The sequence below is a fragment of the Saccostrea echinata genome, unplaced genomic scaffold (genome assembly GCF_033153115.1).
Source record: "Saccostrea echinata isolate AGI-Se365-2 ecotype Australia unplaced genomic scaffold, CSIRO_AGI_Sech_v1 ptg000036l, whole genome shotgun sequence".
Classification (NCBI taxonomy): domain Eukaryota; kingdom Metazoa; phylum Mollusca; class Bivalvia; order Ostreida; family Ostreidae; genus Saccostrea; species Saccostrea echinata.
This window is the reverse complement of record NW_026889785.1, coordinates 3,049,890-3,121,978: the sequence shown is the minus strand read 5'-3', so window position 1 is coordinate 3,121,978 and position 72,089 is coordinate 3,049,890. Positions and strand designations below refer to the sequence as shown.

At 34.2% G+C, this 72,089-nt stretch overlaps 1 pseudogene; it reads right to left on the bottom strand.

The window, feature by feature from the left end:
- Positions 1 to 37,630: 37,630 nt before the first annotated feature.
- LOC133199786 (uncharacterized) lies at positions 37,631 to 59,124 on the bottom strand (annotated as a pseudogene).
- Between the last annotated feature and the right edge of the window lie 12,965 nt (positions 59,125 to 72,089).

Genomic DNA, 72,089 nt, shown 5'->3' with positions numbered 1-72,089 from the left:
AAGTTTGCTCTCTGTAACATTCCCCTGGACTGAACTAACCAGGTGGAATACTTACAGCGGACACCCAACATGATTGTCAAGTGGTTGAAAAATTACTTCAAAAAGTTATGAGGGAAATGCTTGATGTTACAATAATGACTCTTTTTAAGGTAAATGCTGACTAGGTTGAAATATTTTATATCTGAAATAAAGCTTCAATTAAGATTGTTTTTTTAATAAATTGAATCAGCTGATTGATCAAACAAAGATTTGTCAGAAAAAATCCATCCGGGGGTAATTTGAATGGGTCGGTCGGGTTACAGGAAACAATCATAATTTTTTTGGGCCTAGATATTGTGGCCTAGGATGTTGTTCAAGAGAGGAAGTGAAAAATGTATAAAAGTTCACAGATGGATTAAAAGTCAGACATTTGACAACAGAAGATCATAATAGCTTAATTGAGCTCAACTTTTAAGCCTTTTTTTTTATTAGTCCCACTGGAGTTAATGACAGTCCCAATGGAGATAATGACAGTTCCACTTAAGTTAATGCCAGTCCCACTAGAGATAATGACAGTCTTGTCTTTATTCTTTGTTTTCTTGTTCGGTGGATGGATCTATTTGTTTGTTTTTTTTTTGTTTTTTTTTTTTTGTTTTTTTTGTTAGTTGATAAAAAAAATACATGCATTATGCATGAGTAATATCAGTTTAGAACTGATGAAACAAAAGGACATACTGTACTTGTTTACCAAAGTTTATTGCACAGACATCAAAAAGGTAGTACTGAAGTATTTAAAAAAAATTCAGGTAGTTAAATCAACTATTGGAAGACTGTTCACTTAAATTCTTATATCAAAATGGTTCAAAATTTGCATTTTCATGTGTATGGCTAATAGTGGCAGGAAAAAAATGGCCCCTCCCTGACCCATTGGGTCATGATTTGTACAAACTTGAATCTACACTACTTGAGAATGTTCCCATATTAATATGTCTAATCATGGTCTTGTTCTTGATAAGAAGAATTTGAAGATTGTTTTCCTTTTGTTTTGTTTTGTTTGGGGGGGGGGGGGGTTCATGAAATTCTTGGATGGAAATTTTTTCGACTGGGGTGGACCTATCCCCCTGGGGAAAAAAATCCTGGATCTGCGACTGCAACTTACAAAGGACTCAAAAATGAATGTAACGTCGTCAACGGGAGATAACTCTTCAGAATGTGAAATTCTTGTATTGTTGCATCCGATGTTCTTTGATCCTTTTTAAACTTTAACCTAACCATTTGCATTTCGGATTATTTTATCCTAATCTATACCTAAACTTCTAGTTACCGACTGTCATAGGTACTGTAAACTTCATGAAATATAATCCAATTAAAATACACAATGAATTAATTCCTACTGATGTATGTAATTGTACACCATGTGCAATCCAAATGACAATGGTAAAATTAGTGCTAGTAGGATGACGCAAGTCCAATGTGATATAGAAAAAAAAAGTGTACACATTTATAGTATAAGGACAAAAACAAACGAAGTTTTTAAGAACTTTGCTATCTAGGCCTATTTCCAAAAACAGGCAAATTGTGTATGTGTGTGTGGTGTGGTGGGGGGGGGGATTGATTGGGTATGGCTTTTCGAGCAGGTTTTTGCCTGCCCAAATACTGAAAAAAAGTTTTCAAGATTTGTTCGATTCTGAAATTTGGCATCTAAGTTCATTAAAACCGCTTTGCACAAAAATAATATTATTTGTTGAGAAAATAAATGTAAAATGTTCCAAATATGGGCCAAAAATTTATATCCCCCCTTTTATCAAAACCTAATTATATAATTTACATCATTAATTAAATTCTGTAATTTTATACTATTAATGAATTAAGTATATGAAATACTTATAAGAAGCTCATGGGTCACATGGTCACCTGAACATTTTATGCTCGATTTGACAAATACATGTATTGTGTAAATTATAGAATTAGTTTGGCTTTTTCCTTAATGGTTATCCCAATATGAAGGGGTGTGCATTTAGAGGCAATCACCTTAGTGCGGGTATTACTGTCTTATGACAGCATCTAGTTTTAAAATTTTAAACACAAGTTAAGATTATCAAATCTTACTTAGTAGGTAACACTTAAGTTTCAGCCTGGTATGTGCATTAAACAATTATCTAGACTGAGTTTCTGCTAATTGTTTCTTTCCGCTAGCATTCTTCCCAGGCGTCAAATATTCTACTTGGTCCTGTTGTCTCTTATAATGCCGTTCCTTTTTCTTGACCCTGAGTCGTGAGATTCTTGGATTACCCTTGGAAATTAAACGGCCATTTTCAAACCTCTCTACAAATTCTCAAAATCCAACGTATTTGTACACATCACATATCTGTTCATGGATCACAAACAAGGCCTCAATGACTTGCTTTTGCAGAGATTAAGCAAGGCCTCAATGACTTGCTTTTGCAGAGATTAAGCAATCTTCTTGAGTTGTTTAACATTTCTAGATTTTGACATCCTCAATACTTGCATCTTGTTTTTCAGCCTTTCTCCTTCGTTTACCCACTGTTTGATTTGTCCTTGGTGTCTACGGCTTTTCTTCATTTTCTTCTCTTTCTCTGTCGGGGGTGTATCTGAAAGAAAAAAATAATAAATTGAACTATACTCATCGCATCATGTGCAGTGCACTGATATTTTTTTAAAATTAATTCATCCTGTTCATGCAAAATGTAAAAATGACCATACAGTGTTTACTTATTGAATTCCTTGCATCACTGTATTAATGAGTGTGAATAGTTTTTTTTCCCGTTCCTGTAACCAGAATGATCAATCAAGATGATATCATCAATACACTATTTCAAACATAATTAAAATTTGATAATTTATTTTACTCAAACCAACTCTCCTGTCCAAATGATGTGCTATGGTGATATTATGTCGCAGTGCTTTAGGTCTACAAATGGAGTTCTAAAAATCTACAAATCTACATTCTACAAATGGAGGTCATCTAAAGCATGCACGGCGACGGATACATGATCTTTCTTCTTGATGGTTCAACTTGTTTTCCGCAAAATACATTCGAACCCTGAGCTTCAAGAACTGAATCTAGTATATAACCCCTTCACTAAGGTATTAAACATCTGGCAACTCTTCAACGTTTACTTTATGACTGCTGTATTCGTATATGTAGGGGCAGTCTGTGTTCTTGCAAGTAGTTGGGGCCAAGCGCTCTAAATGGAACACTGTGAGAATTTCCGGGTCCATTTGCTTTATGGTCCAGCTATATACACTCTAAGAAATAGTAATGACATTATTAGATAGATGTTTAATAACTTGTATTTATTCAAGAGCTTAGAAATACCGAGGTACAAGAAATCATGTAAGTTTTTGTATTTTAATTCAAACCAGCACATAAATGCTGGCACATAGGGAATATGATTTATACCTGGAGCAATTTAAGTAACACATAAAATTAGGCTCTTCATTATCTGCACACATATTTTATAAATATTTTTGAAAATAAAAATTGTTATAAAATAAATCTTGTTTGGTAGCTATTGCGTACAATTTACTTTAAATTTGTTACCGTCCGGATACAGTTGCACTACCGTTAAATAAATTAACTCCCAGTTAGTGCCTTAAGTAGCCTTTAAATTTTAACATAACTGTCAGTTAAAAATTTGTTGTTCAAAAGTTTCTTAAAAATGAATTGGCTAACTCACGTTTAATTGATGTCTTATTAACTCTCTGTTAAAATCGTTCTGCACTCGCGCGTTACCCGTACCTACGGCAAAGTAAAATGGCTGCAAGTGCAAAGGGAGAGAGAAGTACAAACTGGTCATTGGCCAAAATAACTGTGTTAACAGATATCGTCGAGGAGAACGAAGAAGTTTTTAAATCCCTGTTCCTACGTTTGCCTCCCTAATGTCTTTGGGCCTCTTTGAGAGTTGTAACAAGATCTAAAAGGGGTTTTGACTTCAAATTTATTGCCTGCTTCAAGATATGATTGAGAGACTCAGAATTGTTTTTGTCCACGCTCTTTCTACTAACCCAGTACATAACGGTTTGTTCACTTTATCCTTCAAATTTTTGAAAGTATCGTAGAAATTTGCCTTACAACTCTCTAGATGCGTCTTTTATGTCATCAGATTTCGCGTCGAAGCAGATACTATCGTCAGCATTGACCACAGGATAAACCTCTGCCATTCAGTTAACTGAAAGGTGACTAAATGTTCACTGAATGGTGACTGAATGGCAGAGCTATGCCATTCAGTCACCTTTCCAGACCTTTCAGTGACCATTCAGTTGACTGAAAGGTGCAGTTTTATCCTGAGGACAAGTCCGTCACTTCCAAAAATCATATCTAAAATCTTTTACCTATCGACCTTGTCAACGCAGTCACCAGTCAGCTTCTTTTTGTATTTTGATAAAGATGACGTTTGCAGAGTAGATGGGTAGCTTTGGGAAAACCTGAGATAACTGCGTTGACAAGGGCTTGTTCTTCATCTGACCCAAAAACAAGATTTGATTTATTTGTCCCTACTAATTTTGTTCGATGATTGAAGAAATTGCTGTGCGATTCAAAATTATTGTTGTCGTGTATAAATAATAGCCCTAGAAAAATTGGTGCATCCATCGGAGAATGCGACTTGAAAAAACGTATTTATTGCAATAAATAGCTTCCATACACCCAAGAATGTAGGTCACTGCTAATAATAAACATGGGAATAACCTAAGTATATATTGGTAAATATAAACTGAAATAAGTTAAAGGTGCTAAGACCGTGGAACATTAACTGGCAAAATTGGAAATATGCAGCTTACGTCATTTCCATCTGTTACAATCAAAACACATGATGATAGACACTGAAGTGGGCGGGTACAATTCTATGCGGACGTCGGAGAAAACTTAGGATTGAAATCATAGTTTCAAACTTGATTTTCAATCCACCTCGCCATTCTCATAAGACAACGATAAAGTTTAATCCAGAAGACAAATAATTTCGATTTCCGATTAGTTTGAAATAAATATACTCAGTAGATAGCAATTTTAATTCGCGAAATTAATAAGTAGGAATAAATGTCTTTAGTGGACAATCATAAAGGGTACAGTTGTAGAGGGAATTTTGTCGACTCGGAATTTATTTGCATGTCTTTGAAGGACGGAATATTTATTTTTAAGATGACCAGACACAGAATTTTTTTTTCGTTGAAAATGTCAGATAGGGGGGAAAAACTGGCCAAACTCGAGAAACTGATTTAAGCTTATTTTCTAGCCATATGAGGCAAAAATAATTATTTTCAAGGACAGATTACGTATTTCCAAAATCTGCTCCCCCCCCCCCCTCTTAAAACTTCCTGTTGAAAATTATTTCGTTCTTTCAATCGTAAAAACAATACTAATCACCTAGTGCCCGCGTTCGTTGGATGAAATGTTTTCACTCCACTTTGCTACTTTTTTCGGCATCGTATACTACTGTACACAAATGCACATTAAATGATATATTTGTAATTGATCCTTAAAGAGCAACTTACAAGAAAATTGATTGGATATCTTTTTCTAAACGACCAAAAAAATAAAAAAAAAATTCACTTGGCAAATTGCACTGCAAACTGATGTTTTTGACTGAAGTTTAGGTTGATCGCAATAACTAAAACTTGTATACATTGTGTTTCCTATTATTAATTTCCTTTCCGATATATTTTATTAATTCTTTGAAATGTAAGCTTTAGGTTCCTTTTCTATATCCTGCTTTTTTTTTTACCACCACTGCTATGTTCTCATTTTCTCTGAGCATATCTATTAGATATCTGGTTCCGGTGTGTCCTTTTTTTTTTTTATACGACGTATTACCTTTTTTCGACAAAGTTACTACTGAAAATGGTACATTTTGTCTTCGGACTCAGAAGTAATATTGCAACGAATTAAATTTAATTTTACTTTTTTATCATTTAAGACATTGAATGGAAACACCTGATATTAATTTATTTCAAACTACTCTGAAATTTAAAGTAAATCTATTAACTCCAGGTACATTTCCATATAAGGTATACAATTACAAAATTTGTGATGTCATCATTAAATGAACACAAAAATAACAGGAGGTTTCAAACAGTAAAAAGTTGAAAAACTTTCTTGTCAAAACTATTTCGACAGATTCAGTAAGTAAAGCGTTTTTTTGGTGGGACACAAAGTTCTCTACTGCCAGCTCTCTTCATGGTCGGGGTAGTGGTGGCCCTAGGTGTAAATGAAGGAAATTCCACGTTGTGATTCTCAAGGATTTTCTGCATCGGATTTCTAGATCCACGAGACACCTGTTGGTCAGTATGTTTCCCGTTGAAGTCGTCAATGATGCTCTGAAAATGTTTCGCAGCCTCTTTAAGGTTTTCCGGGACTTTTCCTTTGTAACGTTTTTCTAGAATGTAAACATCATTGTTGATCATAGTTTGACGCAAAGCACGTCCCGCCGTTGTGGAAAATGCATACTTATTAACGTTGGTATTTATCAATGTTGACATTATTCGGTACTTGAAGGATGTTTGGGTTTCCATTATCGCAATTTTTTTGTTTGCAATTTCTCTTTCAATTTTTTGGATTTCGTTTTCTTTTGTGCGACAATCGGCCGATGATTCTAACAGCATTTTTTTCTCGTTGGGATGTTTATCGACATCACTGCAGCTCTCAGGTCCCTGCCAATCGCCCCATGGACATCGTCTTCTAGAATGGCCATCTCTCAAGTGACATTTACTGCATTGTGGAATAGTTTTGTCAATTGTAACCGAATCAGAACAATAACGTCTTTTAAGATCCGACAAGTACGTTTTAGCACTTTCCAACTCAACCCGTTTTATTTTCAGGTTCTCTTCTAATTCTCTCATCATAAGTTCAGTAGGGGATTTATACTCGAAATCACTCCATGGCGTACTAGCGCTACCGCTATCATTACCTTCGTTCTTGTCCCATCCAAAATCTGTTGAACTGTTTCCATCATAACAAAGCTTTTGAGGTGCAAGTCGACGTGTCTCCTGAAAATGTTCGAGTCCTTTTTTGCTGTTAGGAGTCTGCAGCTTCGCTACGGCATTCAGTATCATGCGCTGGTGCAGATCACTTGGGAGAGTTTTGAATTTCTTGAAGTCCGATTGACATAAAAACTTCACGCAATTACTGTTTATATAATCTAATCTCTCGAAATCTTCCTGGTATTTTAGAAGGGAACTTTCGATTCCATTAAGCCATGCGCGTATGCTTAATACTCGTGTTTCCATGATGAACGATAGATGCATCTAATATATCCGGCGGGATGTCGTAACTAAGAAGTGCGCCATGTGTTGAGCGCGGACGTCGGAGAAAACTTAATTTAGTCACAGTTGTGAACAGTAGCCCCCCCCCCCCCCCCCACCCAATATATGACCCTTAGATGGGGTTGTTAGATTTTTTCAATTCGTTAATAAGTTTCTGCAGCTTCAGCCCAAAAGTTAAGAAATGCTTGGGTATTAGAAGGTCCATCTGCAAAATTGAAATAAGCAGGTCCTTCTAATGAAACGAACAAATTAAGAGTTACATTTGCATTCGGAATGAATCTCCCTAGCTCAATTGCCCTCTCGTTATATTTACTGTGGCCATAGAATCGATGAGCAACTGTTGTTTTAAACCCACTTTCGTCGAAAAACTTAACCTTTCTCGGGTTAAGTTGACTCACAAAAATCTATGTATGTTTGTGTGTATTGCATATTTTCATCGGTAAAGCGCTCCTTCGCCATCCGCGTAATTTTTTTAAATGTAAATCTTCCAGATGGAAGAAACTTAATTACTGCATTGGAAATGTCTTTTACCGTTACATCCGAGGTGGGACTAAACTGTTTTAGCTTTTCTACTATCTCTTTGTAGGTAGTGGTCGGTTTTTCTCTCAAACACGCTTCAATAAATACCACATCATGCTCACTAAGTTTTCTTGGTTTCTTGCCACCACGAAGTCTAGCGCAAACGTCTCCATCTTTACAAAATTTCTGCCATATTCTTTTCACTGTAGAAGTGTGTATATTGAAATTTTTAGCAACTTTACTTAATTCTCCCCTGGGAATAAACCCCGTTTCAACAATGGCCCCAATTGTTTTAAGACTTGTGATGATAGACTGTCTATAATCATCCGACAAAGCTTTGCCTTGATTATATTCCCTGCCTAAGTTTGACCTTCTCATACCTGCTTTTTTTTTTTTTTTTTTTTTTTTTTTTTTTTTTGATCGCTCAATTCGAAAAGCTGAGGTGGATTGAAAATCAACTTTGTAAATACAATTTCAATCCAATGTTTTCTCAGACGTCCGCATCGATTTTTACCCGCGCACATTTCAATCCACCTCGGCAACGCTCAAATTTGGTATGGTATGAAATTTATATAAATAAGAATTTTCTGTCCAATTTTTTTTTTTAAGAAATAAAAATTGACCGACCATATGAACCATATGACCCCTGTTTCGTTTGGGGATGACTGAGTTTTTGAGTTTGGGCACCCATCCACCCACCCCCCTTTCCACGTTTTTGCTTGTCAAACATTTTTTCAGTGAAGAAAATAAAAATGTTTTCTGTCATCCTACAAATAATAAATATATTCTTTTTTGTGAAGCATAACCATAAATAATCTGATTCGAAAAAATTTGCCCCCCCCCCTCCCCCCACTTCTAGAATCAAATGGTCATACTAGCTATATCTTCTATAACTATTGTGTGTCCACAAAATATTGGATAGAAAAATGTTATACATTAATTTCAAACTATACGTATTTGGGAACTGAAATTATTTGTCGTTTGGATCATACATTCACACTAAATGTTTGAAAACAGCTTAGGTGGATTGAAAATGAATTTCGAACTGCAATTTCAATCCAATGTTTTCGCAGACGTCCGTGTCAAATTGTACCCGCCCATTTCATTGTATATCATCAAGTGTTTTGACTGTGACAGATGGAAATGACGTAAGCTGCATATTTCCAATTTTGCCAGTTAATGTTCCGCGGTCTTAAGACACAGATTTGAAGTTAATATTTACTCAAATTTTCTGTATAATATCACGACTTATATATTGCAATAGCATTTCACACGAAAATATAATTAAAAACTTAGAACTACGAATTCCTAGACGCGTTTGATTAGCACATCATTGCACTTTCTTTATCCTTAATATTTAAGAAAAGAAGCGATTTTGTTGTGTATTAATGAAACACATTATATCTATAATTCAGAAAATTCAGAGTAGAAATGTGCGAAAGCAAACCCTCTCACTAATATCGTCAGCCCGTGCTCAGTGTTGTGTACAGAGTTTAACAAATTGAATACAGCCGTGAAACGTAAACTGTTTTTGAAAACAGGGCACGAGCTCTGTTATTGTTAATGTTTACGATTCACTGGGTGTGTTCAATTGTTAAAGTTTGCATACACCACTGAGCACGGACTGACAATACTGTGAGTGGGTTTTGCTTTCGAACATTTCTACTTTAATTTTCTGGATTATATTTCTAATATTTTTCATTAATACACAACAAAATTGCCACTTTTGTTAATTATTAAGAATAAAATTAAGATTTGTGAAAGTGCAAGGATGTGTCAATCCAACGCGTCCAGAAATTTGAAGTTTCAATAACTTCGAGATGAAATAAGATTTTTTTTATTTTAGTATGAAATGCTATAGCAACATATAAGTTATGAAATTATACAGAAAATTTGAGAAAATATTAACTTCAAATCTGTGTCCAAGCACCTTTAAGGGAAATCTAATTCAACACTGATCCCCCCCCCCCCCCCCCCCCGAAAAAAAATGACAATTACTTTTGGTAAACCTACATTTTAAATGAATAAAAATACATTCCAAAGTAAACAAACACGAAGTTCTTGTGAAGCGAACCTCTCAGTTCTTGATCCCTAGCAGAGTGAATGTAAATTTCATGAGTTGCTCTATTTATAGGCAGAGTAAGCCAATTTTTTACTAAAAATAAATGCCTAACCTGATTGGCCAGGACTAAGTCACTTAGCGAATTAAATAACAGAACACAGATTACATTTGGATGAATTATTGGTAAACATCTGTAATTTCAAAATATTTACCTCTGAACAAGTATGAAATAACTCCGGAAGTAAATAGTGGGATTCGAACCCGCGACGTAAGGATCAACTCCTTACTCTGCGACTTTAAACAACACTCTCTACCACTGCACCACGCGGGCGACTGGGAACGGGATGAGAATGCTTGCATATTCTTTAAAAGACATGGTGGCCGGAATCACTTGCAATAACTATGAATTGCAATGATTTTTAAAAATTGTTAAACTTGGTCACAGCATACATATACTTAAGAAACATTAATACTAATTTGTTTTATCTTTTGAAACTTTTTTAAATCCTTACATCATATCCATGTAAATTGCTACATGAACTGTTACATACAATGGTTATTCATCAAAGAGATTAATTTTTGAGCCATCATCTTAGCACTACCTTTGCACCGACATGTCCGCTATCATTAAACAAGAGGCCCAAGGGTCTTAACGGTCACCTGAGTACAATACAACAATTTAGAGGATCCATAGAGTATTAAAATGAAATGAAAGGTGAAGCTTTGATGCCCAAAAGCAAGACAAATAGGGTGATCAGGATCAACAAAATAATTAGTCTACTATTTATTAACAGTTCATAAATTAGGTTCTAATCTGTTCCCCATCTATCACTATCACCATATAGTATATTAACAAACTATCAGTGCTTTTGTACTATTTTAATTCCTTGTTGTAATCTCTTACGTTGGCCTCTCTTGGTCTTTGATGAACATTTAATAAGACAAGTTATTTTTGTCTCATTTTTATTTATCTATTACTTGCAAAGCCACATGATCATTAAAACTACGAAAATACTTTTTGTATTATACAATAAAAATTCTTGCATAATTCTCTTATTCTATTAATTTTTCAAGTACATTACTTACAATGATTAATTATCAAAAGTAAACGGCAAAGGGGAATAACTCCTCTCAGTAGAATGCAAATTAACTGAGCCCTGGCTAGGACCAGAACACTTGACCAAATGGTCCAGATGTTCAAAAATCTGGTAAAAATACCCTTCCTTATTACAACTTTTACACTTTTTGCCTCTGATATGCCCAAGTGCAGAGAAGTAATCACTTTGTTTAACTGCTTAACATTAAGGAGCAGCCAGGATTATTTAATAGAGTTAATGCATTTTCACTACATTCTCAACAGCCCCACCCTTATACCAGCACATCTGACCCAGGGGTCATGCATTTCACTACTCTGGAAGAAGCACTCTTGCTCATCATAACGATATACTTAGCTTCTTTGCTTTTTAATCAGAAGCAGAAAAGAATACTTTCAAAGAAATTTTGATTTTTCACTATATAATCAATAGAGCCCCCCCCCCCCACCCCCACCCCACCTTTTGACCAGAACCCTTGACCCTGGGGCCATGAAATTCAAAATATTAGAAGAGGCATCCTTGCATATCATAACAATGTACTTAGTTTATTTAAATAGTACCCAGGGGCAGAGAAGAGGATTTTCAAAGAAATAATTCACCTTCACTGTAGGAGCTATATAGCCCCACCCTAGCACAAGAACCCCTGTCCCTGGGGCCATGAATTTCACAATTTTGGAAGAGGTGTCCTTGCTTATCATAACAATGTACTTAGTTTGTATAAATAATACCCAGAAGCAGAGAAAAAGATTTTTAAAGCATCAATGCATTTTCACTGTATAATAAATAGAGCCCCGCCCTAACATCAGAACCCCTGACCCAGGGGCCATGAAATTCACAATTTTGGTAGAGTTACTCTTGCTTATCATAACTATGTATTTAATTTGTTTAAATAATACCCAGGAGTAGAGAAGAAGATTTTGAAAGAAATAATGCACTTTCACTATATGATCTATATACCCCCCCCCCCCAGCACCAGAACCCCTGACCCTGGGGCCATGAATTCCACAATATTGGTAGAGTCACCCTTGCTGATCATAACTCTGTATCTAATTTGTTTAAATAATACCCAGGAGTAGAGAAGAAGATTTTTAAACAAATAATGCACTTTCACTATATGATCTATATAGCCCCACCCCAGCACCAGAACCCCTGACCCTGGGGCCATGAATTTCACAATTTTGGTAGAGTCACCCTTGCTTATCATAACTATGTATTCAATTTGTTTCAATAATACCCAGGAGTAGAGAAGAAGATTTTCAAAGAAATAATGCACTTTCACTATATGATTTATATAGCCCCGCCGTAGCACCAGAACCCCTGACCCTGGGGCCATGAATTTCACAATTTTGGTAGAGGGCTCAATGCTTATTACAATCATGTCAACAGTTTGACTGCTTGATGTCCAGGAGTAAAGAAGAAGATTTTTAAAGATTGCATTAATTTTGATGGTTTTAGCCCCACCCCTCAGGCACCAGGGGGGCAGGGGCCATGAAATTCACAAATTTTGTTCCCCTTCACACATAGATGCCATATGCAAAAATTGGCTGAAATTGGTTCAGCGGTTTCAGAGAAGAAGCTGAAAATGTTCAAATGTTAACACACGACGGACGACGACGGACGAAAACAGATAGCAATAGGACACCTGAGTGACTCAGGTGACCTAAAAAATCAGCACATTAGTGTAATGTGTTTGCCTAACACATATAATTTTCCTCTGGGTCTAGGGCCCCTTCAGATAACGTCCTGAGGTATTTGATTGTTTGATAGGAACTTTTTTACACTTACAATATATACATATATCGGATGCTTCCCTAGCACGCAAATAAACTACATGTATATAATTTAATCAATTGCCTCCAAATCAATGGGGCTTCTAACACTAGGTGACTTTCCGAAGCGCCAACAGAAGCAACCAAAGCGCCGGTACACCCCTTCTAACAGAAGCAACAGGTTACTTCTAGATAAAAACAGACCGCCTGCTTATGCAACGCTCACGTTCGAGACTGTTGCATAGGTATAATATTGCTCTGCATATCGCATAACAATATTGATTTATGAACAGACTTACTAATACCTTTTCACTGGCTCTCTTCTACTGCTGCTGTCCATCTGTGACTGTATCAGTAACTAACCTAGTTGAGTCTCTGATGCCTTATATATACTCATGGTATATCACGTGATCAGCCCATTCTGCATACCTGGGAACTCGGGGTTTTACGAACTCAGGGTCCTCTCGGAACGCCCCGTCTCCTTCCCTTTATTGCCTATTGCCGTTACATTAGTATTTATTGTTTAAAATGCCTCGAAAAAAGAACATCATTTTTCCTTGAAAGATTAAAATCAGACAAATCGCTTCAAAGTGCAGTTTAACTTCTTTCTTTATATAAATGTGGTTCTTGCAAAATGATCCTTTAGTAGGCCGTGTAATAACTTTTGGGACGAAGGAATTTATACAATAGTTGAAGGTTTATAGCACGTGCTAATGATTTTTACAGACTAAGGTTTTTTTTAAAAACATTATATTGTTTATATTTCTTTCCTCATGAATACGATATATAAGACGGGATACATTTAGTCATCTAGTCATATACTAATTTATTTGTATTTAACAGTGCGACTTTCCACCTCGGACACGACATCCCTCAGGACTTTCGCGAACAACTTTTTTTCAGGATATTATATATCTTTTACTGTTATATGATAAAATACCTGTACCTTGTATATAGGAGAGATATCATACCTGGAGGTTAAACGAAGTTTTGAGACGGGCCCTTTTTAATCAGTCAATCAGGAGAGGGCAAACAAAAATTTTGTAAAGATTGCCAAATCATTACTTACTATTTTTTGAATTTTCCCCGAGTCACTTTTCCCTTAATGAAAACTCTAGCCCGGAGTGGGGAGGCCAGTGCATCAGTTACAGTCTTCACAGCTGTAGGGGGTGGATTAAGAATATGTCTTCCATCTTAGATATGTTTTTGGAACATTATCGTTTCCTATTGGAAAGACCTGTATGTTGGAGGTGACGACAACAGTATCTGTCTTCTTGATAACATTCTTCACAATAATCGACTTACCATTTCTTAATCTTTTAAATTAGGATTCTGTTCAGGGTGCATTTCAAAGCCATTGTTCTGTCTGCCAAAACAGTTTGATCAAGGTCCTTAGTTCATTTTTACATTCTGTATTGAATTCTGCGTCTTTTGCAATTACTTTCACCTTGTCACCTTTTCACCTGTCCTTTCATTTTAGATTAAAAAAAATGTACTAGTTGACGACCAATTAGATTGATTGTATGTTGTTTTACGTCCCATTCGAGAATTTTTCACTCATATAGAGACGTCACCATATACCGGTGAAGGGCTTCAAATTTTGACCTTTACTCGGCACTCAGGGCCATTGAGCAGTGAGGGATCTTTATCGTGCCAACGCCTGCCGTGACACGGGGCCTCGGTTTTTAAGGTCTCATCCGAAAGACCCGCAACTTTCACTTCAAAGTGCCGAGCGCATAGCGAAGGAACAGTTGCTACCCATTTTATCGACTTGGGTCTGTCGCGGCTGAGATTCGAACTCACGACCTCCCGCGACCAATTAGAATGGTTAAACTTGTCATGAATGGTCATACACAGTTGTCAAGAAAGTGACCGGTCGGCAGGGATATATTTTTGCAGAGTATTCAACTACCTTTTTACGCTTTACGACCTAAAATAACATAATATAACCAATGTACAATTTCATAAAAGAAAGTACTTGGTCTTTAGTAGTATTAGCAGTACTTTTTGTGTTTTATAAACTATCTAACGAAATGTTCCAAATTTAAGATATTTATTATTTCTCTTTAATTGCATGCAGTACTTTTCAATTCATGTTTTTAAGTATTATTCAATGTTCTTTAATTAAATTGAATCGATCCTATAAAAAGTGGACATTAAAAATTAAAAAAAAAAGCACAGTGGTACCAATTTTTACAAATAGCACAGAAAACACAGGCGGTAACACAGTTCTTTTTACAACGACCGCAGGGCCACTTATTTGTTTGCGCGCCATTGTGAAAAGGAATCTGAAATAGAAATAAAACTCGAACAACTACTAGTATAGTAATGTCACACTTCATTTCGTGTTTATTTTATGAATGTATTAAATATTGGGGAAAAATTCCAGTAGACTAAACTTGCAAATTCCACGGAATAGATTGATTGTATATATATATGATATATTTTAGGTATGTTCAAATTAAAATATTCACAGATAGAAATTTAAAACGGAAAACCTCAGGCTTCTATAGTTAAAATCGCATACTCTTTGCTGTGAATAAATTAATTACTGAATTAATATTTTTTATAAATAAATCCTATCTTTTAAGAACTATAGAGTAATGAACACTGTAATTAAATATTCTTAATTTTGGTTATCTGAATTATTGAAAATACGCCATATATATATATCTTAAGATAAATCTATGCAATGAAAACAGAGTTGATTGCATAACTGAGGAATACTTTCATCCTTTGTTTACTAATAATAAAAAAAAATTATGTGACGCGTGTCAAACAGAATCGGTTGTTTTCATAGAAATACTTTCATTTCAGTGCTAACTATCCCTACTATATAACAGAGGCAACGACTAGGTGGTATAACATATGAGGGTAAACAATTATATCTTTTAACAAGAGGCCCAGGGGCCACATTGCTCACCAAAGCACTCTGTCTAGGATAAAGCAGAAATCAGTTCAGTCTTGAAAAGTTTAAATACAAAAATGGTTCAAAGGGGGGGGGGGGTAATTTGAACTAACTTGAATTAATATGACAAATAATGACTTTGCTGTTCTTAAGAAGAAGATTTTAAAGATATTTCCTATGTATTCCTGTGTAAACCTTTGACCCCTGTTATGGACCCTCAATTCTCCCGGGGCGGGGGGGGGGGGGGGGCATGATTTGAACAAATTTGAATATATTTTGAAGTCTCTATATGAGTGAAAAATTCTCGAATGGGACGTCAAACAACACATTCAAACCATTACACCAAATACATTTTTTCAACATCAGGAGCAGTATCTGCATCCATTTATTTGCTGTGTTTGGAAAAAATATTCAAGATAATTATTTTCAAAAGATGGTTGAGAGTGGAAAAGGCTTGACAATTGGCGAAGACGGTCGAGCAGACCCACCAGGTCATTACGCAAAATTTGGAAGTTATGCCATTCTAGATTTAGAACTGTCACTTGTGATAAATGTACAATTAGTACAGGTAAATTAATTGCTCTACAATTTACTTATTAGGATTAGGTACATGTATATGTATATAAAAAAGAGTAGAGAGAAAACCATACATTGTATTACTTTATATTTATTCTCGCTTCAGAGCAACGAGGTTAATAGCAGTTACCACATGGAGAAAAAAGGCTTTATTAGAAGCATCAATTTTATAAAAGATAAAGGATTAAAATTGCAGAAATTGATACACAGACATGTAAAGATTGTAAAGCATGTGCGAGAAGAAATGCCCGAGACTATACACCACTTTGATGTTTGTCATGGTGCTAAAGGTACACGATACATGAATATAAACCCAGTTTTGGTCAAATCGGAAACAGTTCTTTAAATTTTATGGATTTTTTTTATTCTGGGTTTGAAAAAAACTTCAGTGCCCTGTCTAAAGAGAAAGACTGTGAAAGGCTACAGCTGTGGATTGCAAATCATGTTCAAAATATACATGAACACAACGGAGATTTATATGACAGTTGCCTACATGGCCAATTATAGGGTATAGAACGACACAAAAAAGTTGCTTGAGCCTGGTAGGCTAAATTCAATTTATGAATATATTAATTAAAATGAAATACATTTTAAGGCATAAATCATATACCTCACAATCAATGATATGCTTATAGGAACAAGAGTTGCTGAAAAATTGTCGGACATTGTTATGTCAACACAGATGAAAAAAGATGTTAAAAATTATCTCCCGGGCAACAAACAGCTTCACTTGAAGGATACCACTCTGTAATTAATCATATTGCTCCTGGAATGATTGGGCTTTCCTATCAGGGGATGCTGCCAAGGTATACATTATCCATTTAGGGTAAAAAATCAAATACATTCATTTTCAATTCTTAACTTACACTCTCAATTATGTTATTTAATTACAGAATTCTGTTGGCTGCACTCAATTACAATGAGAATGGCATGACAGAACATGCCTCAACAAAAGAAGGAAACAATCTTTTCGACAGAACTTTTCCTGAATACAAGAAGGGAGAATACACGATTCAAGAAGTGAAAGTGGAGTTACTGATGGTATGTATTGTTCTTTCTATTTTTCAAAAGTTTTTTTCAATTATGAATTACAAGCGTTAATCAGAAATAAATCTTTTATTTGTTCACAGAGTACATTGAACGTCTTATGAATTCGGCAGTTTCCCTAGCAGAGGAATATGAATTCAGGTACAGTGACTGATGATCAGCCAGTCCTCCCTCCTTTTTGTAGTTCATATGAAAGACCAGAGAAGACACGAGCCATACAGGAAAAAATGTCTCGATACACTAACAGAGCACATGAAAACGATGAATGCGAATCTGAATGTAGTTAAAATGTTCTGGGCTGTAAATAATGTTAACCGGATTTATATTTTAAGAATGGTGAATCCAAATATTTATAATATTTGACTTAGTTTTTAATATATTTTAATTAGCCAATTTTAAACCTGTGTAATTTCGTATTCACTTGGAAGCGAGTTTAGTACAAGATTCACTGCACATGATGGTAGTGGAACCCTTATTTTCCTTCAAAGATATCCCCAAGCTCATCTAGCCAGTTGGTGATATGCTGTGTATCTGTACGTCCTAAAATAAATGTCAAATTTATATGTATATATATTTATATTAGATGTATATAACAACAAAATACAACGATAAAAATGTGCAATACACTAAACTAAATAATAAACATACTCAGAAGAGTCTTCAGTGTCTTCCCTGTATTCTTGTTTATACTGACAGTATGCTATCTGTAGAACGTATGTATTTAAACATGTTGGTTGAAAACAGGATGGGCGGTTATACAATGAACCTCTGAATTTAAGTCTGCAAATAGATAGTGTATTTTCTCAACTTCGTGAAAACATAGTGATTCCGTTGCGGTTGGCATTGGTATGCAAATCCCAGAAGTGCACCTATTATAAAACAGCTTTAAGAGTAGTATTAGACGATACTACCCGAATTGACAATAACATTCTTCACAAGTGGAACTCGAAACACATTTTTCCAGAATGGTTGTGTTGTTTTTATTTAGGTCTTCAAGTATATTGTGATTGTTGTATGTTCATTCTGCTTTTGTGAATTGTCTTTTGTATTCTTTCTGAAATTGCCTGTAGTTGGTCAACTTATTTAATTACCTGGCCTGTTTGTCTCGACTTTTTCTTGATCATCTTTCTTTCCTTGTTGGTAATCCATGGGTTGTATGTATTGACCGGGCTTCCTTTGATGGTATGGTCATCCATGTACTAGTGTTAAATGTTGAACATAGTTCGTGGGTGTTTTTTTTTTCTTCTAATTTTTTGATATGGTGTTTGCTACTTTTCCAGTGTTTGGTTGAGTTTATCCCAATTTGCTTTAGCAAAGACATAGCATTCCTAAGGTGAATCTTTTTGGTAGTATGGTTTAGCCTCCATGTCTGTTATGATTGTGTCGTGGTCTGATATTCCGGGTATGCTCACTGAGGACTTGAATTAACCAACGATGAATTTGATGTAAAGACAAGCTCTAGCATATCTTGCGGGTTGATCGTGTACTGAGTCAGCCCTGCACTTCATGTAAACTTTATCCTTGATGCTTAAGAAAAGTAGAGATGTTGTTGAGTATTAATGAAAAAAATTAAAACTATAATCCAGAAAATTCAAAGTAGGAATGTGAGAAAATTAAACCAACTCATCAGTATTGTCAGTCCGCGCACAGTGATGTGTACAGAGTTTATCAAAATGAACACACCCGGTGAAACGTTAGCTGTTTTTGTAAACACGGCACGAGCTCTATTATTGTTCATGTTTACGTTTCACTTTTTGAAAGTGCAAGGATGTGTCAATCAAACGCGTCCCGAAATTCGTAGTTTCAATAGTTTAAGTTTTTTATTATATTTCCATGTGAAATGCTATAGCAACATATGTCAGTATTATACAGAAAATTTGAGATAATATTAAATTAAAATCTGTGTCCAGGCCCCTTTAAATCACCTATTTTTACTGCCAATTTCAGCAACCGGGAAGATGACAATCGGTGAAAATCATTGAAAAAAAAGTGATATTTTGCGTTTAATCTCTTAGTGAAGGCACATGTTGTTGTAATTAAATATATCTGTAGGTTTCGTGATGATTAATTCAGTATTTTTTTTTTTTATTTATTAGTAAAATCCCTATTTTTAGTTCATAAATTCCCGGCTCGGCAAAGGATTTTAGTCACTCCGTTTTGTACGACATAACATTGAGAGCTATTTGAGAAAAAATATTAATACACACGTAGATCAATAAACCGAAACTTATATTGCAGTAATCTTTGTTAGAAAGCAATGACAGCGCTGAATAAATGCAGTTACAGAAACAAAAGCTATCACGGATTTAAATCTTCATAAATCTGTTTACTGATTCGGAGATGACAGGTGTACTGTCCCGGAGACAGCAGTATAACCTTTATTGTAGTAATAAATGGCAAAAAGCTGAAATAGTACAAAATAAAATTACAATAAAATGTTTTGAAGTTACATACATCAAATATAGAATACTCCGTGATCGGGAGGTCGTGAGTTCGAATCTCGGCCGCGACAGACCTAAGTCGATAAAAAATAGGTAGCAACTGTTCCTTCGCCATGCGCTCGGCACTTTGGAGTGAAAGTTGCGGGTCTTTCGGATGAGACCTTAAAAACCGAGGCCCCGTGTCACGGCAGGCGTTGGCACGATAAAGATCCCTCACTGCTCAATGGCCCTGAGTGCCGAGTAAAGGTCAAAATTTGAAGCCCTTCACCGGTATATGGTGACGTCTCTATATGAGTGAAAAATTCTCGAATGGGACGTAAAACAATATACAATCAATCAATCAATCAAATATAGAATAAATTCAACTTACTTATGACATTAACTGTGTTCCATACTTTTTCAGATCTAACAGGGGTTGATTACAATAAAACTTTGAAAGATCTCTTACTGAAATCATATAATTAACAGTCAATAAATTTCTTACTGGAGTTGTCAAAATATTTTAAAGTGTCATATGATTAAAAGTTGGTAAAGTTTGGTTTAGCAACCACGTGCTTACATGTGTAATAGGAGTAAACCTTTGAACACCATGTTTATTAGTGGTTCTAGAATATTTTTGAACACTCTCCTATATTTTAATGTTTATTATTTCCCAGGTTCTTATTTTGATTTGATATTCTGCTTGGTTCTATTTCCGAGCTTACTTGTACCTTATTTCAATACCTTATGTCAGTCGTAATGAAAACGTCAGTTCCAATAAACAACAAACAACACCCTTTTGTCGTCGATCGAACCAAGAACCGAGGTTTTATCTGAGTTTTTATCGACTTTCCGCCAATTCTGTACCTTACTAGGAAATAAGTGAAATTAGATAGAGATGACTTTCAGCGATATGCTGTTTGTTCATCTTGTCAAACTCTGTATGAAATTTGTGACCGTTTCTGAAAGAAATGGTGTCAGGTGTGGAAACAAGGATGCCATAAATGCTTAAAGATTTCTCCTAGAATTCTTACATAAGCTCTTCATAAATTTCAATGGACTTCTTTCAAAACTTCTTTGAATACCAGCTCTCAGAGAAACGGTCCAGCCAAAGAAAGGTCCAGGATGTGGTTCTTGGTTGGTGTAGACAATTCTTGGAGGAAGTAAAAGGTTATAAAGTAAATTCCAATTTAACTTGATTACACTTCCATAATGTGTATTTTTCATATTAGTGTTAGCAGCCAGGGGTGGGTACCACCATGAAGCTGCTACGAAAAGAAATAGAATTAACTGGGAGGCAGGTTCTATCATAGAAAAAAGATCAGTCTCTAGAGATCAGGAGGTGATTCTTGGGCCCGGGAAGACACAGTCGTTATTGTTACTAAACAACTTTGGGGGAACAATCTGCACAATCCGTCGAGGAATATTCGTTGCAGTCTACTAGAGACAGTGACTGTGTTATTCACCTTATAAATGATAAAATGATTTTTTTTTTAAATTCCTGCTAAATTTCATAATATTCAAATAAATGATGGGTATCATTTATTCTTTGTAGAAGGGGAGGGGGTTATTGGAATGAATTTTGTTCTATACATTTATGCCTTATATTTTAAAATATTGTGTAACTATTAATATTCCCTGTGTTAAAAGTACTCTCCAGGATTCTAGTTCCTCTTATTTTTTGCTTTTGATATTTTTTTTTACCTCACAACAATACTGATCTTGGTAAGGACCGTGTATTGGTGAGGAACTTAAATTATTTTTTTTTTATTTTGGTTAAGCTATATCTGCTTGAATTTTTAAGTTTCTAAGCTATCAATTTTATTTTTATTTTTTATTTTATTTTTCTATTATTAATACAATTAGTGCATTTCAATTCGATTCTAAGTGTTTAATGTAGTGCTTAACCTAATTTGCTCTCATGATGATGTTTATTTTTTCACTTTACTTTTATATTTATTCTTAATTCTTAATGCAAACATTTTGCTTTACAATTTTTCGGGGGGGGGGGGGGGGGGGGTCTTCTAATTTTTAAATTTGTTTCATTTATCATATGTGTGTATATATGTAAAGGTGTTTTTTTTTTGGTTTGTTGTTTTTGCATGCTTATGTTGTATTATTTCTGTGATATTTTTAGCTGTGATAGTCGACTTTAAATAAAATGTTCTTACTTACTTACTAGTAATAAGTTGCGTACATTTCTATCATAGCTACAGAACCTTAAAAAGAATGTGTGTCAATGCTTTTTCTAGATTCTATCATTTATGTGTCTGGGGAAATGACTACATTGAGACTAACAAATATTTTACAATATGATATTGCTATATATATCCTATATTTAAGGGGACGTCTGGACTTTGGAGGTTCTTTTATTTTCTAAGTGAAAATCTAATTTAGTATGAAACCGCACAGGAGTCTTTGTAGTTTTCTGTTTTGTAACTTCGTAGAGAAGCATAAAGTGGAAAAATGTCCCTTCTTTCCATTATACCTTTCAGTTGACATTTCTTCATCCACGACCCGTCGAAAATATGTAATTTTACAGTAAATATTTGAATTATAATTATTTTATCCTCTAAATTGCAATTACTTAACACTATGATTTTGTAAAAGTTTCCTCAGGCCAAGAACCCCGCAAGAGGAAGTGTGGTGTTCAATTAATTATCCGAATAAAATGAGAACATTCTAATAATCTGCTTACATGTCGTTTAAGTCAACTCGTTCTTAACTGACTCGCGAGATGTTTAGTGTGAAATACTTAGTCAGGCTCTACACCTTTGAGAGGCAAGCGTTTTAATGTGGTAATTGTAGGTACCTGAGTTTACTCAGGTGACCTATTGCTATCTGTTTTCGTCCGTCGGCGTGCGTCGACCGTCGTGCGTTAACATTTGAACATTTTCAGCTTCTTCTCTGGAACCACTGAACCATTTTAAACCAAATTTGGCATATAGCATCTATGGGTGAAGGGGAGTAAAAAGTTTGAAATTCATGACCCCTATCCCCTGGGGACTGAGGGGTGGGGCTAAAACCATAAAAATTAATGCAATCTTTAGAAACCTTCTTTACTCCTGGACATCAAGCAGTCAAACTGTTGGCATGATTGTAATAAGCTTTGAGCCCTCTACCAAAATTGTGAAATTCATGGCCCCTTGGTCAGGGATTGACTTTAACCATGCAGATATCTAGTCGCTTTTCTGTTGGTTCATCTAAGTAAGCTCTACTCAGAGTTTCTGCTATTACGAGGTCTTTTTCCTTTTAGCAACTTGAAGATGATATCGTATCTGTTAAGCTTCATCATTATGTCCTGTAATCTAATGTTTTTATGGTCGTTTTCGATTTTAACTCGTCGTCCATAAGTGCACTGATCAAATTTCTGCACACCAGAGAGCACTGCGAGAGCCTATTTCTCAATTTGAGCCCATTTCCTTCAGATGATGTTCAGGCCCTAGACGCTTACTCATTTGGTTTGCCCTCTTGCATCAGGACTTCTCCTAAACCATCCTTGCTGCTATCTACTTGAAGCACAAGTTTCTTTCCATGGTCGAAATACACTAAGACTGGGGCGGAGGTTAGGTTACTTTTCACTTCCTGAAAGATTCTTTCCCATTCAGCAGACCACACAAATTCACATATCGGTGAAGGGCTTCATATTTTTACTTTTACTCGGCACTTAGGGCCATTGAGCAGTGAGGGTTCTTTATCGTGCCGACGCCTGTCGTGACACGGGGCCTCGGATTACAAGGTCTCATCCGAAGGACCCCATTGAGATCAGTATAAATTTGTAGGAGGAGTAGCGTTCTATAAAATTGTTTAAAGAAGGACGGATGGACACCTTCCTATTGCATAAGCTTTTGTCTCTGATAAAATGAGCTAAACATGAAAATTTGGGTTGCTTAATATATGAACACTCTACAGATACTTTTCTCTCAAACTTTTACACGGTTCTGACGTTCCCATTAGTAAGGATACCGAGTTGCTTATATCCGTGCAAAATTAGGAATCTCGCTCTCAGAATGGCACTCTCCGTTCTGGCCAATCAAATTGTCCATGACAATAAGTAGATCATTTGGCAAAGACGTCCATTTCTAAATTGTTTAGGTGTTTTACATGTATCTGTCATCATTCTATATATGCCGAGAAAATGAAAATAAAAAAATCAAGGTTCAAATATCACCTAAATCGTCTATAAAAAAGACAATATTTATAGACAAAAATTGTATAAATAATGCTCGTATAAGTTAATTGCGGATGTGTCATTTTCGCTTTACGCCTTTAGTTGTGCTACATACATGTGGTGTTTTTTTGCCGCATCTGATGTGTAGCTTTTGTCAGTGAAGGCTTATTGGCATTGAGGAACATCTCGGTATCAATATAAACTTTTAAATGGCGTCGCATTTCCATTTTTCTAAATCTGCTCGAGAAAAAATGGAATTCAATTATATTGCACCAGAGACAACAGCTCTGCAAAATATCAAAACAGAATTTAAGAAAAAACAATTGATAAATGTAATGCGGTCTATAATCAGTTTTATGAAAATATAAATTCAAAAAGTCTACTTAAATCTGTTCATTTTATATATATGATCGTGCATTTTAAATCTTCCACTGTTAATTGATAATCAGTCACTGTCCTCAGTTGTATTCATGGAGCTTTGGTTTCTTTCCTTTTCTTTTTTTCTCTTTCTTTACTCCCTCTACGCATATCGAAACCACTCTTTTATACAATTGTTAATCTCTCTGTGTGTTGAATCCGCACATAAACGGTTGGCTCGAACAGCTACTTTCAAAAAAAAGTTACCCTGAATTAATCTCAAGTTTAAACAAGAAGTCTGTGAGCAAATGCTCACTAGTAATACCCCCGCTCTGATGTGAATATACGGTTACCCTCTCATGTTGACATCGAATTCATACCAAAATGAATCCCACCATCTGGCATGCCTAAACAAAGATCGTGCTAAAATTTCAAGTATCTGTAATGAGTAGTTGCTGAGAAAACTGCAACAAAAAATTTGCTATGGACAGACGCACGGATAAACAGAAAGTCGATATCTAATTCATATAAAAAGAAATCCCACCATTTGGCATGCCTAAACAAAGATTGTGCTAAAATTTCAAGCATCTTCGCTGTGTAGTTGCTAAGAAATATGCGACGGAAATTTGGTACGGACAGACTCACGGATAAACAGGAAGTTGACATCGGATTCAAACAAAAATGAATCCGACCATATGGCATGCCTAAACAAAGATTGTGTTAAAATTTCAAGCATCTGTGATGAGTAGTTGCTGAGAAAACTGAGACCAAAATTTGTGTTACGTATGGTACGGACAGACGCACGGATAAACAGGAAGTTGACATCGGATTTGAACAAAAATGAATCCGACCATATGGCATGCCTAAACAGAGATTGTGCTAAAATTTCAAGCATCTGTGATGAGGAGTTGCTGAGAAAACTGCGACCAAAATTTGTGTTATGTATGGTACGGACAGACGCACGGATAAACAGGAAGTTGACATCGGATTCAAACAAAAATGAATCCGATCATATGGCATGCCTAAACAAAGATTGTGCTAAAATTTCAAGCATCTGTGATGAGTAGTTGCTGAGATAACTGTGACGAAAATTTGTTACGGACACACAGACAGACAGACACACAAGGGTAAAACAGTATACCCCCTCTCCTTCGGAGCGGGGGGTATAAAAAGATGCTGAAATCTTAAAGTAAAGGTGTAATCATCAGTTTTTATTTGTGCTGGTAATATATTTTATTGGCCATATTTTATTTTTTGTAAATTTAAACATTCAATTCTTGTTAAAACATCCTTGATTTTCAACTTTGAAAAGGCCAGCTTTCATCCTTTGCCCATCCAGTTTATTTCCTTTGCCACTTTGTTGGCAAACATGAAGGCAAGCAATCTCCTGAATGTTTTTTTTTTTTTCATGTTCTCTCCGCCAATGGGCATGAGAATTTTAACCTAAAATAATCATTCTTTCATTTCATTGATAAAACAAATTATATCAATCATTACATATGGATTGTTGAAGAAAATCTAAGCATTTCTTAGACAATTTAGATATGAAACATATATGAATATGTAAAATTGAGCTGTCTATAACATATCCTCAACATTCTCTAAAGATAAATCAATCTCATGTTGGTACAGGAATTCTATCAGGAAGGCAAGACACTATGACAAAAAACTGCCCTTTTTGATTGGTTGAGATCCCAGTTTTCATTCAAACATGTTCTTAACCAATGGCTGCCAAGTATGAACACTGTCCTGTGTGCAGCCATGGTAAGTACATCTGATGAGGAAATTTCTATATCACGCAGCTCTTGCGGAGGGAAGGCTGTATACAATCAACAAAAGTCACAATCCTCCCGAAAGATCTTTACTTTTAGTGATGTGTAGGGAGAAATGGCTATTACGTTTTGGGAAAATAAAGCATCCCTAAATCCATTTGATTCCGGAATTATTTTAACATTCACAGCAGTTAAAGTAGACCATTATGGCGGTCGGTGTTCAATTAACTCTACCCCATCATCAGCAATTCAGGTAACAAATTGATAAATTTTACTACTACTTGCACTGATACATAGATTATTTAAATTGCTAAATCATTCACAATTCATTTTTCCAATCCCTTTCAGTAAATATATATACTCAATTCAAAATTTTGAAAAAGAAATTTTTCATCTTTAAACAAATTTTTGCATAACATAGTTTAAAAAAAAATTGAAGTATCTCTCATAGCTCTTGTTAAAATTTTGAAAAAAAACTTGACACTTTACAAGAGCAGATGGACGCTGCAAGGTTTGATGAGTATGTCTATATACTTTCTTTTATTTCAATTCGGCCATTCCCTACATTTATAACAGTAATGAAAATTTTGAGGCCGATTATCCTGAACGGAATCGCTACCCTGAACAGAATCGCTACCGTGAACAGAATCCTGAACAGAATCGCTACCCTGAACAGAATCGCTACCCTGAACAGAATCCTGAACAGAATCGCTACCCTGAACAGAATCGCTACCCTGAAGGTAAGCTTAATTTTGAAGCAATAACGAACTCTTACAGGTGTCAATAATTAAATATAGAGAAACAGCAGTTTCCTCCTTTATGTTACCTTGTAGTGAATGTTTAAGAGAGAAATAATAGTATGGCATGATACCACTGTAAGTTATGAGCTTGACTGATTTTTAGGGATACTGATTTTTTTCTCAATTTGTTTTTGATCTTCAGATATTCCTCCTGCAGTGGAAGAACTAGTTAGGGAGGATATGCAACAATATATTAGAAGAATATTGCAGCACCGAGGGGGGGGGGGGGTCAGAGTTATGTAGAGGTATATTATAGGATATTTTTAATCAGTTATTAACTTATCAGAGATAAAGATACACAGGTAGAACAAAATCCTGAACCAGTACTAAGATTTCAGTTCTTGCCTTGTTCAAGTAAGTACTATAGTTAGGAGAAATTGCCTGTGGTTTTGTTCTCAGTGATTCTGACATATTTTTTTTTATCATGTACACATTCCAATTGACACATTACAAATATTTAAGAATCCATCAGAACATTATAAATATTACTTCTTAGCTTCGAGATCAGTGTCAAAGCAAGGAACTTAAGCAGCCGGAGTATGTTAATGAGAGTCTTGAGGCCGAGGAGACTACTTTCATACATTCAACGCTTAAAAAATCTTGCTACATCCCTCAAATGAATTTACCACCCAACCTCAAGCATAAAAGGATTATATTGACTTCACAAACATGGAACCACAGTCTTCAGTTGAAACAGTACAACAAAACACATATGCGATGCCCCAAGAGCAATGGAATCACACGGCCTTACCAAATACTGTTACACAACAGTCAGCCTCATAAATGTTCAAGAAGTACCACTTAGGCGATCTCTAAGGAAACTTACTACCTGAACAACTGAGCAACAAAAGTCCAACGAGGGAAAAAATGTGAGGCTTTTTTCTGAAATACCTGTATTACTGTTTGGCTAAAATAAAGTATTGAAATCAATTCATTGTATTATTCTTGAATGTGGCTGTGTGAATCAATTCTAATGTTTAATGAACTTTTGTCCATGGGGTAGATCTTGTACTAGAAGGATAAGGGTTTAGGGTTTTAGACGTAAACAGGTGAATTGTTTAGGCGTACTACCAAACAATACTGCTAGACTTAATCCGTTTAACATGTTTCGACGTACACCTTCTAGCTTAGGAGAACTAATTTATGTATTTCACTCCATATACTGTCTAGATTTCATCCAAGTAATCCAATTCCGTCATTAACACTGAATTAATCTGAACTGGTCTAATAATATGCCTAGAATACGTCTTAGAAATCAGGACTGGTTTTTCCAGGAGCAATTCAATTTTATTAGCATTAATTTTTAAATGTATATTTAACAGTGTACACCATCCTTTTTGATGACTAGGCGACCTTCTTAGATCAGTATTTATATAAACTTTCTTGTGATTATTATGCATGAATGTATATATTGATACGCATAAGGAAGAATGATAATTAAAACCATTTATGAAATTCTTACTGGGGTTTTATTTAATGATCAGAAGCCGAAGGCATCACAATATGATGGATTGTATCAATTAATAAGAGCTGAATTTAGACTGAAATAATAACCGAAACTTGCCCTTTGGATTTACCGTTGGACATATTGATTCCGTGCCAAAAAAGTAATAATAAATAATTCGCATCGGGTTCGAAATGTCAAAAATTACCAGATAATTAATTACCAATTATCAGGAAAAGAGTACTTATTATTTCTCATAGAACTCTATACAAACCTTATGCCCTCTCGGTACTTTACAATATCACTTTCAGACAAATCTTTAACACCGTTTGAAAGTTCATTCTAAGCGCTTATGAAAAAAGTCCCCGAAATATAAGGTCCCGTGGCGTTTATAGGTCATTATTGAAGTTGTTTACAACTTGTAGCGATTGGCAGTAAATGACACTCTGCCAAAAATATCAACCCCCACTCCTACAATCTCCCCTGATATTTCTATATTTTCTGTTATATTCCTACATTCCATCATTTATTTCAAACATTAATTTTTTTACTTTAAAATGAAAAAAAAATTACATACCTGAATTCAGCCAATCAGGTAAGGCACACTTTTCAGTACTCTATACTACCTTGTCTAACAAACAAAACCACGTGTACATCAGGGGATTTGGTACTCTTTATTTCCTATACTTACATATTTACCGAATGTAAACTCCCCCCCCCCCTTTAGCGATTTCTTTGATTGTTGAAGCAATAGATCGAGTTTGACGAGAGATTTTTAATATTTGCAAGTGTGATGCGCCCTTCTGGTTGCACTGCCCGTAAGTTGAGACCTCGAAAGACTAACCACAGAAAGAATATGGTTGCAGGGAATTTATTTCACGGAGTTTGAGACGGAAATACAAGTTGATGTGACCGACCTAGTAAAATTCAAGATGGCCCCCGATGTGTACCTTGTGTATTATTAGGTAGGGGGTATATATATATATTTTTTTTTATTGTTATAACACTTTCATAGGTATATATATACAACATAAATTTCATCATTTGGTACAAGTTAACATCCGATTACACATATTTTGTCTTGTCTTAATCATATTTACGCAGATCTACTTTTATACACTATGAAAGTTGTTTAGAGAGAGAGAAAAAACAAACAGAAACAAAAAAAGGGGGGGTCAGCAAAGAAAACAATTATTCTATATTACAAATAATACAAAATGATAAATAATCAATCTAATTTTTTCTTCTGAATCAAATAGGTAATAGGAAATATATATACCTGTATTAATTACAGTGCATCACAAATATTTTGCCAATGCCTTTCATATTCCTCATATCTACAACTTTTAAACAACAAAACTTTTTCAATAAAAATTCTATCTGTGATCCCCTTTAGTACAGCATCAACATTTATTTTTGGGACCTTCTTATATTTACTAGCAAAAATAAATTGTTTTACAATAAGTATTAAAAGATTCTGAAATTTATAAACATTCATATTTTCAAATTTACCAAATAGTATTGCTTGTCTATCAAAACTACAATGGATGTTAAACTTGTTGAAAATCCATTCTTCAATGGTACACCAGAGTTCTTTTACATAAAAACCTTCTACAAATAAATGATCAATTGTTTTTATATCACTTCTGCAGAAAGTACATGCTGGAGAATCAATCAATTTAAGTCTAAATAGATAATAATTAGTTGGAATGATTCTATGTAATAGTTGAAATTGTAGCCATTGAAATTTAGATTCTTTTGACATTTTAAAAGGAAGTTCAAATATTTTATTCCAGTCTGCTTCACAAAGGGAAATACTGTTCTCTTTCCATTTTTTGAGCGAGTTGTCTGGCTCTTTCTTGTTACTTATAAATATATTGTACATGTCCTTACAACCTTTATCATGTTTATAATACACATAAATGGAATTTGGAATATGCGGTCCAATTGACTTTATATTTTTAGTTTCATTATTGTTTTTATTTTTCAGTCTATCTAACACTGCAGTCCTAAGACCATTATATTCAATAAAATTTGTTTTCACTTTCAAGTTTATTAAGGAGTCAAAACTTATGAAACTACCTTCATTGTTAAAAAGGTCAATAAGAAAAACAATGCCTTCATTAAAATAGTTTTTCCAAAAGAAAGATTTATTGTTAATTTTAATCTTTGGATTATTCCATATATGTTCAAAGAGCACATGTCTGTTGTTTTCTTGATTTATCCTAATTAGTCTTGCCCAGCTTGACAGGACTTCTTTCCAAAAAACATTATTTAATTTTATTGAAAGATTCAGAATGTAATCAGAACCCCTTATCCAAAGATTTTTTATGTCTAGTTTTATTTCAGCTTCAAATAGTTTTACCCAGTTTGCATTTGATTGAATAAGTCTTCTGATCAAACTTGATTTGAGAGCAGAAATGAATTCTGTATAATCAATCATTTTAAGACCTCCATATTTATAGTCCTGGATTATAACATTTTTCTTTACCTTATGAATTTTGCTACCCCATAAAAAATAATACATATCTGTCTCAAACATCTTCAAAAATTCTGACTTAGGGTTTGGTAAAGTAAGAATTAAATGGTTTAGTTTAGGTAATATTAAAGTTTTAATTACTGTTAACCTTCCAATTGGGGTAAGTTTCCTCAACCTCCACTTATTTAACAATATTTTGATTTCATTTAGTTTTATGGAATAATTTAAGTCAGGCATTTCATCCAAGTTTACTGAAAATTTTATTCCTAAAAGATCAAAATTTGTATTATCCCAATCCAGCTTCCACCTCGAGTGATGGAATACTTCCCTTGAGAATTTTTTACTTCCAATCCATATCATTTTAGTTTTTAAGAAATTTATTTTTAAACCTGATATATTGGCAAAATAATCTAATACCGGAGAATACCATCCATGGATCTTGGTGAACCATCCGAGATAAGAGAGGTATCGTCAGCATATTGCGAAAGTTTGTACTCTTCACCTACAATTGTTATACCTTTAATATCTTGATTATTTCGAATTAAGATTCCAAGAATTTCAGCACACAGCAAAAAGAGATATGGTGAGATTGGATCACCTTGTCTACAGCCTCTTTGGGGGAAAAGATAATCTGAAGTGAATCCATTTTGTATAACACATGATTTAATACCATTATAAAAGGTTCTAATCCAATTTATAAAAGAAGGCCCAAAATTAAAAAATTCAAGGGTTTGATATATAGAATTCCAAGAGATTGTATCAAATGCTTTTTCAAAGTCAATTAACATCAATAGGCCAGGTATTTGATTGTATTCTGTATAATGCATTATATCATATATCAGTCTAATATTCTCCCCGATAAATCTACCTTTAATAAATCCAGTTTGATCTCTGTTTATCAATTTGTCCAATTTAGTTTTCATTCGTTCAGCGATGCATCCTGATGCTATTTTATAAACCACATTTAAAAGACTAATGGGTCGCCAATTTTTCAGAAATTGTTTTTCCTTTCCTGCTTTCGGAATACACGTAATGATTCCCAATTTATTTGAATCTGAGAATTGAAGTAATTCATTTGAATTATTTATTGCTCTTGTAATAAAGGAGCCAATATCTTTCCAGAAAAATTTGAAAAATTCACACGTAAATCCATCAGGTCCTGGACTTTTTTCATTTTTCATTTGTTTTAAGAAATTAAAAACTTCAAGATTTGTTACTGGTCCTTCCAGACTGTTTGATTCCTCTCTACTTAATTTAGGAATATCATATTGTTTAAGTCTTTCATAAATATTTTCTGACTCTACATTTTCCCTTTTCTTGTATAAGTTTTCGTAAAAAAACTTTTGTTTCATTTAAAATCTCAATTTGAGAAGAGACAATTGATCCATTGTCCTTTTCTATTTTAGGTATTTGCTTACTCACATAGTTTCTTGATTCTAAACTTACAAAATATTTAGAGGGTTTTTCTCCTTCCTCAATCCATTTGACCTTTGACCTTATGCATTGACCTTTAAATCTTATATTCTTTATTTCTTCTACTTCTCTTTGTTTTTCTTCGAGTTCATTAATTGACTGATCTGTTAAATTCTGTTCTAATTCTAATATTTCTCTTTCCAATAGTTGCTCTCTTTCAATAATTTTCTTTTTTTTATATGTTGAAAATGAAATTGACTTCCCTCTTATTTCCATTAACAAGATATCAAGAAAGAGTTGATCACTAATGGTAAATTGAATAGCATCATTCTCAAGGCAACGGATTTTTTCCGTATTGTATACTGGGCAGGAATATTGGATTTTGACCTCCTCAATCTTACATTTTATTTGTTCTACATATTCTTTTTCACGTAGCATTATTGAATTTCCAGAAACCCTTTCCTTTTTTAAATTCATTTAATTTACAGTGTAGTAGAACTGGAGAATGATCAGAACAGTAACTACTTTCAAACTTTACATAAGGCATCATAGTTAGCATAGACTCGGATATCAGGAAAAAGTCAAGTCTAGCTTGTTTGAGTGGATTTTTTCGTCTCCAGGTAAACCTTTTTAAATTTGGATTATCTTCACGAAATACATCCTTAAGATTTAAAGCATCCATAAGCTTCATTACTTCAAGTCTTGATTTTGGGTTGTTTAAATTTTTGTAATTCATTGAATCCAAATCTTTATCAAAAACTAAATTAAAATCACCCCCTATAACAATATTTTGGGAAGAGTAAATCTCCTCTATTTTATGAACTAAACTTAAGTAGAAATTAGGTGTGTCAGAGTTTGGACCATAAATATTTATTAGTAAAAAAGAGATATCCTCAATAAAGACATCCAAAATTAGAAAATTACCACCAGTATCCCTATATTCATTGATGATTTTTAATTCACAGTTGTTATTAAAAAGGATAGCAACTCCCCTTGAATTGGATTTGAATGAACTAAAAAATGCTTTATATCCCCACTGTGTTCTTATAAAGTTTTCATCTTTTCCCACAAAATGGGTATCTTGTAAAAAATAAACATTATAATTCTTAGCTTTTAAATTCTTAAGCACATATCTTCTTTTATGAATGTTACCAAGGCCTTGACAGTTTACTGTAAGAATTTTTAGGTTGTTGTTCTTATTATGATCCATAAATATTTTAAAAGTATGGATGAAAATATTGCTGACCCCATACAAGACAGAAACAAAAAGATAAATAAAAGATAACAAAAGTGTATATACAGAACTATGTGGATTGTCTGAGAAAACATGCCTTGTTTTTGAGAGTAGAAAGTTTATACCAAAAACATATAATTGATATTACTAAAGAGTTAACACTAAACACCTTTAAAAAGAATGAAAGTGAGTTTACAGGTGTAGGGAATACAGTATACAGAGTCTTTTCTATTTGTAGAAAAATATGTGAATTCACCCAACAAGTTGTGAATTAAAAATTTGTTAATTTTTTTTTTTATTCTCTTTCAAGGGAAACCATTAGTGGTGTATTGTAATCACAACTTGTTTATCTTTTTTTAATAATTAGGTTATGTATCTATATGAAACGAATGAGACAATGCATACAGATCCCTCCGTGTTATGTGACATGTTGAGGAAAAAACAACTTACATACAGCGTACAGTTTGAGCCAATATATTATCGGGAAAAGCGAGCAGCAAGAACAGGAAATATTATGTTTCAAAAATTACCGGAATATTATAGGTTGGAAAAAAGAATTCCGGAATACTAGAAAATCGGTAAACACATATTTTACCTATTAAATATAGTTAACCTGTAAGATGAAATTAGATAAAGACAAGAACTCGATATTAAGCAGTTCTAAAATCGTACATAACACTGGGTTTATTTTTCATGGTGTCAAACTGAAGTTGGTAAATTTTTTACCGCACTGAGGCCTGCTTCTTTAATATGGGAGAACCGACGGGGTCCAATGTTGTTTCCATGCCATCGAGACACAACCACCAGTACGTTGTTAACTTCATTTTCAGCTAGCAGTTTTAGTAATAGCCGTCCCGCCCCATGTTCCCCGTCATCATTTGAACCTTCATGGATTATCCCATCCCTGCTTGTGAAACGGTAAGCATAAACGTTATGGCTCGCACTTGGTACGGTTTCGATACGCATGATTTCCACCAGTGATCGTTTGATCTGTTTATAGGAATCGACTTGGGTGGAATGTGCATGTGGGGTATATTTTTTTTATTAAAAAAATCTAACGTCAGGTGCCTGTGCAATTAACCTACAGTAAGTTCTTTTTTTTTTTTTAATTTGATTTTTAACTTGTTTTTCCCCATCCATTCTAACGTATTGATAAGATCGCTATGTTATTTATTTTCAATAACATTTATACTCTTATCTGAGACATCCGGTATTATTATGGATAAAATTAAGAAATTATTGGGGTACCTTGAGTCCATTGAACTCCAGATACTCGGGGGCTCCATAAAGTAGAGCATGGCAACGCAACAGAGGGTTTTACAAATATTGAAAAAGTCAACTAACTATAAATCAATTTCAAGTTAGATGTTCCCCGAGGGCAACGCTCGTTTTAAAAACGCTTGTTTTTATGGGCGATGAAATCTTCATATCTCCCGAACATTCATGTAATTAATTGTTTATTTATACCGAATCAAACACAATACAGGAAATATAAAACAGATCCAATGAATAAAGTAATTATTTGATAAGAACAGCATGAAACAGATTTAAGTTACATCACTAGCCTCGCATCATAAAAAAAACATTCGGGACAAGTCAGTGGGATTTCCACACTAGTAACATTCAAACACCACCTATGAAAACACTATTCTAAATACTTATATCCTACACGTGTGAGTGGACATAATCAATCAACGATATTTCAACAATCTAACTCGTTAGTAACCATCTCGGTCGTCACAATCGTGATATACGTGTTTTGTTGCAGGACAAGACGACAATCACGTGACTCTCTCGGTCAATCAGATTCTAATTTACTTGTATAATTATAAATGTCGTCGTCATTAAATCAGAGCACTGCAGCATGGGGGAGAAAAAAAGCATGATATAGAAAAAAAAGTTGCATGTTTGCCCTAGAACCGTGAAAATAGAGATACATGTATGTGCTGTTCTCTGTACAATAGTTTGGTTACTGTACTTAAGAATATGAATTTCATTTTAGATATTCTTTTCATTCCCTAATGTTTAAGTACCTTAAAATTACAATTGTAAATTCTTTTAAACTTGATAATAAGTCTTTTTATAAAAGGTTCCTTTTAGATCAAAGTTCAAAATTTTTGATTCCCTATGTTTTGATGATAAAAACAAGTGTACGTGTGATTGTGTTGTTTAAAGGTGCTTGGACACAGATTTGATGTTAATATTTTCTCAAATTTTCTGTATAATTTCATGACTTATATGTTGCTATAGCATTCATACTAAAATATAATAAAAATCTTATTTCATCTCGAAGTTATTGAAACTTCAAATTTCTGGACGCGTTTGATTGACACATCCTTGCACTTTCACAAATTTTAATTTTATTCTTAATACTTAAGAAAAGTGGCAATTTTGTTGTGTATTAATAAAAAGTATTAAAACTATAATCCAGAAAATTCAGAGTAGAAATGTTCGAAAGCAAACCCCACTCACAGTATTGTCAGTCCGTGCTCAGTGGTGTGTGCAGACTTTAACAATTGAACACACCCGGTGAATTAATCGTAAACATTAACAATAACAGAGCTCGTGCCCTGTTTACAAAAACAGTTTACGTTTCACGGGTGTATTCAATTTGTTAAACTCTGTACACAACACTGAGCACGGGCTGGCGATATTAGTGAGGGGGTTTGCTTTCGCACATTTCTACTCTGAATTTTCTGGATTATAGATGTAATGTTTTTCATTAATACACAACAAAATCGCTTCTTTTCTTAAATATTAAGGATAAAGATAAAATTTGTGAAAGTGCAAGAATGTGTTAATCAAACGCGTCCAGGAATTCGTAGTTCAAATAATTTCCAGATAAAATAAGTTTTTAATTATATTTTCGTGTGAAATGCTATTGCAATATATAAGTCGAGATATTATACAGAAAATTTGAGAAAATATTAACTTCAAATCTGTGTCTAAGCACCTTTAAAATCGAATTACAAACAAACATTTACATGAATTGAATAAGTATTATTGTGTTGAAAGTTGTTTTGGTTCATTTCAATCATTTTCAGAAGGGTACAAACTTCAGAACCCATTAAGATTTTAAAGTATTATAAAAAATCTTTATCCAAGGCAGAGAGCTCGATGCAAGGGATGAATCCGTAATGATTGAGGTAAATACTACGAGCATCTTCATAAGCCGGCTGGCGATATCGGAAGATGCGTTCGTAGAACTAAGTGAAGCCGAGAATATACGCTTCCTGCTGGAAGTTAAATCTCATGGCGAGCAGGCAGAAGATTATGGAGGCCCAGGCGAGAGTTCTTACAGCCTTAAGTACTGGCAATGAAAGACTATATTCCATGCTACGTATGTAAAGGCATGTACAGAAGAAGTGATTGATGGAAACTCATCACAATACATTGCTAGATCAAAAGTACCTAAAATTAAAACACTGGACCATGAAAAGTTTAGATGTTTGCTTTCCAACCCATCTATTCCAACAAACATTTTCAGGAACATGTTTTGAATGTGATGAAAGTGTGGCGCAGCATAATTTCCACTTTAAGAATCGGGGGGGGGGGGGGGGGGGGATTAGATGAGTCCAATGCCCATGTCTGTTTTGCGGCTATTAGAGTACGTAATATCGGATATATATCCGAATTTCCTAGGTCTTTACATGTGTACAGTACTTGTCAGAATGGTAATAATTAGATTCTAAACAAGCTACACAATCTTCACTTCTGCTACAGAATGTCCAAAAAGGGTAGTGTTTTCTATTCTGTAATCTGAGCATTGAATATTAGATATTAATAGTAATTACACAATTTATATAATGATAGTGCTGATCCTTTGGTTTAGAAGTTTAGTAAAAATAAACAGAAGCGGAAATACACTTAAAAGTACTAAATATATTATAATTTTAACCGGTATTGGGCTGCTTCGTAAACAGTTTAATTAAGTGCTTCTCCCACTGTCGCTACTCAGTCTCAGTAATTGCTGGAAAGTGGAAACACTTCGCTAATTAGATTTTTTCATCGTATCTGTTTTTCATTCTCATCTTTTATCTTTTTTTCTTCAATTGAGACATTTTGTCCTGTAATGTAAAAGAGATGGAGGTCACGGTCATGCTTGTAAAGTAACCTTGTTAAGTCTCTTCAATTGAGACATTTTGTTCTGTAATGTAAAAGAAATGGAGGTCACGGTCATGCTTGTAAAGTAACCTTGTTAAGTCTCCTCAATTGAGACATTTTGTTCTGTAATGTAAGAGAAATGGAGGTCACGGCCATGCTTGTAAAGTAACCTTGTTAAGAAATACACATTGTAAAAGGGGTTCACGGTTCCAGGTAGTCTGCCTTCATGAATTTCTCAAAATTTATAGTGGAATTGTTCAACAGAACGTCATCTATACTAAATCCCTTAAATTCATTTTCACTAACATCATTAGCTATAAACTCAGAAAAAAAACCCTCCCTGTATCAATGATGTCATTTACAATCGTATGTGCTCGAAGTGCGAATGCGTTTACCATAAACATTGCAACTTCATTAGCCACATAATTGTTTTCGTTTTGTGGCATCAAATATAATAACATCTCAAGTGATATTTCATAAGAATTACCAAGTAATTTAAAATTCAATGATATATTCATTGTACAAAAGATTTTAAGAGATTTCATGAAATAACAAGGAGGAGATGGTGAATCGCTTGTTGCAAAGATTTATTTCGCGCAATTCTTGAATACTGAAAGCCTTGGTCTACTTACAAAACTTCAAAATTTCAACCTAGATATTGAACATCTAAATTGAAAGACTCTTAAAGTTCCTGCTCTTTTTCTTTCAATTATAGTACTGCTGGACATGTCATTACTGATGATGTCAACATTGTTGAGAATGAAACCCTTAAAGCGATATTAAACGACCTAAACACAGGGAGCCTCAATCTTTCAATCGAAAGAACTTCATTTCTATAAGAATTCTGTTGCAAAATGGCTTAATGTGAAAAGGAAAACCTGAACACTTTAAGCTCACCTGAGCTGAAAGCTCAAGTGAGGATTTATGATCACCAATTGTCCAGTAGAGGATACATTTGTGTGTATGATATGCATATCAAACCTACAATAAATTAAAATAAAACATATTTACTAGTACATTTTGCATAGGGCTTGTAGTTTTATGTGAACAAAACTCTTCGGTAAATTTTACACATATCGAACTCTGAGCTTCAAATTCAGGTAGATAGCATAGAATATCATCCTTCTCCTGATAAAATGGTTGAAGTGTATTCTTCGGCACTCCTGTGTAAAGCACTGCTTGTGTTGATTGGCCTTCTCTGACTGAACACCTAATTCCATACCTTCCTTCTGATGTTCCAATTCCAATGCTTTCATACGTAATGTTTGCTCCTGCTTTTGTTTTCTTAATTCCAGTTCAAATACTAAGTCCTGTTGCTAGCATGGCACACGAAAGGAGAAACTTCAGGGTTTAGCATATAACAATATCTGTCTGGTGGATCTAAAGTGTTTGGATTTGTCCGAATATCATTCACGTGTTGGACTTTCAACTGACAGATTTCTGATTCGTAAGTCTTGTCTCCTGTGTCTTTTGAGAGTTCCTCAATGTATTTCTCTGTCCTTAACATAGGACCTTCCTTTGGCAGCGAATGAATAAAGATGTGTTTTGATAAGAACGAGAAAGCTCAGATTCCAGAATTAATTTCTGCATCAATTTAACTCTTTTTGCGAGCAGTAGCAGCCTTTGCTGTGGATTCCTGGACAATAAATATGTATAAAATGAGCGTGTTTGGTCTCTCTTCAGCTAAGCCTCTATAATAGCAAGTTCATCATGGCAGCTTCAACTTTTCTTTTTCCTGGTCAGTATTGAAGATTATAGTGAGTGTAGAGGATGCATACCACTGTTAGATTGATTAGAATGACTTTCGTATTTGTGTAAGTTTCTGTCTTCTTCTTGTGAGTCAGAAATTGAACTCCACTAGGCATTGTCAATTAATAAACGATATTCAGATTGTATGTAGAAACTCAGTACTTTTCATTTGCTCTAAACTTTCTTCTCTATTAGTCCGTCTGAACAGCATGTTTTTCCTAAATGTAATAATTATTTATTTTTAAAGAGTTTTTTATATTTAACTAGCATTTAAGCAAGTATTACTAGTATTCTTACCTCAAAATTATGACCAAAATTAAACTGGTTGCTCGTATCGGAAATCTAGTTAACGAGACATAACAGATACTTTAATGGCTGATACAGCTTAGGTCATATAAACCTGGTTTTTTTGTACTAATTGACTTGTCAACCTTTTGCAAGACAAATTGGGCTCGTAAAAGAAATATTGGTGCATTGAATAGTGGTATTTCCCTCGTTTCGATAATAAGGCAAACACCTATTGGGACGCGGGACCTCGGTTTATACGGTCTCATCCGAAAGACAGGTCTCCACGTCTTGCACTGATCAATGACCCCGAGTACCGAGTATAGATATTTATGTTGCCCTCCACTTGCAAGTTGTGGTGTCTCTATATGAGTGAAAAGATCTCGAGACGGACATTAAACAACAAAAACATTTCAAAAGCGCACTTATATAAATATTGCCAGAGTTGGAGGCAAGTGATGAACTGGAAGAGCACCGCATTAAAGGAAAAAAGTAACAGGAGGTTATGATTTGATTAAGTAGAGAGAAAAACTTGTTGACTAACAGATTCGTCATCGGCTTGATGGAATGTTGTGGATCACTCAGGTGACTAATTGCTGTCTGTTTTCGTCCCTCGAATGTTAACATTTGGATAATATCAGTCTCGTCGTGAACAGTACCGATCAGACACAACCTAACACCAGAGCGAACACAAAGCGCACCGGGTTCGCTCGGGGTCCGCTTTCAGAAATTTTGGGTGCGCTCTGGGTTCGCCTTGTGTGCGCTTCAGACTCGCTCTGCGTTTTTTTTTTAGTTATTCTTGTTTGAGATGTTCAGTTGATCAAACTTAAATCTTTATCATATTTGCTAAAAAAATCAAGATATTCATAATGTTAAAATTTCTTATTTCACTTCAGTTTGTTCTCAGTTTATGGTCCGTTCATTGTCGTAGAAATGTATTTCACTTACCATATCTTTATGAGTGAGAATTTAATCAGTTTATGTTTAACAAAAAACATTTTCATAAATCTAAAATAGTCAGAAAGATTGACAGCAATAATTATTGCAGTGAACACACACATATTCCTTCGATCTTATAAAACATGGATATGAATTCACAGTAGTTACAGTATTTATAACCCATTATACATATTAAAGTAAATCTTGTTTTTGATCTTTACATTAGATCTTGAATGTTATTCAGGGTCTAAATGAGGAACAAAAATGCAAAATGCTTGACCAAGTTCACAATATTTATTCAGGGTAATTGCTTCTTCATTATATATATATATATATATATATATATATATATATATATATATATATATATATATATATTGGGCCAAATAAATCTCGTGTGCAATTTTTTTTCTACAATGTATAACAATTGAATGTTCCATTATGAGACAAATTCATTACAAGTATACATGTATTTGAATGCCAAGCTCATACATACATGTGCATGTAGTTTGTTAAAATTCAAGTTTATCAATTTCTTATCACAATTGTATGGTGTTTTACATGCATATGATTTGGCCTTCTTGTCCGTCGCTCAAATTGAATACCAAATGTCAAAGTTTGTGTCAAAGAGTTGGTCATAAGTAACTGAACAGTTTCACGAATGTCAACAATGCACAGAAAACAAATACTTCACACACTGATCTACTTAATTAAAAAAAGACACGATTTCAGACTCTATGTGGCCCTTGGACAGTGGTTTGAACATCTTTCATATTTATTTAAGCAGCATATGAGATGAACTGCAATGTGTACATCAGCAAATATGCAGGATTGTCCTGGAAAAAAACCCCGACACCATTATATCAATATGTGCATGTAGATTGTACAATTTTGTCATATAATTAAACATTAAAACTGTATTTTATTGTGATTGTCTTTCTCATTTCAAGTACAATTTGATGAAATTCACCTTTTTCTCTCCCAGAGTAATGCATTTAAAGAAATCAAGCAAAATCAAATCTTTTACTGCAACTTCATAGTCATATTTTTATTAAACAATCATAATCTACGTGTAGATTGTAATTCATTTCATTTCTCGTCAACTTGTTAATGAAATATATGGAGATAACGAACAGTATTCAAGCTCAAAAGTCCATTAATCAATACAAAATAGGAGCAGAGCAAACACGGACCTCCAAACATCAGAGGTGGGATCAGGTGCCACGGAGGAGTGAGCATCCCCTGCCGACCGGTCACACCCGCCGTGTGCTCCTTGTCATGATCGGGAAATAACGGAAAAATCCGTCGACAATTCAGTGTGTAAATAATGGCCTAACAATTAGTGTGAAAAACGTCAGTCAGCATTTGACTCAATGATAAATTGTATTTGCTGACAAGGTCATTGTATCGACCATAGAACTTACGAAATGATGACTTTAAACGAGACAGCTGATATTCTTGTTTCATCAACTTATTTGTCAATAATTTACCTCGTTTTAGAAATTGTACATACGTAGAGCATGCTCTTGCGTATCGAATCAACTGAGAGATATATACCCCGTATGCAGGTGATGAAGGTATATTGCTGCATAAGTAAGGGAAGTTGACGATTGAAAAGTTAAAGTCATCATTACTTTTTCAAGTAAAATATCCAAATATGAAACAGATGTGTCAGACTCTGTGGTATCTTTTATCTCAAGTTCACAAGGATATATCGTATCGACATAAGAATGGAAATAGCCATTGTTAATTGCCAATACGTCGTCGATATATCTAAATGTCGATTTGAAGACCACAGCATGTGTTTTCTTCTTTTCACGTACAAGATTTTGGACAAATTCTGCTTCATATGAATACAAAAAAAGTCTGCTAATACGGGGCGCAATTGGTACCCATGGGAATTCCAATAGATTGTTGGAAGACCTGGTCTCCGAAAACCACATAGATATTGTCAATCAGAAACTCAAGCATCTTTTTAATGTCAACTTCAGAGTACTTGTGTGAACAATCAGAATGTTTTTTAACAAAATAATTTTGCAAATGACCAATGACAAGGTACGTATATTTACGAGTTCCATTTTTATTGAAAAAGCAGCTGTCAATGATATCAAAAAGCCTGGACTTTAATTTATCGTGGGGAATGGTTGTGTACAAAGTTGAAAAGTCGTAAGTTTTTAAGCTGTTGATTTTGGTAAAATCTTGTGATTTCAAATTTTCCAAAAGTTCCTTGGAATTTTTAAGTATCCACATCTGATTTACACCACTTCTCGAATATATTGTTGCACAGTACTCTTGAAGTTTCTCCTTCACCACTGTTAATATCTTAGTGAGGAGTAAAGATAGAGGCTTGGTTGAACATTTACTGGAACCCGCTATGTATCTTTGTTTGTAAGGATTTTTATGAAGTTTCGGAATCCAATATAAATATGGTAATTCAAATTCATTTTGGTTGTTTGGAATATTAAAAATATTCAAAACTGACATATGATTTTGAAGAATTTCTTCCTTAGAAAGGGAACTATGAGTATAAGTTGGATTACCACTTGTAGAATTAAATCCAAGTTCCTCTAAAATACATTTAATATAATGAGCCTTACAAACAAAGACAATGTTGTTACCTGCTTTGTCAGCAGGGACCAGTACGTACTGATAATGTAATCTATCTAATTCTTTTTTCACTTCTGTATTATGGAATACAGAAGGATAGATGGTTTTCATATTGCCTCTCAATCTTTTAATGCGCGATTTTAACATACATTTGATACATTTAATCAATTCTGACAAAGTGTCAAGGTCTTCCTTTTTATGTCTGGTCCATCGCCTGGCGTAGTTCTCTACAGAATCCATAATAATTATGAAATTCCGACGCCAGTTGAAGGATCTGGGTTCCCTAAATTTAGACCTTTTAAAATCAGTGATCTAATAACTAATATGAGTACACTTGTTTGGGTTTTTTTCTCTATTTTCTGCTTGTATTAATATATGTTTGTTTGTTTTTTGTTAGTTTTCTTTTTTGCTTGAAATATAACTATAAAAAATATGAAAATACATATAACATGACCATGATGACCAGAACAATTACAGTTTTACTCCCAACTTTTTAAAAAGAAGAAAATCACTTATTCAGAGAAACCGAATCTCACTTCATATAATGATTTGTAAGTATCTTACTGATACATGTACCCACATGCATAAACATATGATATATAATCTAATCATACCTACTTTATAAATGTAAAATCTCTTTTCCTCACAAAATATTGTGATGAGGGCGGGCAAAATAAAGTACCATTCTCTGCAATGAAGAATAATAAATAATTTACTAGATGCGATCTCGTTGCGAGCAACGAGTGGGTCTTCCGTCCGATTTTTGATAAGATGTGAAAAGAATTTGACTGAGACGTTCGTTCAAATATAATGATATGAATAAATTGTTAAGACGACCAATTTTGCTTCAGTAATCTATAACAAAATATTGATCATTAAAGATCATAGATTAAAGACTTTCGGCCCATCTTGGCCCCTACTACACTTTTTGTTCAACAACTATTCAGAAATTCTTTTTCGTTTCCGAGATATCTTCAAAAGAAATAATAGGGGCCGGTCCTTCAACTCCTTAATGGGAACGTTTAGCAAAAATTGAAAGGTAACATATTGTTCAGAACATTATTGTGAACATCTTTCATTCAATATTGCTCATCAAAATATTTCCCACTTTCGAGATATAAAGCGTCAAAGATTTAGCATTCTGGCCCCTAATGTCCCCTAACAACATAACATATGATGCCAACAACATGTTATATAGTTAAGGAGTGTGAAGATGATCTATTTTGCCTAAGTAATGTATTACAAAATATTGATCGTTTAAGAGTTATTGATGAGAGACGTTTTGCCCCTATCGGCCCTTATTTTGAGGGGCCAGTCCCTTTTTCTTGATATCACCTTAAAGCTCTTATGATTTTGAACACTTTTTGTTCAACAACTATTCAGAAATTCTTTTTCGTTTCCGAGATTTATGCAAAAGAAATATTTAGGGGCCGGCCCTTCAACTCCTTAATGGAGACGTTTAGCAAAAGTTGAAGGTTACATATTGTTCAGAACATTATTGTGAACATCTTTTATTCAATATTGCTCATCAAAATATTTCCCACTTTCGAGATATAAAGCGTCAAAGATTTAGCATTCTGGCCCATAATGTCCCCTTATAACGTAACATATGATGCCAACAACATGTTATAAAGGTAAGGAGTGTGAAGATGATCTATTTTGCCCTAGTAATGTATTACAAAATATTGATCGTTTAAGAGTTATTGATGAAAGACTTTCGGCCCCTATCGGCCCTTATTTTGAGGGGCCAGTCCCTTTTTCTTGATATCACCTTAAAGCTCTTATGATTTTGAACACTTTTGTTCAACAACTATTCAGAAATTCTTTTTCGTTTCCGAGATATATGCAAAAGAAATATTAAGGGGCCGGCCCTTCAACTCCTTAATGGAGACGTTTAGCAAATATTGAAAGTTTACGTATTGTTCAGAACATTATTGTGAATATCTTTTATTCAATATTGCTAAGCAAAATATTTCCCACTTTCGAGATATAAAGCGTCAAAGATTTAGTATATCGGCCCCTCACGACCCCTAATTATGTAATACATGATGTAAATAACACAATATATAGTTGTAGTTTGCTCAGATAAACATTTTTGCTGCAGTAATATTTTACAAAATATTGATCGTTAAAGAGTTATTGATGAAAGACTTTCGGCCCCTATCGGCCCCGATTTTGAGGGGCCAGCCCCTTTTTCTTGATATTACATTAAAGCTCTTATGATTTTGAACACATTTTGTTTAACAACTATTCAGAATTTTTTTTCGTTTCCGAGATATATGCAAAAGAAATATTTAGGGGCAGGCCCTTTAATTCCTTAATGGGGACGTTTAGAGAAAAATGAAACATTGCATATTGTTTAGAACATTATTTTGAACATCTTTTGTTCAATATTGCTTACCAAAATATTTCCCACTTTCGAGATATAAAGCGTCAAAGATTTAGCATTCTGGCCCCTTATGGCCCCTAATTATGTAACATATGAGATTTTTATCATAATATATAGTTGTAGATTGTTCAGATAAACATTTTTGCTATAGTAATGTATATCAAAATATTGACCGATTAAGATTTATGGATTTAAGACTTTTGGTCCTTCTTGGCCCCTAATGTGATGGGTCAGGCCTTTTTTTCTTGATATCATAAAAAAGATCTTATTATTCTACACAATTTCTGTTCAATATGTTTTAAGAAAATATTTATAGTTTTGAAGATATGATAAAAAATGTCTCGAAAATTCACTCCTGAATCATGTCCTAAATTTTGACCCCTACCGAGCTTCCATACTAGGCACTTCCAGAAAATTTGAAAACTGAGGTGCACAACTAGAACATGTCCTCTATTATCACTGAAAATTTCAGCGCTCTAGCTTTTGTCGTTTTTGAGTTTTTGTGTAGACAAAATGGTCACTAAAAATTCGATAAAAGGGCGATAACTTCCGACCGGAAGTGAATTTCCAAAAATTAAGGAAAATGTATTAGGTTTACATCATGATACATTATCGCTGAAAATTTCAAGTGAATCCATCCAACCATCTCTGAGAAATCGTCTGCACAAAATTTGGACAGAAAAAAATAATAATAATAATAGTGAAAAAGAAACAATAGAATAATAGAAGGGTCTTCCGTTGGAGACGGAAGACCCTAATAATTCATAACCCAGAATAGGTTATACATACAATGTAAGTGCTGAGTTGGATTATCATATAATTTAAACAGTAGCATAAAAAAGCTTTAAAAAATTATTCTGCATTTATTTATCATAATTGCACTCAAATAAAAAAAACTATTTTTTAAAACCACAGTGGGGAAATAATATAGCAATAACATACTGAAAAAGGCATAATACATCTTATTGTTTTAGAACACATTGAATCATGACAGGGTATTTTGTATATTTTTAATCCCATCTCCTTCCTAAACTACCTCTTTTTTCCACACCCGATTTTTCTCTTTATAATAAGAGAATAAAATTTTGATAGCTCAGGTCATATAATATTTTTATATGTTTCCATTCTTATGTCGATACGATATATCCCGGTAAGCTTGATAAAAGATACCACAGAATCTTACACATCTGTTTCATATTTGAATAATTACTTGAAAAAGACGTTAATGGTAATGTACAATTTCTAAAACGAGGTAAATTATTGAAAAACAAGTTGATGAAACAAGAACATCAGCAGTCTCGTTTAAAGTCATAATTTCATAAGTTTTATGGTCGATACAATGACCTTGTCAGCAAATACAATTTATCATTGAGTCAAATGCTGACTGACGTTTTTCATTCTAATTGTTAGGCCATTATTTACACACTGAGTTGTCGACGGATTTTCCCGTTATTTCCTGATCATGAAAAGGAGCACACGGCGAGTGTGACCGGTCGGCAGGGGATGCTCACTCCTCCATGGCACCTGATCCCACCTCTGATGTTTTGGAGGTCAGTGGTTGCTCTGCTCCTATTTCGTAACGTTTAATGAGCTTGAATACTGTTCGTTAACTAAATATGTATTTCATACCCGTGTGAACCAACAGTCAGGCTCTCGGCCACGACTGACCTAAGTCGATAAAAAAATAGCTAGCAACTGTTCCTTCGCCATGCGCTCTTCACTTTGAAGTGAAAGTTGTGGGTCCTTCGGATGAGACCTTAAAAACCGAGACCCCGTGTCACGGCAGGTATTGGCACGATAAAGATCCCTTACTGCTCAATAGCCCTGAGTGCCGAGTAAAGGTCTCTACATGAATGAAATATTCTCGAATGGGACGTAAAACAATCAATCGATCAACAATTATGAAGGTTGTTGCAAATTTAAGCATTTGTGATGTATCTTCTATTTCAAGATTTCTTCCCGGAATAATTTCTCCTAAGCATTTCAACGGGTCTTGAATGTTATGACTTGAGCAATATTCAGTTTCTGTTGCAATGACTGCCTAAATGTTTTGATCTTGCGTCTTTTCCTCTGAAGCAGACTCAGGACTTAAAAGAACTGGTTCATGTGCATCTGCACATATAGTCGCTTCAGCAGATGTGATGCAACGTGCGGCATAGGTATCCTCAAAGTAATTTCTTGCAATCAGCTGTAATGTTGACAAAGCTTGTATGGGTCTGCTACTAACACATACATTTCGAGACTGGTCATTAAGTGAGCCTGTGCCATTTTCCCCACTTGCACAGGAAGATTAAATTCATCCTTCATTATTAGAGTTGACGAATCTCTATCTATGCTTGATACGATACATGCTGTAGCCAGTTGAGGCTGTATCTCATCCTCAGGAATGAAAAGAAATGGAGATTAATATACAAAACAGCATCATTTAAAATCGCTTCGTGGTCTGTCATGTGAAGAGATATAAAACTTTGAGGTGGATTTATAACAGGCAGCTGCTTTTGCCTGTTAAATTTTGGCTCAGGTAGATCATCACTATCCAGATCTTGTAATTCATCATCACAAATGTTTTTTTTTCAACCACACAAGTCTGAATGTGTGCTCTCAACTCACGAACTGAAAATAGGCAATGGCAGGCTTTGCAGCTTACTTTTGCATCAGATACTTCTCCCCGATCCTTTGGTGTTATATCTAGGCTAATTTGAATAGGACGGATGTAAATTTTGGCTTTATTGCCAATGTAGGATTTTAAACATCTGACATTCCATTGACAGTCAATCAATGTCAGCCCCCGACAATTCTGATTACAGTTCAGCTGTTCGAATCTTCCACAACTCTTTAATTGCGGAAATCCAATAGTTTCCCCATTTCTCATATCACCCGATTCTAATCTTCGAACAACATCACTTTCCTTATCATCCAGGTCAATCTAATTTTTAAAGTCACCTGAGTTTACTCAGTTGACCTATTGCTATCCGTTTTCGTCCGTTGGCGTGCGTTAACATTTGAACATTTTCAGCTTCTCCTCTGAAACCGCTCAATCAATTTCAACAAATTTTGGCATATAGCATCTATGGGTGGAGGGGGACAAAATTTGTGAATTTCATGGTCCCTGCCCCCCTGGGGCCTGAGGGGTGGGGCTAAAACCAACAAAAGTAATGCAATCTTTAAAAATCTTCTTCTTCGCTCCTGGATATCAAGCAGTCAAACTGTTGGCATGATTGTAATAAGCATTGGACCCTCTACCAAGATTGTGAAATTCATGGCCCCAGAGTCAGGGGTTCTGGTTCTAAGGTGGGGCTATATAGATCATATAGTGAAATTGCAATAATTCTTTGAAAATCTTCTTCCCTGCTCCTGGGTATTAAATAAAGTACATAGTTATGATGAGCAGGAGTGCTTCTTCCAAAATTGTGAATTTCATGGCCCCAGGGTCAGGGGTTCTGGTGTTAAGGCGGGGCTCTATTAATTAGGTCTTTCCACCTTTCTGTGGAAAGACCTATTGATTTTCTTCTGTTTATTATTATTCTTATTATTCTTATTATTATTATTTTTCTTCCGCTGATTTTTTGTTTCGACATTTATCGAAAATATTTTTTGTTCATCGTAAAGGGCATGAAAAGTTATGAAAAAATTTGACCCAACGGATATAACCCATGACCCCTTTCGCAGTTATTGCCCCTTTTGCTAGAAACCTTGTTATCGCTACTCCTCCGAAACCGTAAACCGTAGAGATACGAAACCTTCATCAATGTCTTCGACTAACTTAGTACTTGCTTCAATGTATTCATTGCGAAAGTATTCGTTGACCCCTTTTATGAGTTACTGCACCTGAAAGTTTTTGAAGTTTACAAATAATAAAAAATTTTCAAAACGATAAATCGTAGAGACATGAAACCAACTGGATTAGATTGTTTGACCTCAGACCTTGAAGTTTATGTCAAGGTCAAAGGTCAAGGTCATTCAAAATATGAGAAATTAAGCTCTTTTTATAGCTCTTTTATCTTTCAGCATATACTATGCATCTTTGCATCTCTAATATGTACTCTTAAAACCATTGCAAAGATTTCAATCTTGTCCCCTAATCTTAATCCCTCTAAAAGTTATTGCCCTTTGTTCGAAAAACCTTGTTATCGCTACTCCTTTGAAACCATAAACCGTAGAGGTTCGAAACCGTCATCGATGTTATTGACTAACCTAGTACTCACTTCAGTGTATCATTGCGAAAGTATTCGTCGATCCCTTTTATGAGTTATTGCCCTTGAAAGTTTTTGAAGTTAACAAATAATAACAAATTTTCAAAGCGATAAGTCGTAGAGACATGAACCAACTGGATTAGATTCTTTGACCTCAGACCTTGAAGTTTATGTCAAGGTCAAAGGTCAAGGTCATCCAAAATATGAGAAATTAAGCTCTTTTTATAGCCCTGTTATCTTTCAACATATACTATACATCCTTGCATCTACAATATGTACTCTTAAAACTATTGCAAAAATTTCAACCTTAAACCCTAATCTTAACCCCTTTAAAAGTTATTGCCCCTTGTACTAGAAAACTTGTTATCGCTACTTCTCTGAAACCATAAACCGTAGAGGTACGAAACCTTCATCAATGTTATTGACTTAGTTTTCACTGCAATGTATCATTGCAAAATTATTCGTCAACCCCTTTTTATGAGTTATTGCCCCTGAAAGTTTTTGAAGTTAACAATTAATAAACATTTTTCAAAACGATAAATCGTAGAGACATGAAACCAACTGGATTAAATTCTTTGACCTTAGACCTTGAAGTTTATGTCAAGGTCAAGGTCATTCAAAATATGAGAAATTAAGGTCTTTTTATAGATCTTTTAACTTTCAACATATATTTTACATCTTTGCATCTACAATATGCAATCTTAAAACTATTGCAAAAATTTCAATCTTATCCCCTAATCTTAACCTCTTTAAAAATTATTGCCCCTTGTACGACAAAAACCTTGTTATCGCTACTCCTCCGAAACCATAAACTGTAACGGTACGAATCCTTCATCAATGTTATTAACTAACTTAGTACTCACTTCAATTTATCATTGCGAAAGTATTCGTCTACCCCTTTTATGAGTTATTACCCCTGAAAGTTTTTGAAGTTAACAAATAATAAAAAAAATTTCAAAACGATAAGTCGCATAGACATGAAACCAACTGGATTAGATTTTTTGACCTTAGGCTTGAAGTTTATGTGATGGTCAAAGGTCAAGGTCATTCAAAATATGAGAAACTAAGCTTTTTTTATACCTCTTTTGGCTTTCAGCATATACTATACATCGTTGCATCTACAATATGTACTCTTAAAACTATTGCAAAGATTTCAATCTTGTCCCCTAATCTTAACCCCTTTAAAAGTTATTACCCCTTGTAGTAGAAAACTTTTTATCGCTACTTCTCCGAAACCGTAAACCGTAGAGGTACGAAACCTTCATCAATGTTATTGACTAACTTAGTACTCACTTCAGTGTATCATTACGAAAGTATTCGTCAACCCCTTTTTATGAGCTATTGCCCTGAAAGTTTTTGAAGTTAACAAATAATAAAAATTTTCAAAACGATAAATCGTAGAGACATGAAACCAACTGGATAAGATTCTTTGACCTTAAACCTTGAAGTTTATGTCAAGGTCAAGGTCATTCAAAATATGAGAAATTAAGCTCTTTTTATAGCTCTTTTAACTTTCAACATATACATCTTTGCATCTACAATATGCACTCTTAAAACTATTGCAAAAATTTCAATCTTATCCCCTAATCTTAACCCCTTTAAAAGTTATTTCCCCTTGTACGAAAAACTTTGTTATTGCTACTTCTCCGAAACTGTAAACCGTTGAAGTACGAAACCTTCATCAATGTCTTGGACTAATTTAGTACTCATTTCAATGTATTCATTGTGAAAGTATTTGTCAACCCCTTTTATGAGTTATTGCCCCTGAAAGTTTTTGAAGTTAACAAATAATAAACATTTTTTCAAAACGATAAATCGTAGAGACATGGAACCAATTGAATTAGATTTTTGACCTTAGACCTTGAAGTTTATGTCAAGGTCAAGGTCATTCAAAATATGAGAAATTAAGCTCTTTTTATAGCTTTTTTTTGGCTTTCAACATATACTTTACATCTTTAATATGTACTCTTAAAACTATTGCAAAGATTTCAATCTTGTCCCCTAATCTTAACCTCTTTAAAAGTTATTGTCCCTTGTATGATAAACTCTGTTATCGCTCTAAAACCGTAAACCGTAGACACCAAACCTTCACTTATGTCTTCATGGTCTTTTGACACAACTTCAATCTATTCAGTGCGAAAGGATCTGATGACCCCTTATGCGAGTTATCGCTCTTTAACGTCTTTGCACTTACTTACTATTAAACCTTATAACTTTAAAAGTAAAAGTTGTTGAAGCTAAATGTCAATTTTGATGCGATCCTTGACCTTTATCCTTGGATATTTGTTCAAGGTCAAAGGTCAAGGTCCATTTTTTTAATATTATTTTTCTCTGCTGATTTTTTGTTTCGATGTTATCGAAAAGATTTTTTGTTCATCAAAAGGGGTACAGATTATGAATATATTTGAGCCAATAACTTTGACCCTCTTTTGAGTTCTTGCTCCTTGCATGTTAATCCTTTTTATTGCTAATCCTTCGAAACCGTAGAGATATAAAATCTTCACCGATGTTTTCCACTAATTGAGAAGATTCTTCAATTCAATTCATTGTGGAACGCTTCATTGACCCCTTTTGTGAGTTATTGCCCCTGAACATTTTTTATGTTTTCGAATTAGGAAATTTTTTTCACAATGATACGATGTAGAGACATAGGACCAACTGCATTAGATTTACCAACCTTTGACCTTGAAATTTATATATAATTCTAAATCTAGCTCTTTTTATATCTTTTTTTTTGAATTACATTTATTATATCTTTGTATTCTTAATATGGTCTTTCAAAGCAATTTTAAAAATGTCATTCTTCCCCCTAAACTTGACCCTTTTAAGTTATTGCCCCTTTCACTATAAACCTTGTTATCACTACTTCTCTGAAACTGTTAACCATCGAGACACCAAACCTTTACTAATGTCTTCAGGGTATTTAAACATAACTTCATTCTATTAGTTCAAAGGGATCTTATGACAACCTTATATGAGTAATTGCCCTTTTACATTTTTGCGCTTACTTTTAAATGCTGTAACTTTAAAACTAAAAGTTGTAGAAACATGGGAATAATTTCACTGTGAACCTTTACCTTTGATCTTCAATATTTCTTCAAGGTTAAAGGTAACTTAATTTTTTAATTTTTTTCCGCATTTTCTTTCTGTTCAGATGTTCAATGAAAGATTGTTTGTTTGTCAATTTTATGAATATATTTGACTCAATGACTCAGAACTTTGACCCTCTCATAAGTTCTTGCCCCTTGTATGTCAAACCTTTTCATCCTTATTCTTTCAAAACTACAAATTGAAAAGGTGTAGAACTTCATTAATGTCTTCGGCTAACAGAGAAGAGTTTTCAGTCTATTCATTGCGATAGGATTCATCACGGACCCCTTTTATGAGTTTTTACCCCTGAGAGTTTTTGATATTCACAAATACTTTAATTTTTTGTAAAAATTGACTCATAGAGACATTGGACAAACAAAAATTGAGTCTTTAACCTTTGAGCCTTAAATTCCGGTAAATGTCAAAGGTCATTCAAAATATGTGAAATTCAGCTCTTTTCACATCTCTTTTGTCTTTCAACATCTATATTAAATAATTTTGTGTTTTTCAAATCCTCTATCAAAACTTTTTAAAATATTCTTTTCATAACTCCATACTCTCACTTCTTTTGGAATTCCTGCCCTTTGCACGTTAAAGTCAAACATTATATAATAGATCATTGCTTGTCTGATGTGTACATTTTAACCTTTACAATTTGCAGTGGCATTGAAGTTTTATACACTGCCAAAGTTCGATTTTCGTTTGTTTGTTTTATTTAACTCAATATCTGTCTGCACACATTGAATAAATAGTTAAGAAATCTAGAAACTGATTTAAGATGATATAAGGATTCATGATTTAGAGCTGAGGTGAACTACAATTGCTTCATGATAGCTGTAGTATGTTGGAATCACTGACACATCTACATGGGGACAACCTCTTGCATAGACATGATCTATGACTGTCCCATTTTCAGTCGTTGGGTCTTGAACATATTGTTTGAAGCCTCTAGATGTCATATAATTGAAAACAGTTGTTTGACTTTTCATGATGTCTTGATTGAAATCTCCAATAATAATCATTCTATCTGACATCGTTTCCAAGACATTTAACAATGAACTGAAAGTTTCAATGAATTTTTCTATCAGGTATTTCTGTGATCTATATATGACAGTCACTAAAGTGTCAGAACTGGTTATTCTAAACACTATACACTCAAGATTTTTAGAAATTTGTTTTATTTCATCGTATCCAACTCCTAATCTGTAGTACACACTTACGCCTCCGTGTTGCATTTCAGAGAACTCCTTAAATAAGGGGCAACTGTTATCAAAAGCTGAGCATCTTGTCACATGACTTGATTGAAACCCTCCAATTTCTGTGAACTTTGATTTAGAATCAAACCACGTTTCTGTCAGACAAACAAAGTCTGCATTCTTGAGGTCTTCACTGTGTTTAAGGTCTTCTTCATGCTGCAATAATCCTTGAATATTGTGATACAATATTGTGATACAATCAGTTGTTTGCTTTTCCTTGGTTGGTAAATACTTGGCCATTAATGAAATGCCCCCTTCAATGTCAGGATCACAGCGTATCTTTTTGTCGAACTTTCTTACATCCATGTCATTGATGTAAAGTCCATTAATTGATGTGACTCTACTTAAGGCAACATAAGCTTGGCCAGGCGCAAAACATTTGTTCAAATCAACGACACATTCTTTAACTGTTAAACCTTGAACTTTGTGGACAGTACAGGCCCAAGCCAATTGTAAAGGAAACTGTTTTCTAACACCATTTTTCATAGGAACGTCTTCTGTCGAAGGATACAGTCCCACACATCTTTTTCTATTTATCACTTTTTGCAATTTTGCCTTCTTGCCCACATTTTCATTGTCAAAATGAACGTAGATAACATCTGGCAGTGATGAACCGGACTGTTTTCCAATATGCGCAATTGTACCCATCACTCCATTTACAAGCCCATCGTGAACATCCTCATTTCTTATTAACATTACTCTTGCTCCCTCTGCCAATAGAAGAGAAGATCGAAGGCAGATGTCAGATTTGGTAAAGTGAGTGTCTCTCCTCAAGAGTTTTCCAGATGCTTTCTTTTTGTCAAAGTCCTCTGCTTCAATCAATTTAGGTTCAGGGCATGTCTTTAATATCATATCATTGTTATATGCATTGATCTCCTCATTTGTTGAGAATATGTGCAAAGCTTCTAAAGGACCTTCTCTAATGCATTGTTGTAATGTCTCTCTATCTGATTCAGACAATGTCTCATTGCTTTTTTTAACACGCAATCTGTTTAAAAGTAATGCAAAAGAGCCATCTTCTCTTTGTCGCATTATATCGTCTAATTCAACAATTGAAAATAACTCGATCCATAACTGATTCATTGGGTTTGAAGGGTCATTCACATACAATTTATCTGCGCGTTTTGTTCTCACAGAGGGTAGCTGATAAAAGTCACCAACAGCAATTACTGAAACACCTCCAAATGCGCAATTCTTTGGCATCTTTTTTAGCTGACGTAGTCGTTCATGAACAAAAAACAATAGCCTCTTGTTAACCATCGAAATTTCATCAATGATAAGGATCTGAAGGTTTTCCAACTTTGATCGCAAACTGTTTATTTTATCTTCACTAAGCAATGCATGGTCAAGTGAGAGAGATTTGAATATACCAAGAGCACTGTGTATTGTCATTCCATGGATGTTAAATGCTGCAGTACCAGTTGGTGCAGTCAACAGAACAGTTAGGTCATCGGGATTTTCTGAAAGAGGTGCTAATAACCGTGATGCTTCATAGAAAATACATCTAATCAGATGACTTTTGCCTGTGCCAGCTCCACCAGTTACAAACAAATGAAATGGATCTGGATTTTGGCCATTCTTTTTCTTAAGACACCAGTCTCTAACTTTGTAAAACACTTTTTGTTGCTTTGAATTAAGTGATTGAAGAAGAGGTGTAACTTCACTCTTCTCTGGCAAAGACGAATGCAGTAGATTTGTTCCTGTAGCTTCTTGATTGTCTGTACTTAAATCAGGCACTGATTTCTCTAAAACGTCTTCATCTTCTACATTTACAGTTTGTCTGTCCTCCATGCATTCTATTCTAATCTTTTCTGTTTCTGGACACAGTTCACACCATGCGTCCTCTTGGGGACCCTGTGTATCAAAGATTCTTTCTGCTTCTTCTAAATTTTCCCCATCTTTAACAAATTCCGACAAATTGCTATCCACAATGTGTTTCACTGACAGTAACGTTTTCTCTCCAGAATACTTGACATATCCTGTTTCATAGAAAGTCTCATACGTTTCAAACTTTGTGGGCTTGAGTTGACATTTATCTCTGTATGGCAGAAACTGTTGTAAGATACTTTGATAGTATTTTTCACTAGCAGCCTCTATTGAAAATCTCGGAAATCTGATGACTGCTGGTTTTGTTTTTGTCCTTTTTCTAATGTAACCCAAATTGTTTGAAAGTTTGAATGTTGTTTCTTCATTTACTTTCTTTGGCAATTGTGATTCAGCTAAAACAGCAAAGTCTGAACAAAATGATGCAAGGCACATTTTCTGAAACATGTCAATGTTTGGTCTTCCTTCATATCTGTCCACAATATTTATATCAGATTCATCATTGGCACCATCTGGTTTTTCATTAGAATTTTTCTGCTTTTTTATCTTAGAGTCAGTCTGTCTTCTAACTTCTTTCAAAGGAATGCTCATTCTACAAGGATTTTCTCCAACTGGTACAAATTCCACCTTCCTTGAACATTCTCTCAACCTTAATCCAGTCACTCTATAAACAGCCTCTTGAGCACTTATCTCCCTGTGGTGCATGTAAGCAGTACCAACTTTTTTCATTGCATCCTGCGCGTGTAGATTTCCTTCAATAGCTTCATTCTTTGTGTGTTGCAGTAGTAATCCTAGTTCTCGTTCAGCTTTACTTATATAACTTATGATGTAAACAACACAAGAAAATGCGTCTAAAATGTACTGAATGTCCATATTTGCATTCCAGGCCTTCAAAAGATGTTTGTTGTATTGATTTGTATATACTTCATTGGGTTCTCTTTTTAAAACAATAGTATTTCTCTTTGTAATGAAGCTAAAGTATAGTTCAAACTCTTCCTGTGTCAGTCCGGATTTCTGAAGTAAGTTTGACGTGGTAACATTTTCATTGCATTTTAAAGTGTCCCAAAGAAGTGATAGTCTTTCTTTGGCCAGTTGATCTTCATTTCTCTCGGTAGAACTACTTTCATGAGGCTTTGAAATAAATGTTCTCTGGGAAGGTGGTCTAGGAAAATTAAATCTACAAACGGTTCCTTTCTTTTTGCATGACTTGGAATGGTTTTTACTGTGTTGCTGTACAGCCATCACAATGTCGTGTAGCTCTTGATCCTCTTGTTCATCTGGTACTTCACATGTTACATATCTATCGATAAACTCCACAACTTCAGTATCAGAGTCTTCTCCAAATTTCGGAGCATCTTCTATCCAAAACAGACAGTGTGTATGTGGAGAGCCCCTTTGTTGGAATTCAATTCTATAGAAATAATCAATGACTTTTCCAATCGGTTCAGCGTCTGACATGATAACATTTTTGAGAAATGTGGTCAAACATTCTAGCTGCAGTAACTGGATTACTACGCAGAATTTTGCATTTATCATTCCATGTGAGGTTTTCTAACTTCCTTGTATCTCCCTGCTGTTTAAGAATTGTTTCTACTATTTCTGTCCATCTAAAATCTGCAGATGAAAAGGAACAAAAAAACTGAGGTATACCCAACTGACGTATCATTGCAAAGATATCTTTTTGTGCAGCTTGCCAATATGGTGGTGTTCCGCGGACTGGTTTTAAAAATTTGATTGCTTCATCCTTTTTAAAGAGGTTCTTTAAAACATTTTTGTCACATAGCATTTCTCCGGTAATTTTGGTCCCATCAGCAGAAAACGCTGATTCTTTCCTCAATGATATTTGAACATTTGAAATAACTCTTTCTAATTCTGATAAATACTGACTAAAGAATAAATAGGATGTATCTCTAGCAAATCTATTCTCGACACTCATCAGTCGAAGATTAAAGTATCTTCCAAGTGTTAACTTTTCATTTCGTTCTTCTGAATAAGTGTTTTTCCCACTCGGAAAATGAACAGGGAATGTTTTTGCTTCAATGCCTTCCTCTTTTAGAACAGAAACTGGATTGTTCCCCTCTGCCGGTGAAATTTCAAACACTTGGTCAAAGCATAAATCCAATACTTCTTGTCCAATGTCAGCTGGTTGTAAACAAGTATCTAACTGAATCCCTCGTAAGTTTTCATCTAAGAATGATTCTGCTTCATTTTCTGTACATTTTACTGTGAAATCTTCATTCTTCTCGGAAGCATTGTCACATCTGTTTGTCATCATTTCTGTATTCGCAGTTTCATCATTACAATCAACATCATCCAATTCATTTTCTTCAGGAATTGGATTTAGCCAATTTTCATTTACTTTGACATCAGAGTACCACACATTGTTTTCTTTTAAGAACATTAGTGCTTCCTCCAAATGTTTGGAATTTACAAACTGATATTCTTCATATCCCTTGTATTTCAACTTTCTCTTCAATTTAACTTTCAGCAACAGATTTTCGTCCTCTGATCTTGGCAAAATAGAGGTTACTTTTCTTAGATCAGATGGCACACAAACAACAGGACCATGAACACCTCTCTGTCCTCCTTTTGGCAAACCAAGTATTTTCATGAAAGGTATATTCAGTGCTATCAGATGTTGTTCTAACGAATTCAGACATTCAAGCTCTTCGGGTACTTTTTCTAACTCAGTGTTGTTTGCAAATGACATACAGGGTTCATCTCCTTTTAATAACTTTCTGTGGCATGTATAACAAATCCAGAGGTTTGTCAGACTTGTTCTTGCAAATGAACACCCTGAAGCACAGTCTTTGTCACATTTGTGCAGATATTTCTCTGAAATACACGTTTCAAGTAACATGCTGTCGTATTTCTCCTTATTGCAAAAGAGTACCTGATTGTCAAATAACAATCTGAAGCAACATGAGCAAACATATTCTGGTCCACTTTTAACGTCTGCTTTGAATTTCTCAATAACATTTTCAATATTTTCACATTCCTTTTTCAGTACGTCTCGTCTGAATTTCACTTGACTTTTAATTTTATTTCTGTGTGCTTCGATTTGGACATTTTAAGGTTACTTGTTTCTTTGACTGTCTCTCTAAAATTGATATCGTTTTTATACTTATTCATGCTGAATTTTTTGACAGACTCTCTGAAATCTGCATCAGTTTCATACTTCTCTTTGCTTGTGTTCTTCTTATTTTCTCTGAAATCGTCGTCTTTTTCATACTTCTCCTTGGTTACATTCTTCTTTTTTTCTCTGAAATCGTCGTCTTTCTCATACTTCTCTTTGCTTGCATTCTTCACTTTTACTCTGAAATCTTCGTCTTTTTCATACTTCTCTTTGCTTGCATTCTTCATTATTTCTCTGAAATCTTCGTCTTTTTCATACTTCTCCTTGGTTACATTCTTCTTTTTTTTCTCTGAAATCGTCGTCTTTCTCATACTTCTCTTTACTTGCATTCTTCACTTTTTCTCTGAAATCGTCGTCTTTTTCATACTTCTCCTTGCTTGCTTTCTTCACATTTTCTCTGAAAACTGCATCAGTTTCATACTTTTCTCTGCTTGCATTTTTCACATTTTCTCTGAAACTGTCGTCTTTTTGATACCTCTTCTTGCTTGCAGTCTTAACTTTTTCTCTGAATTCATAGTTGACTTCATACTTCATTTTGTTTGCATTCTTTACTGTTTCCCTGTATTCATCATCATTTTTATAATAGTTTTTCATGCGTTTTATAACTTTTTCTCTATGTTGTGGAACTTTTTCATATTTTTGTTTTGAAATATCTTTCTTTTTGTCCCTAAATTCCTTGCATGTTTTGTACTTTTCCTTTTCTTTTACAGCCTTTGATGAATCTCTGAAAGTTTCTTGGTTACAGTCCAAAATTGCCTGTTTTTAATACCTTTGTTACAGGTGCATTTATTTGCTTTACATTTTTAGCATTTCGTTTTCTTCCCCCTATTTTCGAGTTCTTAGTTTGCATGTTCCTTGATGCTTGCGAAAGGTCTTTATCATTAACAAATGTCACACATTCATAATGATTGGAATTACCTGTATGTTTTAGGTATATCGATTCACCTTTAACTTTATTGTTTGTACATATCTGAGAAGATGAGTATTTGATCCATGATCCATCCAGAAAGGTTAATATATCTGTCTTCAGGAGATCTGCAGCAGCTAAAATCTCAAGCTCTGTTCCCCATGTTTTATCATTCTCCATTTTGGACATTCGGATGTACTCCTCAACGGACTGAAACTCAGGTCGTAAAAATGATTTCAAAGCATCTGTCTTCTTAATGTGGTTAACAACAGCACCTCTAACCTTGTTATAATTCTGTTGTCTATTTGATACTGCATATGAGATTGCTCTGAACAGACAATTACCATCTTCTTCTATCGATTTCGTAGCTTTTGGAGGTCCCATATTGTAAACAACGTCAGACTGTCTCTTACATACTTGTTTAGAAGAAATGTGTAGCACATTGCATAATTCTCTTTTGGTTGCAATTGTAAGAGGTATGAAATTGTAACTCGTGTATTCTTCATTTTCTGATACAATTTCTATGTCTGAAGAACAATGCAGTAGTGAGTTACTCATGTCATTTTGAATTTTTAATTCACACTCCGGAAAACTCAGATGATTTTGGATCATATCTTCACTTTCTAAGACATCTTCAGTGTCTAAGGATTCGTGTTTTGGGAAATTACTCTCACTCTTAGGAAAACAAAATTCCCTTCCTGGCATAAGTACATTCTCTGGCTCTTGTCCAGATGGATAATTAGCATTATTTTGCATCAAGTCATCCTCCATTGTATTGCGACAGTACAGAACATTCTCAGCTGAGAAAATTTCGTCAGTTGTTATACTAATACCTGTGACTTCAAACCATTGATTAGTCTGATCTACTCCTTGCACTAAATTACAGCAGTAATGATATAAATGATCCAAGTTTTCTAACTGCATCAGTAAACTTTTTCCATTTCCATCAATTAAACCAAATCTATTTCTTGAGTGAGAATCAAACAAATAAAGATCATGGTTGTACTTGATCACCATAAAAGTTTGATTAATGGCACATATGAAACAACCATCAGAGTTTATGAGTGATTCTTGTATTGCTAAATCTAGTGGCAGACAATTGCCAAAAGCATTGAAATCAATGGTTCCAGTAGTATCAATTGTTGCTGTGATCGAGTCTTTTTTTCTAATGTGCATCATTTTTCCTGATATTTCAATCATTTCTGGCAGATCTGACATTAACAGCAATTCATTTGTTCCATGAATCCAAGTATAAATCTTATTTCCTTCAATTAAGACATTGTCCAGATATGCCTGATCCCACTTATCTACATCTTTCAACTTGCTGTGAGCTATTGCTGACAAACTATTAGGAACACATTGCTTTCCACTATTTCTTCCAAACCTGGAATCTCCTTGATGAAAACTACCTTGAACTGCTATTTTTATTTCTTTTCCTGGGTTGAATTGGTTTTCTTTTCTATCAACTTTACGAATCTTAAATGATGGAGTTCTTTCAGTTTTGTTCATGTTTTCTTTCTCTTGTTTGTTTCTCTTCAACATATTTGTTTCATTTCCATTTGTTTTATTCTCTATTTGATTTGGACATTTTATAGAGGTGACGCTCTTTTCAGGACATTTTATAGAGGTGACGCTCTCTTCAGGACATTTTATAGAGGTGACGCTCTCTTCAGGACATTTTATAGAGATGACGCTCTGTTCTGTGGCCTGCTTTCTCCTCTGCTGCATCCTAAGTCGCTGTTCAGATGCTTTTTTTGCAGAAGACTTCATTGCTTTACGTGGCATTTTCTGAAAATAAAATCAAAAATCTTAGTTTTTCATTTAAATACATCAATTCCGTCATAGAAAGGAATATTTTGTGAAATGCACCAAGAAGCAGAAGAAGGATTAAGGGCCAAAAAGCTCACTTTAGCCCTGTTGTTCTTCATAAGAAGTTTTTTTTTATTTATCTATGATTATGTAAACTTCAGATCACCTATTGTGGCTCCAACGTACCTCAGGGTGTCATGATTTATAAATCAACTTTATTTACAATATGAAAGTGCTTCCACATCAATACAAAGGCCAATGGGCCAAATCGCCCACCTGAGTAACTTTTGTCATGCTGTTCTTTAAAGATTTCTCCCTTGTATTATCTATTGTGATCGCACCATACCCCCAGGGGTCATGATTTGAACAATTAACAATCTACACTACCCCAGGATGCTTCCACATAAGTTTCAGCATTTTTGGCCCAGTGGTTTTTGAGAAGAAGTTTTAAAGATTTTTTTCTATATATTTCAATGTTAAACTTGGATTCCTAATTGTGACGCCGCCCAACCCCCCGGGGTCATGATTTGAACAATTTTGAATCTACACTACCCCAGGATGCTTCCACATAAGTTTCAGCTTTTCTGGTCCAGTGGTTTTTGAGATTTTTTAATAACAACCTATTTTTGTCTTTTCTTGATTATCTCCCCTTGTAAGGAGACATCCCTTCATTTTTATAATTGAAACTCCCCTTCACCCAAGGTTGCTTTGTACCAAGTTTTGTTAAAATTGACCCTGTGGTTCTTGAGATGAAACTGTGAAAAGTTTACAAACAAACGGACAGATGATGGACAACAGGTGATCAGAAAAGATCACTTGAGCTTTCAGCTCAGGTGAGCTAAAAACTAATCAAGACTTCACTGTTAAGATTTTTCTCTTTACAAGTAAATGCCTACATGTAGGTAAAAGTTTGAATTTCCATTCCGACTCCATCCAATCCCTTTTGGTCATGATTTGAACAAACTTGAATCTACGCTACCTGAGAATGCTTCCATATCTTTATGACTATTCAAGCCTTTGCTGTTCTTAAGAGGAATGTCTTGCAAGATTCTTTTCCCATACATTTCTATGTAAAACATTTATCACCATCAAACCACCAGGTTTCTTTATTTGAACAAACTTGAATTGACGCTATCTGAAGATGGTTCCATAGCATACCCATGATGTTACCAAGTTTTTGTTTTATTTTTGCTTTATATTCCTATGTAAAAATTTAATTCCTTATTGTGGCCCCACCCTTTCCCCTAGGGTTATCATTTGAACAAATTTGAATCTACCCAAGGTAAAAAAGATTTCAAATAACTTTCAAATTGGCCATGCGTTTCTTTATAGGAAAATTTTAAAAATATTTTCCTATGTCAAAATTTGGTCACCTTATGAGACCCCATCCTCTTCCTGAGGTCATGATTTGAAGACATTGAATATACAATATATACTTTTACATAAGTTTCAATATTTCTTGCCCAATTGTTCTTGAGAAATTTATAATTTTCACTTTTATTTAATCAATTCCCCTTGAAAGAGGATGTGACCCTTTATTTGAACAACCTTCACTCAGGGATGCTTTGTGTGGCAAGTTTGTGGTCCAAACTGGTTAAATGGTTCAATGAAAATGTAAAAAGAGAACAGGCGGACAGATAGATGGACAAACTTCAATCAGAATACCTCACTTAAGCCTATGGTTCAGTTGAGCTAAAAAGTACACATTAACCATTGATCTTGAAATTAGCATTCATTTAGAATAAGCCTTAAATTTTAACCTTTAGTCTGTCCATTTTTTACGTTTTCCTCTGCCATTAAGTGCAAATTTAACTTACTTGGATGCATGAATTTCATTGATATCCTCTTATTGTAGGATAAGGTTTTGGGATTCAAATTACAAATGCACCAAGTGTCCATTATTTAATCATTTCTTATAATAGATTTTAGTCCATGTTTAAGATTGCAAACAAGAAAAATCAAATGCAATACCAAGAAATGTATATGACCCTTAAATTCTCATAAAACAGACCAAGTTATTTTATTTCAAAAACTTTATGGATAAAATTCTAAATTTGCAGCACTTTCTGTTCATAATTTCTGAGGTCCAAACCTTGCAGTTAAAATATAAACAAGATGCCCATGAACCACATCCCTCACTTGAGTGACTTTGGCCATTTACAAGATTTCCCCCCTTAAGCTTGTAATACCTATTGTGATTCATCCTACCACCAGGGATCATGATTTCGACAATTTAGAATCTAAACTACTCCCAGATGCTTCCACACAAGTTTCAGCTTTATTGGCCCAGTGGTTCTTCATCAGAAGATTTTTAAAGATTTCTAAATATTTCAATGTAACTTGGATTCCTTGTTGTGGTCCCGCCCTACCCCTGGGGGTCATGATTTGAAAAATTTAGAATCTACACTACCCCAGAATGCTTCCACATAAGTTTCAGCTTTTCTGGCACAGTGATTCTTGAGAAAAAGATTTTTATTTAAAAGATTTTTCATATATATTTCAATGTAATACTTCCCTATAGTGCCCCACCATACCCCCAGGGGTCATGATTTGAACAATTTAGAATTTACATTACCCCAGGATGCTCCCACATAATTTTCAGCTTTCCTGGCCCAGTGGTTCTTCTTCAGAAGATTTTTAAAGATTTTCCTTTATAATTCAATGCAAAACTTGGATTTCATTTTATGACCCCGCACTACCCCTGGAGTCATGATCTGAACAATCTCCCCCTTTACTCCCCATTTTTAAAGTCACAGTTTAATGAATTTCACTCTTAGTAAAATATGGACACAAAAGATTCATTTTGCACAATGCTTTATTTATTAAATATCACAAAACCTACCAATATTAAGCAAGCCAATGCTCAAATGCAACAAAATATATATGATGATTCTTCTACTCCACTCTTCAAGTAGTCATTCACCCTTAAAAAGAAAACATAAACAGTATGAAAACGAAGACATCATTTTTCATTAACATCTGCTTTAAAAAAAAAATGTTGGTCTTCTAATAAAAATTCACTTTGAAGAATCTGTGCCCGTGTATCATTTATTTTGAAAAACATGTACCAAAAACTTTTTATCATTTTTCAACATACTTTATGTACTCAAGCTAGACTTTAGAGTCTTGGCCCAAGGATCATGAAGCATCTTAAGCTTAAGTCAAAAAATGCATATGGCGCTGAATTTTTTTTAGAAATTAAGTAGCTCAAAAATACTTTTCAATTTTGTATCATCAATTTGCTGTCATGTTAATTCAGAGTTTCATTTAACAAGTTTTAAACATTTTATAGATGATTGAAATTTTGAGTTAAATCTAAATCTGTTTCATGATCTTGGGGCCTAATCTTAATATACACTTTACAATCCAATGCTTACATTAACAATGACTGTTTGTCTCACAATTTGGGGGGAAATAAACAATTGTCTTCAATACAAGTAATATGATGTGTTGTAAAATTTTAATCATCATAACTGCAGAAATTTATCAATGAACCCTGACAAAATTGTAATGTTTAATTACAACGGAGCTAAGATGAATTTTTTAAACAATAAATACTCTGCAAATGAAGAAAATATGCACTTTAGATAAGTGATATATTTTCCATATAAGTGTATACTTTTTTGTTCAAAACTAACATTAAAAGTTAAAAGACATTTCAAATAAGTTATTGATGAGCCCATGGCATTTGACATTGTCAACATGAATTAGGGTCATTTTCTCCTTAATCCTAGGGAGAAGCAATATACATATACAAAGTTTGATGTCTGTTATACAAATTGTTTATATATATTGAATAAACAGAATCTTCCTATGCCTAGAGTAGTTTGACCCTTGACCGTGTAACCTCAAAATATATAGGGTTTATGTCATCTGCAGGAGGGGGGTGGGGGTCAGTGTACATTTAATGTATGTTAAGCACTGCAGTGTTCTCAAGACATTGAGTGAAGAACACTTGCTAAACTGATCAAACAGGTGCAAACCAAAACAACCCCTCTGTCAATGGGGACATAATTATTTCCATTTTATTTTTTGAAATGTAATAAAAGTATTTATTCCCCATTGATCTTGTTTTTTTTTTTTACATTCAGTGAGTATAAACCTTATATTTTTCCCCACCCAATTATGTTGTTTATCTCAGTCATTAAAATTAAGGGTAAAGAAGTAGTGTTTACCTAAGTTATTGTGGTGCATTCATTTTATCTCTGTCCTTATGTCGGATTAAGTTTTGACCCTTAAGTTACATTTGTAACATGTGACTTCTTTTTACCCAATATTTAGATATTCAACTATACTTATGATTGTACCCAAGAAGATCAAAAACATGCAATACCATCTCCTATGCTTTTTAAATATGATAGCAAGAAATTCAAATGACCCTTACATTCGCTTAAAACAGAGTAACACTTATTCATTCCAAATACAGTACTTTACAATTAAGATCCTAAAAATGCAATACTTTCTCATTTTTTTGTTCATAGCTTGTCACCAACTTGTATTTAATTTGAAATGAGCAGAAGATTTAAATAAATTTAAAAAGCTTTTAGAGCAGCCTTCTTACATTAAACTCATTAATCAACCTGTATTTGACAATGCAGTTTGTATCTCTTATCAATTGTCTGCCTGAACTTTAGGAAACTCTTTGCCTCAGATCAAAATTACTAGTGTTGTAATGATACAGCTATATATGATTGCGCCCATGGGAAAAGGGCCCTTATGGCAATTTTTACACATTTTAAGTTTTTCATGGATTTTAATAGAGCAAGGTTAGAAGTTGCCAAATCTGAATTTTTATGGCCCTACGTCAACTCTAAGTAGGTTTTTTCTTCATTTATATCAATGATACTTTAACAGGTAAACAATGACGTCATGTTACTTTCGCACCAACGTCAAAAGTTTCAGAGTGAACATGACTTTCACTTTACATTGTAATGTTACTACGGTAATAAATGTATGTTATTGAGCATTTCCAGAAACATTTTCGAGTCATTGTCTCTTTTAATAATTGTATATGATAATAAATAGTTGTATTAACTATTATCCATCATGCAGTGGTGTATAGAATTATGAGTGTTTGTTCGTTTCTTTGTTTTACATTTCACTATGCTGGAATGTCAGGAAAACCCGAGAAGCAAGCGGCTTCTGTTCGTTATCCATTTATTCTCTCAAATCCAAACTATTTATCTCGTGTAACAATCGTTTGAGAAACCTGTAGAATTCATTCGAAAATCATCTCATTTTAAGCATGGCTCTCGATAGGACAAGATGTCATTTTTTGGGGAGAGGGGGTTGGGGGTTGGGTTGAATCCAGTATAAACGATATCTCTTTCAAAATGTGAAGTTAAAAAATATTTCAAAAAAATTCTCGGGAACAACAATAAAATAGATGCTGCTTGGTAGTGAAAATTTGTTGTTTTTTCGTTTTTGTTTTCTAAATATACTAAGAAAATTTGTGAAATGTAGTGAGTTACCGTATACGCTGTACGACTATTTAAGCACATTAAGTTTATACACTGCATGTTAAGCAATATTCGATAAAAAAAAATTTAAAACAAAAAATCAGAAGGACTTCTGCCCGCATGTGGTAACAAAACTTCTTTTTTTTAAATTGAAATGATACACATTTTTTTCAGTCACAGCAAGGAAAATTTTTGAATAATTAATTTTAAGTAAGCAGGTTGATAAATTATAAACAAATTTCTGAAACATGTGAAACATCTGTTTAATATGCATTACCTATCCAATTTTCATAATTCTAAGTTAACTAATTTTCCAATTATGAACCAAACAGGGTTTGTCATATTTGGCAATAATACCCCAATTAAAGGTCACAGTGACCTTAATGTAGGGTGCGATACACCTTCTATCTTGGATGCATTACCTACCAAAATTTGATATTTCTAGGTGAGTGATTTTTCAGTTAAGAGCTGGACAGGGTTTTGCCATATTTGGCCATATCATCTAAATCAAAGGTCACAGTGACCTCAATATAGGATGCAACACATCTTCTATCTAAGATATTTATCCAAGTTTGAACAGTCACCTGTAAAATGCAAAAAAATTATCAAATAATGTTGAAAATACCAGGTGCACATCTCCATATGGTAAATAATAAGTGTACAAATTTTCATACAAATCTATGCAATTGTCTCTGGGAACAGATCCGGACAAAACCACATAATAAAAAAAAAAAAAAACACCTGTAAAATGCCAAAAAAATTATCCAATCATGATGAAAATACCAGGTGCACACCTTCATATGGCAAATAATAAGTGTACAATTTTCAGACAAATCCTTGCAACAGTTTCCAAGAAATGGTCCAGAAAAAATCTCGTCTACAGACAGACAGACATGCTGATTCCAATATACCCCCCTAAACTTCGTTTGTGGGGTGGGGGGGGGTGCAAAATTTTCTGATTTGACAAATTTTTTCAATATGATGAATATGAAGTGCTGGTTAGTAGACAACAATGAAAGAATTAAAGAAAATATGTTTGTTTTAAATGAAATCAAAACTATTTTAACAAAGGAGTTTTCTATAAATTATATGGTGGGGCAAGTAAAAATTGGAGACAACGAATTTTGATCATGCACTTGCCCTTGCTCGAAAAATCTATTCGTCAGCCCCTGGTTTTATGGAAATTTTATACAAATATACATATATGTAGATGTTTTTCAATAATCTATACTAATCAACACCATGCGATGTCATAAGTTTGTAAAATTTATTGTTATAATGGTATTATACACGGGTAATCCTTATGTATGAGTTGACTTAAGTTTTGTATATGAGTTGACTCTTTGTGTATCACTCTGTTTAACTATGTGTACTAGTCAAGTTGTGTATGGCTAGACTGGACACCCATATTATCACTCATGTGACAGACTCATTTTTATATATTATGCACATGTGCATATTAATGCATATTGCATGTGCATCTATTCATTAATCTAATTATGTATATATTTTTATTTGCAGCACACTGCTACAGCTGAATCATATAATTATTCAGTAAACCTGTAGTTAAGCATGTTAAGTGTATTGATTTTTAAATTATTCTTTTCCAAAGAGGTCCAGAGTTAGCCTCAGGGCTCTACATGTAATTATATTCTGGCCATGGTCATTATGTGTCTTTTAGTTTCATTGGTTTTTTAGTTTTGTCTTATGCTTTCGGATTGGGTTTTGTTTTTCCCTCCAAGTTTTCTTTGTATTTTTTTTTTTTTATTAATTCTGATTTAGCAGTGGAAAATTATGGTCATGTTTTGGTGACTGAGTTCACCAGTTTTATACATAAGACCTTTGACATTGAGACTTACATTTCCACTTGCATGGTAAGTAATTCTTTTATACTAATGAGTAATATATTTCTAATTTTATTAAATGTGAAATCTGTAATTTTGCACTTAATTCCTTAAATCACTTTTCCTGGAGTAAATGAATAGTGTGAATGAGACTGTTTATATAAAGTTATGTGTAAATAGTAAATTAATAGATGTCTCACTTTTTCATATTTTTAAAGTAAACTTTATTTTGCCAAATTTATTTATGCCAAACAATAATTTAAATAATTTATGATGTATATATACATTGACAAGATAATTATTGTTAAATTTTTTGTGATATAATATTCATTGCCAAAAGAAGTGGGAGATTTGATTGTGTACATTTTATATAATTGAATTATTTCCCTTTGATACTGATAAAGCTATATATATATTGATTGTATATTGATCAATGACTTTTGAGTTTTTATGCTAAATATTTACAATTTGTTATTTCATTATAGGGTTTCTTTTCATATTGATTCCATCATAATAAAGAGACTGTCTTGTCTGGTATACTCGAAACAACAGCCTTGTTATTCATAAAGACCATCACACAAGTCTGTTACACTCATTACCAATAGTAGAAGTGTACATCATTTAATCATTTGTTATACAGAGTGTTGGTAAAATTGGTCAGAATAAATCATAACTTTTTAAGCCCTTCTTTAACATAAAAACCTTCAAAAACACATAATCTTAAATATTCAGTCTGATAAATAAAGTATAAAGCCAGAAAATTGAAAACTCTCGAACAGCCCCCATTTTCAATATTTGCTCTGGTCAGGATTTGTTTACTTATTCACAGGCCTCTGAAATTCTATCAATAAACCGTTATATGATTGATCAGTGATATATATACCCCCTCTATATATAAATACACCTGGTGTATTTTAGGAATGACTCTAATTCTTGGCCAAATTATTCGAGTATACCCTGGTTTGGGTCAGTTTACGCTTTATAATCCCCGAAGTGGATTATAAAACAGCGTAAACTAACCCAAACCAGGTTATACTCAAATAATTTGGCCAAGAATTAGAGTCATTCCTTATAATTTAATTTTAAAATCATTAAATAACCATGGGTGTAAAATTTCGTTGCTTTTTAAAAGTTCAAATTTGCCGCTCAATAATACAACCGTAGTAACGGAAGTAACGGAAGTGATGGGAAGCGAGGGGAGGTAAAAACTGGTACATAGGCCTAGCAGCTTTGTTGTTTGTTTACATGTGGTAGGATCGAATTATTGTTTGAAGTTAAAGGTACATTTATTAAATCTGGAATTTTCCATGAATCCCGAGGACTGGAAATGAGAGGATTTTATGGATACAGATGATTCAGCTGATTGTCAGGGAGGGGGGGGGGGGTGTCCCCATACCAAACCAGGTTATACAGAAATAATTTGTGTTGCTTTCTGGATATTAACCAATCAGAGGCTAGAATACAAACGAAATTAAATTATTTATATATAGAGAGGGTATATATATCACTCTGATCAATCATATAACGGCTTATTGATAGAAATACAAGGCCTGTGACTTATTTTTCCATCGCACATACATGTAACTGCATGGTATTCAGAATATATTTTAATGTTATCATAACAGTCCTTTTTCAATATGACTTCCTCTCAATAAACAGCTTTCAAATTACAAAATGCTAAAGTCACTTACTATAAAGACTTGTACAAAGTGACAAGGTGTGTTGTTTCTGTAGAAATTTTCCAAACGCAACGCTCAGTCAACAGCAACGTGGCTATAAACAACCGGAAAGTGATAATAAAAAATAAAATAAAAGCGATTGAAGGACGGGAAAGTTCCGGTAATGAAAAGATTTTATACCGTTTTCAAAATTTGTTTCTCGATATCAATAGGATAAGAATTTCCTCCCTCAGTTTGCGAAATTTAATTATATTCCGAGAAGTTGGAGATTTTCTTATTTTGGGGAGTGGGGACTACCAATCTGAAATATATTCTTTCATCCGCTCCCGTTGATCAGTGAGTGAGCGGATCAATGGATTAAAATTTAGATTTGGGGGAATACGTGCCATGTATGGGGGGTTTAATGTCATTTTGTCATTGTTAGGCTATTTTAGAATGTAAATTATATCATAAAGGTGGAACCAGACCCCCCCCTTTTTTTTTTTTTTAACAAATGCAGTAATTAACACTCGAGAAATCTAATGACATGTATGCACTATATGAGAATCTTGGGCGTGAATATATATACAATAGTGGACTAATAATATACTGGCTTTATCGCCCAAGCTGGCTTTTGCCCCAAAATATATTTTATGTTATGTATATACGTGTAAAACAATGGTATAAAATGATAATCCCAACTATATATTTACAATGCACACTGCCAAAACCATCCTCCCGGCCACTTCATGAAAACTGTTTTGAAAATCAAATGGCAAGTTCGCGGAGGATTTATTTATTTATTTTTAAAAAAGCCTCGTACTGACCATTGAAAATCCTAAATGTGTTTAGATCCCCCCTCCCCATGCATTTATATGCAGATCCAGCGAGGGAATTTAAGTTCCATCCCCCCTGAGCTTCCAAATGTTACATGATAGAAAATTACAAATTCACTCCATTTTTTTTCGTCCACCATCATATATTAAAAGATTTTTTTTTAAAAACACATTTTCAGAACTTTTTATAACTTGATCCGCACCTTTGAGGCATATTTGCTATGTTCGGGTTTTGTTCCGGTATTGCTTTTCATGTGCACGAAAATCTCTCGTTTCTATTGTTATAACTAAATCGACCGCTTTAGTCCTCACTTTACAGCGCATGGACGAGGCAATGGCAGAGATATCAGCAGTTGTGAAGAAAGTATGTACTTTATTGGTTTATGTATACTATACAACACAATTATAATATACGTGTACATTAACAAGTACATGTATATGAATGCGGAAAAAACGTAAATGATATTTTTTACCACGTTCGTTTATTAACTTTTTAATATCCTTTTTTTTTACTCTTAATGTTTATATAGTGCTGAATAATTTTTAAACGCTTTCCTTCTAGTTAAATTGTATTTTTTTTTATTAATTAAATAGACCCCCTACCCCCCACTCACCCCCCAAAAAAAGAAAGAAAAAGAACACGCAAACTACTTTGCTAGACAGAATCTCATAATTATTG